At 41.0% G+C, this 61,278-nt stretch overlaps 1 protein-coding gene across 2 annotated transcripts; it reads right to left on the bottom strand.

Annotated features, from left to right (window-relative positions):
* Window positions 1–21,458: 21,458 nt before the first annotated feature.
* TC2N (tandem C2 domains, nuclear) lies at window positions 21,459–55,962 on the bottom strand. 2 transcript variants are annotated; one of them, XM_064460591.1, is made up of 12 exons: window positions 55,856–55,962; window positions 40,673–40,799; window positions 39,806–40,039; window positions 36,411–36,575; window positions 33,243–33,334; window positions 32,552–32,627; window positions 31,426–31,526; window positions 30,456–30,572; window positions 28,821–29,012; window positions 26,821–26,935; window positions 26,146–26,345; window positions 21,459–23,808 (listed from the first exon to the last, which is right to left on the bottom strand). In XM_064460591.1, the coding sequence occupies exons 2-12, from the start codon at window positions 40,737–40,739 to the stop codon at window positions 23,698–23,700; spliced, it is 1,470 nt and encodes a 489-aa protein (XP_064316661.1). In that variant the 5' UTR covers window positions 40,740–40,799; window positions 55,856–55,962; the 3' UTR covers window positions 21,459–23,697. The 2 variants fall into 2 exon arrangements, with proteins under 2 accessions (XP_064316661.1, XP_064316659.1); XM_064460589.1 differs by having other exon boundaries at window positions 55,740–55,938.
* Window positions 55,963–61,278: the final 5,316 nt, after the last annotated feature.

The raw sequence follows: 61,278 nt of genomic DNA on the forward strand, positions 1-61,278 counted from the left end.
AATCAGCCATCCCAGAAACCAGCTATTTTGCACATGTCTATGTGAATTGTTGGAAGCGCAGGCCCATCATTTTTCCTTTTCAAGTAACATGGGAATTCAATTTTTTCAGCAAATGAAATGGCATAACTGAGCCATATTTTTAAACTTAATTTTTCTTGGGCAGTATAAGTGAAAAGTAATACCATCCTGACTGTACATTTTGTAACCTTGAGAGAGCTCCTTTTCAAGGAAAATCAGGAATTCATTCTGCCAAGTAATATCAGCAATGGGGTGGAAGGCAAGACACTGGTTTCACAGCCTTCTTGGCCCGTGGGGTAAAGCTGATCTAGTCTAATGTAGTCTCTCTGTGTATCTCTTTTAGGGACATAAGCTGGGCTGGTAAAGAGAAACACTTCCCAGTCTCTGTCCATTCTGAGGTGGGTCAGCGTTGCAATGAAATCTGCGTGTCTCCAGCTCATCAGCCAAACTCATCAGATGGCTCCTTATTTCAGTATGCTCCCTGCCAAACACTCTGCGGCCACCACGAATCCAGTTCTGTGAATTATGAATCAGAAGAGGCTCCCTCCTAGCAGCTTATTCATACCCTCTACAATAAAGAAAGCAGATGGTTCCCTCACCCAACTGAGGGTAGCAACATGTGCTGAAATTGCCAAATCGATTTCAGAAGAACCTATTTCCCTTGAAATCAGCTATAAGAGGATACAGGGCTACTTCTTTACATACTGGAATTGCTTTTTTTGTTCTACAACTCACTAGTAGTGGTTGCCTCCAGTTTCAACCATGTGTGTACGGTTCAGCATAGTTCTCCATTGAAGAGGCTGGAGCTAACGAGCGATTTGGTATGCCTACGCAGCCCGGTGCTGCTCAGCACCGTTGGAGGCATCAGCTCAGATCCCAGGAGACGCACGACCCGTGAGGTGGGTTAGGCCATCCCGCTGCACTGTGCGTTTGGGTGGCGATACCTGGTCCTGCCACCTCAGAGCAGCACCAGCACAGGGACGTGGCACAGCTGTACCCGCTGCGCAGGGCACCGCACGTTCCAGCGCGGATCTTACTCCGTTTTCAAATGACCAGTTTACGAGATAATAACGGTGTTAGATTAAATCAAACTCATTAATGTTTGTGCTTATTTTTCCCCCTGAAAAGGAAGGATCAGCCGAGGCGCTTCGGAAGAGCCTGGGAGAAGGCTCGGCGTGTGTTGGTGTGTGAGCATGGACGTACGAGCACAGGGATGGAGCCCGGGCTGAGGAAGGGCGGTTAGCGGCACTTGGAACTGACCGAAACGGCTGGGTGGGAATCAACGCTCCCCTCACATCTCCCCATTTATCAGAGGTCTGCCCTATGGTTTTCGGGCTGTTCGCCGCAGTGGCCACCGTGCGGCAGAAGAGATCAAGACTGATTTTCTGAGGCGGGCAGCCCGGGAAGAGTGCCGCCCGCGGCCGCCGGGGTGGGACAGGCGCCATCTTGTCGGCCTGCGGACGGCTTGCGGGGACTCACGGGGCTGGTGGCAGGCACCGCTGGAGAAATAACAACCGCTAGCCGAGCTCGGGAGCCATTAGCCGGCAGTTAATTATCCAGGTGAAGGCAGTTCGTTCAGCTAACGGGCAGAGCCGACGGCTGGCCTGACCTTCCCTGCCGCGGAGGGCGCGCCCCTGCCTGGCGGCCCGTCCCGGCAGCCCGTCCCAGCCCTGCCCAGCCCGCTGTGGAGGAGGGCAGGGGTGGCGCCCGGAGGGGCCGCCGAGGTGGAGGGGTGGGACCGCGGCCCTGGGGAAGCTGGTTCTGGGCGGGAGGAGCTGCCTGGACATGGATGTGCAGGGCAGCTGGGCAAAAGAATGAAAACTGCATTAAAAAATAATCCCCTCAACAGAAGACAATAAATAGAACTCCAGGGAGTTCCTGTTGGCGCGACATGGAAAATTAAATGGTTTTTTCCCCTCTTACAATCCAACGTTCCTTAAAAGAAACAGAAAACTTGTTGATCCATATTCACAGCAGAGTAGGGAGCCTTATTTTTAGCAAATAGTAGATACTCTGAAAATCGGGCTTTCAGAACACCACAATTTTTAAGAAAGTCCGACTGAACTTAATACAAGACCTGAAAATAATACAGAAAGGTTAATGTGCATTGGTCCTGCAAACTCAGGACAAACTTATAGTTTTAAAATTACATTTTAATTTTAAATTTGATTTGCCAGGTGATGCATAACAAGAAATCAAAATAAACCCTTTTGTTCTGGGTTGACTAAAATGTTTTCAGTTCTACCCAAACCAAAATTATTTTCCATTTGTTTAGTTTGGTCACCAAACTGAAAAGTTAGTACGTCATTATCCACACATAACAGCCAAAAGATATCTTAAGGACAAGCAGCGTTTTAATTAGCTCCACTTCAGTATTTAAGATCAGTATTTAAGATACATTACTGACAGAATGTATATGTCCTGATCAGGAGTTTAAATAAAAAATGCAAATTTTTTTCATGTTAATTTTGAATTAGGTACTAAAAGCTTCAGAAGTGAGTCAGGGCCTCTGAAGTAATCATCATGTACATAGAGAGAAAAGATGGTGCTGGCTCGGTGTGCTTGTAGACAACAGAAATAAACAGAGTTGGGTAATACAAAATAAAAGACAAATATGACTGTCTATGATGTGGGTAATAAGCTACATTCTAAGCACATTTACTTAAGTATTGACAAACTAAATGAAAAAACCAAAACAATCGAAACCTACTAAAGCCATTGTATCAAAACATACTTCAGGTGATACCAGACTATTTAGAGAACGGTGTTGAACATAACCATGGGAACAACTGATGTTGAAATCCAAGACTACAAAAAAAATCAAACAAAAAACCCCAAAAGAAAAACATGCATATGGATTTGCAAAAGTTTCAGGAGATGTGATCCAAATTTTAAGCAAATGTTTTTGATAGAAACTAATGAAAATTTTAAAAATTAAGGAATGCAAATAAACTATTCACTTCCTGTTTGATCATTGTGGGAATGTTTAGGAATTCTGTAATGGACCTGTGCCTTATACCTTTTTTGGAGAAGACTTCTGTCTTACAAGCCTCTGCTATGTTTCAATGGCCAAAATGTTTGTCTTCCATTTCTCATGGTACAGTCTTACAGAACTGTGATACTAGTCCTGAAAGGCAACATACATATAGCGTACTTTTTATAAAACATGTAGAATGTATTTCCAGCATATGAGTGTAGGCATTAGTCTCAATAGGGCTACTTAACTTGCTAAAAAGTTGGATTAAGCTGGCCTGATAGAATGACCACCTGCGTAAGACTAAGTCCCTCACTTCTACAAGGAACAGCTTTGCACTGGTTACAGGTTAAACAGTTTGCAACTTAACAGGAAAGAACTGTGAGAAAGCTTAAGTGTTGGTCAGCTGAAGACACTATTGCTGCAAGACATTACTATGACAGGACTGATCCTGCTTCCTTGGACATCTGATCCTCTGGCTAAACTTCAAGAGAGAAGCTTGGGTGTACATGGAATGAGGAACCTGAAACATCTGTTGATGGCCAAAGGAGTCATAAATGGCCAAATGGAACAAAAAAAAGATCCTAGAGTAAGAAACAAAACCAAAGTTATTAAAATTTACTCAGTTCACAAAGACCTATTCATTCATGTGATCTTTTTACATGGTCCTATTAAATTGCTAGTCCTTTGAGACTGGTTATCATTGTGTACTGCAAAGTGAAAAACAGAGAGATGCTTAATAAACAGTCATTGGTCTGTACCAAACTTCTGCTCATTTATTCAGCTATATCCCAATTCTGATGCGGTAGAATTTGACACAGAATCTATGAACTACTGTAAAATCTAGGGAAAGAAAAAGTAAAAAGAAATACCATTCTTATGACTGCAGAGATGATGATGGAAGTATGACCTCAGTGTGTCAGCTTCCTAAGTCCACGGCCAGCCAAAACCAGTAACACTAGGAGGCTGAACCAGACCTCTGCATCTCAGTGGGTTGTTTACATTTTTACCTGTAGGTTTCAAAGTCTCTATTCATTGCTGATCTCCTCTGTGTCATTCTAAGAGATGTGTATTTCAGGAGTTTGTATCCTAGAACAATCTGCTTCCTTTGATGAGCTACTTCCTTTGATTAGCTACTCAGGTTGCTCTTCAAAAGGCAGAATTGACAAAGCTTGATTTTATTTACGTTGTTGATGATTAGGTTGTTTCCTGGATTATATCTTTTAGTAGCACCTGTTGAAACGTTGCTTCAAGTTAGCACTTTGAGCTAACTGGGGCTCCAGGATCACGTTTACATACTGAGCAGTTTTTTCTTGCAGACTCGTATAAACATATCACCCAGCAGATGTGTTTCAGTCCATTGGCACACTAGGCCTTCCCACTGTTTTCTCATAGAAATATCTTCCAACTTAAGTATAATACAGGTTGTCAGCAGCAACATCTGTCTATTTCCCATCGTATATCTGAGTCACTGAACTTATGGCTGATTAGAGCTATATTTAACTGGGCTGGCTGTAAAATCTATACTTTGTTGTGACTTGTAAAACAGTCAGCAGCTGCAAGCGAAATTCTTAATCCTGATCATGGATGACACACTAACTAAGCAGGAAGCGATATAAGGACTCATACAGGTAAGAAATAAGATATTTTCTCCTGAGAAATAGCTGCAGCTCTGTCTACACTGAATGGAAATAAAGTCAAAATGTGTTATTAATCACCTTTCATATCAGTCAGTCACCAAAGGGACCATGCCAGTATCACTTGGGAAAGTGAGGCATTTCCAGGTACCTTGCCTTCCCTAGCCATTCCAGCACTTCATCAGCCTGAAGCATGACACCAGACTGGGATATAGTATTCGCTTGTCAGGAGTTGAGGGAGAAGCTGTTCATTACATCGTATCTGGATATCCAAATGTCTCCACTATTAGTTGTTTAAAGATTTGATTCAGGGACATAAAAGAAAAAACATTTCTGTGCCTGTATGGTCCCATGGCCAACGCCGGTAACAATGGCAATTACACAGGGAATTGTTTGTTTCCCAAGAGGCTGGAACAGCCACAAATGTAGCATTTCTTGGGCATGACCTTCAGGATCAGCATTTGCATTGTGACCTCATCTGCCTGAGGGTGTTGCAAAATGTATATATTTTTAGTAGTGTGATAAGGTTGATGAAAAGCTTGGTCAGGGTTCGGCTCTTTCCTTTGCCAAATGATCCAGGGCTTGCTATCCCGAGGCATGGGTCATAGCATCCAACACCAAGGGTAGGCTGATGATTTCTTCTAGGCTTAGCATTCTGTACCACTCAGGGAAGGGGTGCCTGGGTTTTCTAGTCCCATTTCCTCCTGCCTTACATCTGTTCCATCTACAGAATCTGTCTTTGCCAGCTGTCCTATCTGTGAGAGCAGAACCTGGAAGTTTCTGGCTCCAGGCACTACTAGCGGCCCCTTTGCATGCTTTTCTGACGGGTGCAAGTTTGCATTTCAAACAGGATGATTAATTTAGCCATAAACCTCCTGCGTCAGCATGTTGATATGACCTTAATCCTTTCCCATGCTTACAGGTCATGGCAGTACTTTACCAGGCAGACTCCAAGCCCTACAATATGATTAGTCTTGATACCACTGTGTGTATGTCCTACCTGAGCAGACTCCTCTGAGAGCATATCTTTGCAGACTGGAGTCTACAAGAACAAAGCACTGGGCATTGACCTGCACTAGCCTCGTTATTTTAAGGGTGTGTGTGGTTTGCCTCCATTTGGGGCTGTGTAGATGCATCCACAATTACCACATACAGAGAAACGGTCTCACTGCAGTGATCTGTTTGACTGCCTGGGGGAAAAGACACTGATGCTTCAAGTGGGAATTGGCTTCCTCATCAGTTAATCATGTATGTTTTCTGGTGATGCCTGGCTTTGCTGCTTCATGAAAGGAAGAAAGAAAAAAAAGTCACAGGGAACCTCAGAAATCTCAAGGACATCTGTTACTTCTGCACCTCAGCTGACCTCTAAGCAAAATGTTTCATACAGGCAGGCCAAAGTCTTCATCTGGGCCAGAAGGTTTTCAGAAACCTTCCAGCAGCCAGTTTGGGACCTGGTGATCCCACCACATTTGCATTGTGAAGTGTAAGTTACACTATTCAGAACTTCTAACATGCCACATTACAAGATTAGCAAACCAGGGCACTGAGGTAGAATTAAGATCCCATTTGCCTCTTATGTACAAAGGCTCTTGAGGTTAGCATCCCTGTTAAGTATACAAACAGCAGCATGTACTTGTAAAATAAATGCAAAGCTAAAATTCTTGGAGGGATGGGCAAGAACCATAATTTCTTTTCCTATATACAGTACTCAGTGTTGAAATATATAAAGAAAGTTAGTATTTTAGGAAGCCACTAAGCAGTCACTAGGCACAGAAAGTCTTCTTCAAGCAGATGTACTGTTACGAATTACAGCATTTCTCAGCCTACTGGTGATATAGTTTACTCTAAGTCTGTTCTTTCAAAGTGAAACCATATGTTCCATGGGAAAGAGTAGAAGCCTAATGTAAATGGAGATAAGGCTGTTTATTAAGCTATGCTGATGGGTATTTTGTGGGTGAACTTTCTTTTACAATATTGTGAAGGGTTATATAAATTCTAATTGTTATATGCAAACAAATTTCCAGACACTGGGTATAACATGATTTAAGTTAACTGTTCAGGCAGATGGTGGGACCAGTACTACCAGGTGCCAAACACCCACCACATCAAGACCTTGTTTAGTGCCCATGTTTAGATATATGAATAATGCTAGTGTCTGAGGAGCGAGGAGGAAGACAAGCTGATAGTAATTTTTTTTGCACTGCTTTTGGAAATTTTATGTTGCAGAAAGGGTGTTGAATCTTGGAACACAAGAGGAAGTCACATTTCCAGCTATTCCCTAAGAGTTCCAAAAGCTTAAGTCTGGAGAATGTCATCCTGCTGGGTCCTGGGAGCTGTAACTGAGGGTGCAGGTTTGGCTTGTGACTATGTCTGTCTCCTGCCTTGTTGATTGCCTGCAGTGCTTCCTTGGAGTTGCAGTCTCCTTAGAGAGAGCAAGTCCTAATAGACAACAACTAGGCTTTTGAGCTACAACTCCCATGGGAAGAGATGGGAGTATTTCCAAAGTGAGGCTCCTCAGTTTTTGGCTAAAAGACTAGTTCTGAGTATTTAATTAGTTAATTTAAAAGAAAACAAGGTTTTCCCCAGAAAGCAGGCTTTTTGTTTAAAAATGTGCATTTAATAAAGATCTAATTTTCCGCCAAAACTGTTTTAACCAATGCTGGGAATTATATTCCCTCACAAAACTACTTGAAAATGGATTTCATAATGTAAAGTAAAATCCAGACAATTTTTTCCAGATGACTTTAGAGTGATGTTGTTATTATTCCTAAACTAAACATGATAAACCTAGGAAACTCAGAATTAAGGCTAATGAAAATCTAGCATATTAAAATACAGAAAATACATCGTTTGGGTATGAAAATTGCTTTAGTCTCTGCCATCTCATGCTGTAACTTGATAGTTATGAAAAAAAAAAAGTTACATTTGGGTTGGTTTACTCCAGAGCATCTTAAAGCAGCCAGAGTGCACTGAAAAATCAAATAGTTTTCCGAAATACTTGGTACTGCCAGAGTAGCACAAATGTCTAGCCAAGTTCAGCTCTACTGCTCATGTTTCAGCTGCCTGCTACCTTTTGGGCTTCTCTGTTCTTCCCTGGGCCTTACTCTGCACACAGCTTGCAGTCCTTCTACCTGCTTTTTCTACAGTTCCTTCTGCAGTTACCTGCATATAGATACAGGGACACATAAACCACATGCATAAACTCACACACAGACACGGAAGCATGCATCAGCTTTCTGCTTCCCCATATTCACCTGGGCACAGCTTCTTCTGAAGTCTTCTGCTTCTTTCCTATTTCCTCCTTTTGGAATGTACCTGTGCAATGAATAGCTCATCAAGAAGATACATAAAATTAATGATGATTCTGTAATTTCACAGTACAAGACATAAGTATATTTTCTTTAGGAATAGTGTAGCATTAGAGGTTACTTTCCAAAAGTAACTCCATTGGTTTCAAAGGACCGTTAACCCCATAGAAAAGGTGGTCTCTTAAAATAGCTCCTCCTCAGCATTTCATGTAAGCGTGGGCACCACATTCCTCAGTCTCATTGACAAAGTAAGACAAACACGTTCTTACAGCAGTTACTCAGCTGAAGTTAATTTTGACCACAACTCTGTCCAGAGTAACTGGAGGTGGAAGCTGTTTTCAAAGAGGACAGTTCTACTACAGGAGTTTTGATTTGCTGTGAAAAAATCCCACCAACATTCAATTACAGTGTGGTTTTGGTTTGTCTTTTGACGTCCCCAGCCCTGTCTTCAGTGACTGAATGTGGTGAGATTTAGTTAGTCCTTTCTACCCCACTCCCCATAGTATATTTTTGGTTCCATCAGTTCCATCTTTAAAATTCTTTTTTTTGTGTGTGTTTTGTTTGAACTTGTAGATTTGGGTGCAGTTCTTAGTGCTTCACATGCAAACCTCGGAACCATGTGGCCATTGAGTTTTTTATTTAAATAAATACTCATTCCAAGGCAGAAGGTCTGAGTAATTAGAAAGAAAACCTTTAAACAAGATCTACTGTATAATCATTTTCATCTGTAAATATCTCCATTTATTACTTCTGCCATGATTTTTTTCATTGCTGTAACACAACCCATGCATTTTAAAAGCTTTTTGTGCCCGTAGCAAACCCTGCAAAACCAGCCAAGCAGAGGTGAATCACAGGTGTCGTGAGATCACCTCATAGTGCTGCACAACAGGTGGAGATGGGAAACTGATAACCACATTAAACAGCTTACAAAATTAATTAGAAGCTTATTAAGGCAAAGTATGGTTATCATAGTTGGCCTTTGTCCAGAGCATACAGTTTAGAGTAATTAGCTATTCAGCATCAGATAAAAATTCTTCATTCATCAAACAAGAACAAAATTGTTATTTACGTTAGAAACTGAAGACAGAAAGGACACATGAGATTTTATGGCAGAATCCTTGCTGAACTTGATTTTAAAAGGTCTCTATTCTATTCTACTCTGCATCTGTGAGAGTATCCGGGTTATTTGTGCTCAAATGATGTCACAGTTAATATTTAGCATCATTTTGTCACAGGTCAAATCCTTTCACACCCTTTTTAAACAAAAAAATTGGCATTAGGCCACACGATATTGCAAAAGGAGTCAAGATTATACGCCATTCACACAATGTCGTGTTGCCAACAGGAAGCTCTGCAAAAGAAAAAAAAATGGTTTCATTGTGTAAATTAAGTATAATAAAATACCATAATCAGAAAATCCACATAAGGCATGGTAGGCCGAGTCCTGTTACACCTGGACTCGTTCGGGAATCAGCAAAGAGCTGCTTGTGCGTCAAACTCTTAACAAATATGAGTAAGCACAGAAGGGCTTTGAAATTCAGAATGTGCTTAATCTATTTCATCTGGAAACATGGACTAGTCTATAAATGTGAATAGGTTGGGACTGAAATGTAAACAAATTAATTTTAAAAGTCTCCAGTGGAGCTGCTTGAGTTTGCAACTATCCGTTACAGTGAAGTTAGAGAAGATCAAGCAAAAGCTACCTTCTTAAACTTTACCTCATACATGTGTCCCGTTAATATAGAATGTGGGGTTTTTTTAATGATGGCCTTTTACATGTTAATAAGTCAAAACACATTCAAGTTCAAAGCAGCCACCAGTTCACCAAGTTAAGGCAAAGCCAGCTTTAAACCAAGAACAGAATACCTTTTCTTGTTACCAGTATTTTGTTCCTCATTATTCTATAGCTCTTCACTATGACTAAATCCTTGCCATCCCCATAGACAGAAATATTAGATTCCAAAAAGAAAGTGATGGTATGATGGCATGAGCCTTAAAAGGAAAAGAAACAAATTCAAAGCATTTTCACTGGTTTCAGTATGGTCCTTATTTCCAGGATAGAGAACTGTAACAAATTCCACCCCAGTTGTATGCCACCATGATTTTATTGCAGGCATCTTTATCCTGTTTCATTAAATGTCACTGTTAACAAATAAACTGATGAAGGTGGGCTTAGACAGTGAGAATCACTAAGGGAGCTTCCAAAATAGGATAAAACCAGCACTTACTAAACCTTTTCAATAGTACTTTATAAGCCCCTCTTTCTGGCTGGTGGCCTGGCCAGGAACCCTGTTCGTACTTGCCACACCCCTTGCAATGAAAGGCACCCAAGGAATGCGTGATGACTGCGGAAGTCAATGAACCTTTGTTTTAGGTTTTTGCTCATACCTGATGTAATGGAAAGCTTTTACAAAACAATGCCCATGGGATAGAACAGACAATAAGGAATTAATGGATTAAATACATGATAGAGATACTGCGTTTGCTGAAATTTGTGCTTTATGGTAATACTAACATTATATTTACGGTGTGGACCATTACAGTATCAGAAATATATATCTATCCAATGGGTGAATTATATAAGGTTATTTCCTTGTCATCAGTGAGGCATATGCTTCACATTCCCTTTGCAAAATTATTTTTTTTTGTTTTTAATTCTGAGAACTGCCAAATCTTCATGAAAGGATTAAAAAGCCAGACAAAAAGAGCTATTGTTTTAATTTCACTAAAAACTTTTCATATGTCATTTTTGGACTGCTGGTAAGAACTGGTTTTTAAAAACTCTTCTGCAGGCCAGAAAACTAAAGAAGTAAAGAAAACTACCGTTTCATTCATCTTCAGCAATAATCAAACTTCTAAGATATGCATGTTACATCTGAGAACATGCTTCTTGCTTCACTATTTTATAGGGATGTTTACATGTTGCTAGGTGGCCTGAAAAATTCAAGCAAATACTTTCTAGCTGAAACTTCCTTGTCATCTGTGATAACATGAGCATTCAGGTCATCCCTAGCAGACATAGAGAACAGTTGTTCTCTGTCCTCCTTTTCAACAAACTTTTGCATATTAGTATATTAGAATTTTACCCCTATGCTTCCTCTTTTCCAGCTTCAACAACCCAGTACCTTTACTCCTTACTTACAGATCAGATTTTCTTGTTCTCAATCTCGTCATTTCCTCTAAACTCTCTCCATTTTGTCTGTACCTGTCTTGAAAGATGATGACTACAGCTCAACACCGTCCCATAACTGGGCCTTTACCAGCAGCAAGTGAATCAATGGATAACTCTGTGTCATCTGTGCAGAACTCTTGGCCTCAGGATGGCATTTCCCTTTTTTGCAACAATACTATATTGCCAGTTCAACTCTCTGTTCTGAAGCACAAAATACCAGTTTCACCCTCTGAAAATGTTCACTGTGCGTATTTTTGCTTTCAGTATGAACCTCCAGAAATTACTGTGCTACAGTTTTGCCTTTACTACCTCCTTTCTATAAATTCTAACAGCAGGCTAATTTATTACAGACATCAGGAAATGTTTCAATGTTTTTAATGTAAATGCAATTTGGGATGCCTGCAGTCAGCTTGGATAAACAGCAGTTAAGCAATTAACCTCAGCACCCTGGAATATTATTTGCATACAAATACAAAGAATCAATGCCATCATATCACACCCGGTGGCTGGGCTGGTAGTACCAAGATGCACCTTCCTTTCTGTCTGAAAGTTGACTGAGTCTACAGTGTCCCCATTCCTGACCTTACAAATGTGATGCTGAGCTATGCCCCCTTTGCAGTTCATGCTATTTCGCACCTTCTTTCTACATTTACAACCAATGTAACAAAAAGGTCTGCTGCTGAAGTACTGGACAGCCTTTTCTGTGGAAGTACTCAGTATAGGCTTGTGGGGACTTTGTGGCTGGAACTGAATGACTGCCAGCTTGATATTTGTAGAGAGAGTCCAACTTCACTGAAGGAGATGATATGAATTCTGGCCCCTTGGGAAAAATGTGCTGTTTAGTTGTGTGGGATTTGAAGAAAGTTTCGCCTTGGTTTTTTTGCTGGCTTGTTTCTACCCACAGTAACAAACTCACTCAAAATCGGGGCCACTTCTTATGATGCTGCTGCCAAGACCATTTGTGTCCCAGACTATGTGTGTGTCTATATATGTGTGTGTGTGTGTATGTAAATGCATGTATGATGCCAAGTAAGTGACAGGTCCCAGAACTCCACAATATCAGGGTTTTTCCTCTTTGCCATCTCTGGTTCTAACTGACGTCCAGGCTGTTGGATGCCAGTTTCCAACGTAAACAGTCCTGTTAGTTTCTCAGCTTTCACTCTCTGGCTCTGTTAAATAGCAGTCAGTAGCCAGTGTGGTTTCACGAGGACCGTGTGCTTTACCTGTCACAACATGGCCCCCTGTTCCTTTCCCCATGAAGAATTTATTTGCGGTAGCAATGCTGCTGTCTTCATCTGTGCACAGGGTACTGGCATGAGGAGACTCCTGTGTGTCTGTCCAATCTACTGCAGGTTTTGCATCTTCATCGAAATGCTGAGCTTTGTCTTAGTGCGTGCCATTTGCTGCAGCATGGGGAATCACTGTGGTTTTTTTCCTATGACCTCTTTGTTAGTGTTGCTTACCTTTATTCTTTAACCTCCTTTTCTTCTTTTACATACATTCTGTCACAGCCTTAGTAATTCCGCAGGACCTTCTGTGAGCTGGATGACCGCTACTGCTTTGCAAAGTCCGATGGCTTTATCACAAATTAATTGTAGAGTTTGTAGCATCACAGTTTCTTATCTTAGTTTCCAGGTATGATCTGGTTGCTTCTTGGGGCCTCAATGAACTCCAAATTGAAAGATTGTAATATACTTCACCTTCTCTTTCAAAAAGTGTGAATTTAGTAATTTCATTTCCGCTTTTACATGTAGTGCAGTCCTTATATTTCTGTAAGATGGTTTCATACACAGCCCAAGTTAACCTCCACCAGTTAGACAATAGATCTCCATTAAGAATTAGTAAAAGCCTCCAGCACTGCCTTGTCAGGTGCGCTCAGCTTCCTGGATTTCCAGGCTCCTACTTCCCTGGGCATGCTTTGAAATCACTGCAACCTTTACATGTTTCAGATTCTTGTTAGTGAAATATTTTTTCATATTCCAAATTCTCAAAATTCCATCCTTAGAACTATTTGCTGCATAGCTCTACTTGACTATGTACCAGCAGCACCTGTAAGGCTGGGCACTGCAGTACGCATTAAATCCTAGGGAGAGCGTTGCTGCGCTAATTGTTTAGTGGATGCATTTCCAAGGGTGTGTTGTTGGCTCCCCTGTAAAAGACAGAGGATCACAAACACTAGAAAGCACTCTGCCACACAAAAGCAGGTCATCGGAACATTTGCAAGCCGATCATTAGATACTACGTATTATGATTTAAGTCTTGGACTGGCAACAGAATTGCAGAACGAAGTCCCTTATTCGGCACAAAACGCAAGCAGCACGGGTAGCAGCCATTCACCGTTCGATGCATCCCTGCTGAGTCTCAGGCCTAACTCAAAAGGCCCACAGTCAAAAAATAATCCCAATTTCACTCTCGTCTTTCCCATTGTTTCTTTTAACAGCTGCGGACACCTTCTGGGAGAAGGAGACTGAAAGCATTGCATTGTTTTGTACAGACTGTCGAACAACCGCAAACACTTAACCACTTCCAGGGATAATCAGCTATGGCTGTATTTGAACATATTAGAACTAGTAGTTAGAACTTGGTAATCAGTTCTGCATCGTTCAAGACCTACCCTTCCTGTAAATATGTTGCCACCTTTGCTTCTGACAACCTATGTAATTTTTATTTGGTGCACTGCAGATAAACAAGATACAATATTAGAATGAAACCAAAATTTAGATTTTAGACCAAATTCAGTCAACAGAAGAAGTTATTAAACATCCTCTACAGAAAAACAGGTATTGAATGAATACCACATGAAGGAAATTCAGTCTCACTCAAAGTAAATATGGCCAATTTATTTGCATTGCCCAAAGCCAGAAATGCAGGAGCTCAAATGAAGAAAAAAGCAAATGCCTGGAAAAAATCATTGCTGTTTTAACTCTTTGAGGTATTTAGTAACATAGGTAAGGACATCTAATACTATAATTAATAAGCAATAAGTATTTTATAATACTATAGTTTAATTAATAAGCAATATACTTTATTGATTTAGGTCTCTTCTGTAAGGTAAGAAAGAATTATTTCTGTTGCATCACATGAAGAAATAGACTTGGTGTTAGTGTCAAAGATTTGAAATAGTCCATATTTTTCCGAGTTCAGTATCTTAACCTTTTCTATTAGGGCAAAAGTGGCTTGCCACTTGCAGCTCACAGACAAGCAGTTCAGAGAATATTGAAGCAGCTTTTTGGAGTGTTGACGAGGATCACAGTAAATATTCTTCCCCTCTACCTCCCTCTTCGACACCACATCAAGAAACCCTATTTATTAAGACAGATACAAAAGGTTAAGTCTTATTAGTTGATGACGAAGCCGTATTTTAATTAGGAAACACTAAAACTGAGAAGGCAAATCACGGACCTCCAGGGATATGAAAGGCCACGCAGAATAACTCTGCATCAGTCAAGACTATTGGTGAGGGTTCTTCTCTCCCATTTTCATGTGGCCCGCTGAAAGTGTATTTCCATCGTGAACACTTTTCTGAGACCCTGATGGAGCCAACTGAAGATTTCCAAGGGATGAACAGCAACAGTCACAATTTTCTTACCTTTTAGCAGAGGTTGTAGTTTCTGTGGCTTGCATGTCCAGACCCCTAGCTAAGATGAGCTGGCTCAGATCTACCAGTGCACAGTCCAGTTTACATTGCACCAGCTGAGGATCTGCACCCAAATATTGGATTCATGGCCTGTTCTGCCAAAATTCCTGCTGCAGTGTTGATGCCGTTGGCATGGTTGAAATGCTCATTGCTTTTTTTTGACCAGGCTAGTGCTTTGATCTGTTCATACAGAGGGCCATTTGCAAACAGATTTGACATATGTTTCTAAAGCACAGGCGAAAGTTGTCATTCCAATGACCTTCCAAGGGCTGATTAAAGGAAGTAAAACAGCTGGATGTGTTTGACTATGCTTTGTCTCTTAGGCAACTGAGAGACGTGCAGGCAGGGAAGGGGAATGAAGTGCTGATGAAATAAAGTAGCTGAGAACAAGTGGATGCCATAAATGCCACTCAGTTTGCCTAGAATATCAGCACCTGCTGTATTTTTCAAAAAGCGTATTTGTAGGATTTTTACTCCCACAGCAAGGAACACTGTTGCTAGACAGAGAATACTGAATCCACACTGGTGTTACATTTCCTTCTCTATGAATTTTGGCATTACATGCAGAGTTAATACCAGAAATCCCATTGCGGTATACTTTTGAATCCATCACACTTCAGGCTTTATATGCACAATGCAATTTGTTTACACTAAAGAATGGTAATCAGCAGGGTTGCATTGGGTCTACAAAATGTGTAACGTGGAGAGACAGCAAAGTCTAACAAATCACAGCGAAGACTAGAGCCTCAAAGATCCTTTTCTACTCCCACTTCACCTTAGCACAAGAGCTTGGTTAAAGAGCCCTAACATCACCAAGACACTACTTCCCGTGTATTAATGTGTGTGTATTAAATGAGTGTATTCATCCTGATTTTTGCAGCCTTTTCTCTCTATGTTTATCCAACTTTCCTTACTTTTCTTTCATGGGATTTCTGACCCACTTTTTTTCCCCACAGAGGCTTACCACCTTAAGCCAGCCATGTTAATAACAAATACAAATTTGATTGTCACAGTTTAATTCATAACTCCTTGGGCTTATCTGTCCTGATCTTAAAAAAAGCAAACAACAAAAAAACCCACTCACACAACCCACAAAAAAAACCAAACCCAAACCAAACCCCAAAACAAACTAAAACACCAAACTAACTCCAAAACTTTTGATTTGAGTCATCATCCAATCATCTCATTCTTTGGGGATGTTTGTGCAGTAGATCTAGATCCACAGACTCACAGCTCTCAGTAAGTTATGTGCTCCAAAAGCAAGTCAGACTAGCTGAAACTAAGGTAATTCCATTGGGGAATTTTTTTTTTTTATGTTATGTTCTACACAAGTCACAGGGTAGATCTGAAAACAATGGTTAGAAATCTCTAGATCCTGCTACCAAGGTTCAGGACAGTTTGTAGCTGCCAGAGTCAGTGCTCTGCCAGTGGAACACGGAGCTTTTCAACCTCAGTGCCAAGTTAAATATAGCAGGGCTAGCTGTTTAAAAAAGGCATTGTTATTGCCTGTGAGCTTTAATGGAGCCCTAATTAGATGTGCATGCTGCAGATTAGAATGGGACCTGGTGTCTGCTGGTTATTTTGGTTATTTTATTATCTAAAAATGAAGCTTTTAAAGCATTTCTTCATACTAACATTAATTAAACCTTTGCTTCTGCCTTTAGTCAATGGTAATTTCAAGGTACATCAAAACTCTCTTTACCCGGATCTTTAAAACTATTACTGTGAAACTCCAGCAAGTGGCCAGCTGCATATCATACTGCTCCAAAATAGCCATGCTTTAGCAAATGTGCCTTCAGAGAAACTGCTTGAGCTGTGTTGAGAACTAGTATTGCTAGAATCATGATCAGCAATGATCTGAAAACCTCCTCTGGCCTGTGGCAGAACAGAGGAAAACACAGCTGAGCCCCAGGGTCCTGAAGCAGCATAGCTAGTTTGCTCTCATTCTCTCCAAGGCCCACAGAAAATTGTTGAGCTCATTAGTCATTGCAGCCAAATTTGACTGATGGTAGAAATGTCACAGATAATTCTGTTCTCAAAGGTTTCAAGAAAACCCAACAACATTCAGGTAGACAAGGGAGAGCCAGCTCCCAGTCTCCCAGGTGAAGCAATAGCTGTCATGAGCTTACATGTTATTGGAAATCAGAGAATCCATCTGGGAGAGAAACTCTGTAACTACCTGATGTGCAGCAAAAAGATTCAAGAAAGCCTACCCTCATTTGCACACCAAAGTCAATCAGCCATGAGGGAGGAATCCATAGGAAATCAGGCATAATTAGGTCTAGAGCTCAAAGGTCAATGAACACAGCAGAATGAAGCATTATTTAAATACAGAGGATGAGTTCAGTCTCATGCCAGGGAAGTACTGAAAGAGCCTAAGCAAATATCTAAATGCGTAATCATCTATCTTAAGTCACATCAAATAAAAGCTTTGTCAATAGTTACGGGCACATTACATTGCTTTGAAAAACATTGTTTTTCAAAACAAAAGTGCTGCTTTTATTTTTACCTCCTTCACTACCTGCCCTTAACGGTCCCCCACCCAACCTGTCCTTGCTGCAGAAAAAGGGACAGGTAAGCATATATCGTTCCACCTCAGTGTTTGAAGGACTAACAAATGCCAATGCCAAGGAGACCCAGCCCTGTTTCGGGTGTACCTGCCATTTTCTTCTTTTTTTGCTATGTATCAGAAACTAAGAATTCACTCTCTTATGACAAGTGACAAAGCTTGGCTGTACTCAAAACTAACAAGTACACTCCTAAGACTGGGGTTTTTTTCCAGAAGACTCCCAAGATCTTTCAGTCAGTGCTCTGCTTCATAGAAGTGTGAACCATACCATTACCTCCTATGGAAAAATACCCGATTTAGCTGCTCCATAGCTCCAGAGAGTTTTGCAAGATAAGGATAAAAAGTACATTATGACAACTCCTCCCTTTGGGCATCTGGCAAGGGATTCCAGTCCCCAGACCAATAAGCGTTTCCCAGATTATAAAGACAGGAGGTACAGGCCTCCCTCCACCTGGAGGTGCAGCTTTTCATGACTCTTCCTTGAGCTTTCCTCTTTGTCTTACAGCACAGATAATGGCAGTCGAACAACCATACTGTCCTCGAAGGTCAGAAGCACAAACACCTTACTCCTTCTCACCACTCAAAATTATTTCCTAAGGTAACTTTTGGAAGAGAAAGGCAAGAGAAGATACCCAGGTACGCATAAGAAGTGACAACTGATTTGTTCCATTGTTGTATTCAATGGTGGCACACAACATGGAAATTCAGGGAGCTCCAAAAGAACTATACCATCAAAGCTGCAAGCGAAGGTAGCTCAGAAATGCAGAGCATCGGACATGCTCCAAGCCCTAGGATTCAAAGCCTTCTGCTTGTAGCTAGTTCTCTAAACAGCAAAAGTAGGACATGTATAATGCTGGTCCCGATACTAGATAAAGAAGGGAAACGTTACTAGGAAAGCAGAAAGTTAATTGCAAAAAGTGGAGATCACTTAAAGACTTTATGCTGGGGGAGAAGAACAGACTGCAGGCAAATAAAAGGAAAGAAAAAGTTGCAGTCAGAAATATGGGGAAAAAAATCAGCATAGAGGATTTGTTTCAAACCCACTGAAATCTACGGGAAGAAGTGCATTATATATAGAGAGATGCAGATCCACTTGCAATGAAATTCAGTCTCTACAGAAACATCACTGTGAACAGATTTTAATCTATTTTAAAAATATAAAAAAATTAAGCTGCGTGTAAGCTTTTGTTAGATAAATCATGCCATCACAATGCTGAAATAACTAAAACAGCTTTGAAGACTGGTTGCTTCTGCTGAACACAATGGGGGTTTTGCCATAGATTGTGAGAGATGATGGCCTGTCCCTCAGCGCAAGCTAGAGAAAAGAATGTAAATCTGCTGGAGCAGTGTTTGTGGAACATGGTGCTGATTTTAGTAATGGCTTTTTCCATGCACCAAGCATGAGATCATGTACAGGGCTGTATTTACATGGTGATGTAATTTTACAGCAGAAGCTGGAAAAACAAGGAGGGTATATCATGTCCAGCATGATTTATGCCAAGCTTTCCACAACTATGCAGCCTCCCTTCCATGTCATACATATGTTGGCAGGATGGAGGTAAGAAGTGGAACAACCCTGCCCCCAATTCCTAGACAAACTTATGCTTTGGCTGCAAAATCAACTCATAACTCAAAAAGCAACCTCCATTGGGCAGACAGTTTTCAAGTCAAATAGCATATGTGCTTAATGAATGCTTACAAAATTACCTTTGTTTTATACAGATGTCCTGCCAACAAAAGAACAAACCAGGGATGTCTAATGGATTTAGCAATAGAGCACTATTTACGTTGCAATCACAAAAGATCAGATACTCAAATACAATTATTTTCCAAGCAGTGTTTTATGATAATGTCGTTTACAAACTGTTACACCCACTCATCTTTTGAGGTAGGACCTTAGATTTTTTTCTTTCAAAGGAATACCATGCTGTGCCATGGGGATGTAAGGACTTGAAAAATAAATTTGTTGGCCTTATTTACATACAGAATGCTCTTAGTCATAGATAAACTTAAAATGGAATTGTTTGATTAACCAGTGAAATTACATACACACATTCTGGAAATTTTGATTAAGTTGGTTTGGTTTCTAACTAAACAGTCACAGATCTCTTATGAATTACATTTAATGTAAGATCATAACTGCTGTGCAAGTTCAGCTACATCCATTTTGGTGTTGATTGAAATTAAACTGGTACTTCTGAACCTCTGCTGCTTTCATCAAAATTGTTACACGTTAGGAAGCTGAGCGAGTTACTAACTAGAAGCAATGGCAAATCCAACTATAAACCATGTGTGCCTTGTATCCACAAATTAAGTGAACTGACAAAACAGCTTTCATAACAGTATTTTCAGTGACAGTAAACTTGGATGTAACAATCAAAATAGCAGCTGAACACACATTAAAGGGACAACATACAGCTGTCACCATTAGAAGAGTGCTCTGAGACACCTTTTGTCTTCTTGCATGTATCCTGGAGTACATAAAGTTCCTTGCTAATTTATTTCGTGATGGTCTTCAAATGATGCATCATTTTCCTTTTCTGGAAAACTGCCTTAGTCTCAAATGAGCCAGGAGCTGAATTTGGAGAGGCCAAAATCCCACGTACATTTATAGCAAGGCAGCCACTAAGCAGTAAAGCAAAATATTCTGCACTTTGAAGGCAAGGCATCTCAAATGATTTCTAGCTGGCCTTTAAAGATATTCAAATTGAAATAACACCTGCTGGAACACCCCGTTTTAAAGCCAGTTGTAGCCTGGGACTGCTGCTAGGAACATGGACGTACCCCCTTGTCCCATGTTTCTTCTTCAGGACCGTTGTCTAACATAACACGCATACTGGTAAGCTCTAGAACCAATGAATCATCAGTGAAAAATGCTTTATGTGAAGCTAGCAAGTTTGTCTAACTGGTTGATTCTTCTACACCATGAATTATCTTCCACCTTTCATAGTTCTGTTCAAGAGCCAGTCAGTGTGTATGCATGCCAGTGCCTTCTCCACACGCACTTGGAAGAAAATAATCTACAAAGACTTCTCCTTTCAGCCATTTCCATTCCCATACATCCTCTGCAACACCTCTTATACAGATAACCTCACATAAGTAACTCGCTGGCAGCCCCCATCCTCCAAAAGTTTCATTTTCCAACCCCCTGTAAGCAATCCTCTGGACAACCCCTTTACCTGGCAGGCATCCTCAGAAGCACCAAAACTGGCATCGTTATAAGGACTGGACTATTATTTCAGGTGATGATGGGTTGTTCGAAGCACAGCTTTCGTCTGCTTGCAAGGTAAATGCCAATGCAATGAACGGGCACTTTTTCATTCTTGAGCTGGGCAGGTCCCTCTCCATCCCTAGATGATTTTCCTCAGCAGTGAAAGCAAAGAGAATTCCTGGTTTCCTCCCAGGATCTTGGGAGCCAGTATTTAGGACAGAAGTAGGACACAGCAGTTTTTAAAGAAAAAAAAGCCAAAACAGTGCAACGTCATGTTTCTTTTCCTCATCATCTTATTGCAGCCAAGTATTGTCTGTTTCCCCATCTACCCCACTACATTCAACAAGGCTGGAGTGCACACAGAGAGAGACATCCCACTGCTCTTCTGCCATGCTCTCAGTAAGGGAGCGTGCATTGAATCAGCTGAGGCTAGCAAGAAGCAGACCCAAATTTTGTGTGGTAAGACAAATAAAGGACCTTCTTCCTTCTAAACCTGAAATAAAATCAGTTCCCTCAAGAACAGTGTAATGCTCTGGACAAACTAAGGAACAAATCAGGGCAGGAAGCAACTTAAATGCTCCAATTTTGTAGGAAAAAAAAAAAAAAAGCACAGTGTCTGTAGCTAACTATTAAGACTTCATTAAATTCTTACATGAATGCACATGCAAATGCAGAAAACCCCAAAGGCTGCGAATGAGCACAGGATGAAGCAGTGCCTCACAGTACCTTCTTCAGAGCGCTCTAGGACCTGTGCACATCTTGCAAAGAGAGATCTCCTCAGTGTGTAGCAGTCAACTCCTCTACGTGCAACATGACATGAAATATAGTTCCTTAGCTGGCATTTTCTCAAAGAAAAAGGTAGGACTTGAACCTCTGTTTGAGATGCTGGTAAACACTAGTATAAACAATTGGAGAAAAAAAGACAGAATATTTTCTGTTCATATCTTTTATTTTGAACACACAGATGAAATATTAATAAAGGAAAAAGGAGACATTACTAGTTAGGCCTTTAAAGGCTAGGTGTCCTAAAACAGCGCCAAAAGTCCATTTTACACAGCATCTGCTGAGTTGGCAACCTCTGTGGAACCACTCCTGTGGTAACTGAAGCCTCCAAAACACTGGGATATTCCCTCTCCTCTCTTTCAAATAGAGCAGCATTCTACATAAGGAAACAGTTACTTTGCACTTTCATTTATTGCAGTTCAGCCACAATGAATAAAAAAGATCCACGTATTCAAGTAAAGATACTCCAAGAATACCAGCACGGTCCAGTTCCTTTTTTCGTTTTACCCAGCAGGTCAGGCTCATCCCAAGCGTTGTAACTGGCTGGAAGTTCGTGCTGTCAGTCAAGATCCTCTGGGCCTTGAGAGGATCCTCTGACACTTGAGTGTCAGTAAAAGCTAGAACTGATGTCTATTCTCTGAATAACATGTAATAACTTTTCAGTTCATTTATAAAAATTGGTCAAAAAGCAGAACATGTAAAAGCCTGGGAAAATCCTTTTGTTTGCCCATTTTCAAAATGTTAAATTTCAACAAAAAAATCTGGATGCTTGAAGTTCTAAAAGCTTCAATTATCAGCTGATAAAAAAAGAAATCTAGGAGATTCCATTTTTTTCTTGACTCTTCCTCTAAGTCAAAAAAAGTTAAAATAAAGATGCTCTGAGCTCTATGCTTAAATACAATGTGCTTTCCTATTACAGTTTTCTCTGTTCCTCACTGTTCCTTTGCCTTCCAGCAGCGAGTGCTCTCACACCACTCTAGTTCATGTTGGATCTTTGAACAGGATCAAAGTTATAAAAAAGATACAATTATTCAGTGTTTATATGAACATACTGTATTTGTACAGTTCAGACAGGCAACATTAAATGTGTAAGCAGTGGATTTAATGGAATATATATATTTTTTAAATCCAGTAGTTAAAGTAGCGGAAAGAGGTCTATACTTTTAAATGTATATGTTATCAATTACATACATAGCATTTTCCTGCCTTAAAAATAACTATGAATAAACCCCTGGAAAATATGGGGACTAATAGAAAAACGTGTCTTAGGATTTTATAGAAAAATATAATTAGCAATAAAAATATGGTAATTTCTTCTTGTGAAACAAGTAACAAAAAATACTCCCATACATAATTTTTCAGCATTCTAGACATGTAAAAAATACTTCTGCAGTAGTAGCCCATCTTTTAAACAAAGTCTGAGTCCCTTACTGTGCTGCCTTTTAATTAATATCAAAAAGCACTTATATCAGTAAATATTTGGTTACTACTTTGTACATGTTAGTCTGGCTTTTAGCAATGTAAGCAAATGCTAGAACATTGTTGATTGGATAGGAAGTGGTTTATGTATAAGAATTCTATATAAGAAAGTAATTTATCTAAAATATTGGCCCTGATCCTAGGCCAGGCCGTGGCCTCTCTGTATTACTCCATTGTTTCCAACCAGAATTCACCCAAACAGAGGAAGTCTGGAGGGCCCCCCTTGCAAAGATCACAGTTAGTCAGAGAAACTCTTCTCTTTCAATCTCTCTGTTTAGAGTGAAGGGTGGGGGAAACCCCAAGCTACAGGCATGTCAGGGTGCTGAACAGCCCTTCAAAGATGGAGATTAGAAAAGCCCTTGGGTACTGCCTTATTGTGTACTTCCCTTTACGCCTCCTCCTACAGCCACAGCTTTCCTGCTTGCTGAGGCATACGTTACTCCGGTCAAACAGTGTCAACACAGGTGCAACCCCAGAGGCTCAGGGGTACCTAGGATCAAGCCACTGACCGGACTGATTCCCATGGACTTTGGAGTCTGCAGAAAACAAGGCTGCAGGTAAGGATGACATCAGTGACTGGCAAAGAAGATGCTGATTTGAGCTGCTTCTCTCAAGATGGTATTTCTGTGCTCTTATGGAGCCTGAAAGGGGCAAAAATGTATTTTTGAAGGTGCATTTTTTAAAATCAAATGAGCACTTTTCCCAGTTCCTAAGTCTTCCTCTTAATAGCATTTAGCCAGTATTTCTGTTTGTGAAGCTCTGAATTTTCCCAGTTACCATGGAGGTGTGATGCTGTGGAGACCTTCTGAAGAACTTGCATAGGCAATATTTTTCTTTTTATTTATACTATTTTAAACAGCATAGGAATATCTTTGTAGAAAAATCAGTCCTGAGTTTCATCTCCGTACTTCAAGATGGACCAATGCTGTACCATTTAACAACAACTTTTTCAGGGTTCATAATAGTGTCTTTCCATTGCTCTACTGCTTCACTGTTACTGCTATCAGAACTTATCCAGATCTGCAGTAAGAAACAAAAAGAAAAATAAAACTGAGTTTTCCTGATATAACACAGAGGCCCAGCCTTTATTGGTTCCAAACAAATACCATGGTAGTGTAGAATGAGATATAACATGTAGACTGTGACCAAAGCATCATAGCAACAAATACAGTTCTGTTGGGAATAACATATTTTGGCTTTCAGCTGGGAACACAGGGAGTCTGGGTTTAAATTTAGCATCTAAATAAATAGTTTAGAGAACTCACTCCACACTAATGTTTCTCTAATTAATAAGATGTTTTAAGTCAAGCATTCCTTGCTCCATTCAAATGCATGTGCTGGGTCAAGGGCTCACCAGGACCGGTGATGGCCCTATGCATTCAAACTCCAGTTGGCCGCAAGCCATCTGGCACCCTGAGCTAGCTGTCCAGCATTTTCATAAGCATTTAAAATCGCACACTCCAACTGACAGGGCCAAACCTGCATTCCACAGAGGTTACTAACATGCCCATACCACACTCAGTCATGCAGTAAGAGTCCTTCTCAATACTCAATTAATGGATAGTGGCCACTAAATGAGGAAATGAGGTACAAGTAGGAAGTTTTTCTTCTGAACATTATCACCAGCCTCCATTGCCAAAAGAATTCTGCTTATGTAAGTAGGTATCATTATTTACGGGACTCTATTTCCTCAAGTCTTCCAAGAAGAGTCCTTTTAAAACTTCTCAGAAACCTTCAACATGAAATACATTTAGGCTACAGGGCTGAGGCATGAGTCCTCCAGAAGTGAGAGTAATGTCTTCCAGAATACCACAGACAGCTGATGTTTCATCCACAGAGATTCAATATACATCTTGCTCTTGATTAAAGACATGCCTATAAAAGCAGCCTAATCTAAGTATTGTCTGCTTAGAACAGCATCCAATTAAACATCATTCTCTGAAGAACAAAGTTAATAGATCCAGCTATATTCATCTTTTTCCAGCTACTCAGCCAATTGCTTAAAGTACATTTTTCCCTGAGCCATATTTTATGTCTTCATGTGTTATGTGGCAATGTCTGCCTGCATGAGCTGAAACAACCTTTTCCAAATAACCTCTGAGGAGCAGAAGCAGCTCATTTCCTCCTCCTAAAAATAAGATCCATGATTAAACAAAACTTGTCAGATTGAGATGATCTCATATATTGCTAGGTGACTGCGAAATCATACCCAGTTATTTTTGCCCCAAGGTAGCACAACTAAACAGAACATTTTTTTTTTCCTTTTCTTATTCCAAATCCAACTACACCAACAGGAATCACAGAAAGGTGGAATACATGTGACATGAGGCTCCATTGAATGTCACGTAACTCTTGCTGGTACATCATTTCTATAGCACATCAGCATCTTCTACAACTGCATGTTATCAGCAGGCACAAGAAACATCATCAGAATGGGACAGTACCATTTTCTGTTCTTAAGGATAGCGCAGTCCTTCATCTCACAAGGGACATTACAGTTGGGGTCTCAAGAATCAGTTCCACGTTATTAATTTATGCATTTATTAAAATCCTGCTACTAATTCTAGGTGGATCAGGGAAAACACTAAGCATTAAGAACAGCTATGGCTCACTATACCATAAAGAAAAAGAGAGAAAGAAGGGACAGGATGATGGGAAATTAGAATAACCAGGGGACAAGGACAGAGAGAATAAAAAGAAACCAGACTACCAAGTTTTATGCTGGTTAAATAAATATGACCACACGAATGCTTTCAAAGAGACACTACAGAAGTTCCAGATGTAAAAAAAAAAAATATAAAAAAAAGACCACTCAACTAAAAAATAATTTTGTGTTTGTTCACCTATGTTATCACTTGACCATACATATTTAGAATATAGTGCTGATTTCAGCATTGCTTTGCCCAGGAAGGCAGTCTGATATTGTAGCTGTTGGTATTTCCTTTTACACAAACCTCTTTGTAAGTGTATCAGTATGGTAAGCGAACACACCCTCTTTCTGTACAGTACATTGTAGGTTATGGAGCTCCTGTGAATGCTGTTTGTTTCCTTTAGAAAGGCTAGAGGCAAGCACGAGATCATATTTCTGTCTGTAGGAAGGAATTTTTCATATAGTAATACTCCACACAAAAATGACTTAAGGACTTATTTTTAAAAGCAAAATCAAATGTCAACTCCCATTCTGATGTTAGCGCACGTTTAGGAGCCCAGTACTATTCTTTCTTGGGTTACACCGAGAAGGGTTTATTAGAATTTGCTATATGCCACCTTATTTTAAGTATTTTTAGAAGTCATACCAAGAAACCTGTGGAACTGGATTTCACATAAATGATATCATGCTAGTTAGCAGAAACCAACCTGTCCTAGGAAGTGTTTTCTTCTCACTGAGCTTCTGCTGTAGAGCTTGATGAGAAAGCTAATTCCTTGTTCAGCTTGGCTAACTGGAAAAATCATCATTTCTCCCCACTTCACTTGGCCATTAGTGGACTTCAGAAGGCGAGTCTTCTTCTTATAGATCAGCCCTTCTGTACTAAACATTCCAACTTTCACAAAGAAATCTAGCGCAAAAGGGAGGGAAAAAGGCATAGCACACAAAGGGTTACTCACAAAACCACCCAATAAGGAACTGACAAGATTCACATGTATGGTTCAAATTGCAACAATTTCGCAAAAGTCTGGCCAAAAGAACTGTACAACAGCTTTCCTGACTAGTCACACAAACAGAGTATGTTCAATAATATTGAATTGATTGACACAGTATCCAAACAGCAAGTGCAAGCTCATGCTCTTGTCTGTCAGAATTAATATTGGGATAAAAATCTTCCAAAATACATAAACACGTAGCTTCAAACCAAACAAAAAGTAATCAAGTAAGACATCTGTGGAAACAAGCCTTGGCAATGGAAATCTACTGCACAACATGTTATTCTGAGGTTTGTAAGGAATTTTATGAATTGCCAACCCATTTGAGCAGCAATTTACCTGTTACAAATGGTTTTAGACAGGAGGCATGAGACAGCTGATATAACTTACTTGAAGACAGTGGCGTAGATGAAACTGGAAGGTTTTGTGCTTCGAGAATCTGTAACTGAATCCTCCTGTTTATTGCTTGAAAACAAGTTCCGACTTGAAGTTCTGCGCGGCACGCCTACAAGCAGAAGGATGTTGCCATAACATCTGGATTAAGTTGCATATAAACTCAGGAAACACAGGAATTCTATCATATGTTGGGCTCCCACATTTCTATCTGGGATTTACTGGACAGAAATATAAGCATATGTTGTGTACACAACCTGCAGATGCACAGTAAGTGCATCTTGCACTTGTTATAGCTGCAGTACATGTGCTCCACTGATGGACACATATGGCCCTCGTGGGCTGCAGCCAGAGATACTGGACAAACACACAAATCCTCAGTTTTGACCTGGGAAAGATTCCTCAATGGTAAGAGCAGACACATACAGGGAAAACTGGTCATGCAGTTGTAGCTCTACTAAACCTGGGTGTGGAAGTGAGAGACCAGGTATGCTCTACAAACACAAAAACATTCGGAGTTCTCCTCCCACACTTTAGAATTTTGCAATATGGAGATACAAGCAATGCTTTTCATGGGCCCTGTTACTTAATGTCATCAATGTTTGGGGTTACTGCATACCATGGAGTTTCCTGTGTTACGGAAGTACTTGTGTTTTACATGCCTACACACATACACATAGCCCCCCCCCCCCCAAAATGCAATGAGATCTCCAGTACGAATTTTTTTTACATTTTGCTAGTGACAAAGTTGCATTGATGCATCCTCATCACTCTCCTGTCAGACGCTAACGTACTCTGAACACTGTAAGAACAGCAAGAGAAGATTAGTGGAGACTCAGCTTTCCTGACAGCCTCCACTTAAAAGGACTTTGCTAGTCTTGGTTAGCTTCAAGTTTTAATGCACTTCAGTGAAGGAAAATGCACAGCAACAGGTTAGATAAAGAGAAGTCAGACTCCAGTTCATCAAAGACACCCAAATTCTCTTCGCAGCTCAGCCACAAAATTTCTGTGTAATCCTGAGAGGAAGCTGAGCTTTGGCTCCCTAATGGCAAGTAGGGTAGTTTGCTGCCTCACAGGGTAGTACAGGGATGAATTCCAGCAGTGTATGGAGGGCTTTTGGATATAATGGTGAGGAAAGCCAACACAGAGAGAGAGAGAAACTAAGAGTTGACTCAGGAATTTACATTGAGATGAAGCAGTTTCTGAAACAGCTTCCTCTTTCATGTAGTCGTATTGCTTTTGAAGCAATATGGTTATTCTTGTTAGAACTAAAAAACATCAAGTGTAACTTATGTTAGAAATCAAGAGTATCAATCATATTACTCAGACACACTTAGATAAAATCTGCTTTTGAATTGCTAATTCAAGTCTAATTTGTTGAAAATACAACTGTCTAGACACACACTGTAAAAGAAACAAACAACGTGAGGGTAGGGGGAAAGGAAATCGCACTGTGAAAACCACCTGCTTCTTATTATGCCAATGGAAATCAACTGTCTGAATTATTACTTCACAGCATGCAATATGAACATTAAATATATAGCAATCTCTCAATTTCAAGCCACTGAAGATCTTAGCACTTTTTTTCCATAACAAATGCAGATTCCATTTGCTCTGAGATCTTGCTGTGATTCCTAAGGATCTTCTGATCTTTTTTGGCCAGAAAAGGCAATCACCTGGCGTCCTTTGCTGAATGTTTCCCCAGAATGCCCCTCCCCCAAGCTGCGGGCCATGGTGTGGAAGAGCTTCCTCTAGCTCTTTACCCAGAAACAGCTGCAGTTTATGACCAGAACAGCTATGTGCAGAGTTTGAAAATATGCTTTTTTTCCCCATCAAAAAGCCTCTCCCCTGAAAGTAGGGGGGGTGGTAGGGTGGGGGAAGAAAAATAAAAACGCTGTTTGTTGTTAAAATTGAATTAGAACTGAATTATTTTACTTTCATTCCAGCAAGTCTTTCTAGGTGATATAACAACATATTTTTGCGGTATTGGCACTTACAGGTGCTTTGGAAGGAGGAGATATATCCAGCCAATGATTTGACTCCTCTGAGCTGAGGTCCCGCAGTGCCAAGGAGCAATCTCCAATTGTTTTTTTCCTGGGAGTCTGTGTCTGGATTTTAAATACCAATCTGACAGCCTGCAGGCTTTGCAGTTTAATAGCAAATACAAAAGTTTCCATAAATTCAATGTCCTAGAAAGAAAAACAGAAGTGTAACATCGACATCGTAGGAGTGGCGCACCAAGCCCGAAACCTAGAAACCAAGGCTTCCTGGTCCACAGCTCCCAGCTATCATTTTAGGTTGTCATGGAAAAGTGTGCTTTTACAGTGGTAAGCCCCCACAGACTCACCATCTCATTGTCACCCCCTGGCAGGAACAAACATCTGGATTATTTTTCACTACCATAAAAAGTTGAGGCCATCTCTTCTGGAGCTTTACAACAACATACACACATTGTCATACCAAATTCTCCCGTGGCCTTTTGCTTCAGTCTCTCCTGCTACTTCTATCTTCTTTCACCATTGACTCACATTATGGGAGGTTTATGTTGCTTCACCTTCCAACCCCTTAATATTCCTTTACTCCCTTGTCCTGGTTTCAGCTGGGTTAGAGTGAAATTTCTTCGTAGTAGCTAGTACGGGCTATGTTTTGGATTTGTGCGGGAAACAGCGGTGATAATGTGGAGATGTTTTAGTTGTTAAGTAGCGCTTACACTGGTCAAGGACTTTTTTTTTCAGCTCCCCGTGCTCTGCCAGGGGCACAAGAAGCTGGGAGGGGACACAGCCAGGACAGCTGACCCCAACTGACCTATGGGATATACCATATGACATCATGCTCAGTATATAAAGCTGGGGGAAGAAGAAGGAAGGGGGGGATGTTTGGAGTGATGGCGTTTGTCTTCCCAAGTAACCGTTACGAGTGGTGGAGCCCTGCTTTCCTGGAGATGGCTGAACACCTGCCTGCCCATGGGAAGGAGTGAATGAATTCCTTGTTTTGCTTTGCTTCCATGTGCAGCTTTTGCTTTACCTATTAAACTGTCTTTATCTCAAACCATGAGTTGCCTCACTTTTACTCTTCCGGTTCTCTCCCCCGTCCCACCAGGGAGGAGTGAGCGAGCGGCTGCATGGGGCTTGGTTGCTGACTGGAGCTAAACCACAACATCCCTCTATCAGGAGTCTCATCCCATGTGACCAATTCTTACTACTTTCTGTAGACGGGACATGAGAAATTTGTCTCGTGCCCTAGTGAGAGGCAGTACATCATCTACCTTCCCTAGGGAGAATGCACGCCTACAGGTATGCCCAAGTCTTCCTCCAGTCCCCCACCATTGAGTGGCCAAGGTCAGCAACTCATGGTTCAGTCCCCTATGAGCGTATTTGTCCTGCAGACCTGGGAGAGAAGGAGGGCAACAATACAATGCAAGAGAGGATATAGGGGGAGGAGGTCGAACAAGGCTTTTAACAGGATCTTGAGAAGTTGTGGAGGGAGTAACCCAAACCAAGGCAACTACCCCAGCAAATATGGCATAGGAGTGGATGTGTGGTCCATTTAAAAAAAAAAAATAATAAATTTACATTTCACTTTTATCTTTTGGGGGAAAAAGGTTTCTTAGTGTTTTCCTTGCCTCTACTTACATTGCACCCTTCCTTGGCAGAAGATTTGAAATGCACTGGTTTGGGCAGTGTGAGAATTCCCTTGACACAAATACGAGGATTTTCCCCACAGATAGAAGGCCAGCTCAGGTCTTTGCACTGCAACATTGAAAACAGTCAGTTTAGATAATGTAAGACTCTGGCCTTCAGACAACTTAAGTGTCTTCTACACTGTTCTAGAATTATGTATAACTCCTGTAATATTGAACATAAATCAGAGCCAGTGTAACGACTGTGTAACTTCAGATCGTTTAAAAATTGATTTTCACAACCAGAGGGTAAAAAGTTATTCGGTAGATTTTAATGATTTCACTATGTGGCAATTTGACAACAGATAAATCATGAAATCCCTTACGTAGTATTTATCACTTGATGTATTTATGAGGTTTCTGACTACTCAAAGTTCCATTGCCTAAAAATTATTCACAGTTCCTGGAAGTGTATAAAACAGCCAGCATAACAGTATCACATTAGCTAACAAAAAAAGCCACAAGAAGCTACATATCCTCAAAGTGCTATTATGGTTCTGCCCTGAAGGAACTGTTAGATTTAACATCAGTTAAATGCTGCCTCCAAATTTCCACAGAAAAATTTTGACAGCAGGACCAGCCTATGGCCAGCTCAGCTTTCTTATCTATGCAGAAGAGTTCCTCACTCCACGGTCAGAACATAGGTACAGTAACATAGAGAGTTATAGACTACTTTTTACTATTGACTGCAGCAGAACAGCGACTGCAACAGGGCAGGGGGGGGCGAAGGAAGATACTTTGAACGAAGCCCAGTATTACATTTGACATAACTTTGTTTATATTAATACTTAGAAGTAATTTTCCTTTTCTTCTAAAAGTATTCCTTAAAGTAACAGAGCACCAAATTTAATGAGACTTAACACGAAGTATAGTAAAATAGCCATCTGAGTAAATAATAATCAAAGTCATTTATATTTCCTTACGTGTAAAATTGTGATCCAAATCTGTTCTACAGAAGAAACATAACACAGCTTCACATTCAGTCTTCCAAAGTCTCGTTCATCACCTGATAATGTAATAGTATCTATGGAAGAAAGTCAATTAGTGTTTTTAGAAGTAATGCAGCAACTTAGAAGTTCATTCCAAGAATAAGGGAACTCATTAGTAGGTGCACTGCCTATCTTTGAAAACTTCTTTCAAAACAAGTTTGAGGTATCTTAACATCTACATTTTAAGGACAAAATATCCATGAAGTCCTGAGCCTCACTTTCTGCATAGCTAAAGCTTTCATGTTTACCTCAGTTATCTCTACTGAATTTAATTACTTGTGTTGTACTCAAACAACTTTTAGAAAGAAAAATGCATGTGCCTCAGACACCCAGAAGACATTCATAAATTATCACTTCCCTTAGATTAATCACTTTCACTGTTCAGTTTATGAATTGCCCTGATTTTTATCTTTCTCAGATTTCAACTCCAGCCTAGTGAACATTTTACTATTATACTTTTCTCCAAGCCAAAGAGCCATTTAATATCCAGTGTTTCTCTGTCATGAGTGAAACTAGGTCATTGCCCCCAGCTCTTTGGGGGTGACATTCTGACCTCCAGCAGGGTGGTTTCCATGGGAACTTGATTAATTTTTGAGGGCTTATTTTGCAGTATCTCCACTTCTTCAGCATTCTTTCATAAATAAGGATACTAGGTTTGCCTGTAATATTCTTGCCTAATTCTCAGTGTAATACCGGTATAGAATTTCCAGGCACTTCCCACAGAAAAACCCTGATACATGAAAAAGGACTAGAGCTGTGACCAAGGTGCTGCATTCTATCCTAACAGAACATCTGTAATTTCTTAGTTTACTGGGGTAGTAAATCCAGGGATGAATTTTTCAAAAGCATGAGAACTCCTCAAAGGCTCATTTGCTCAATCTCCTGACAACAGGAAGGTGCAAGTCCAAAACTCTTCATTTCAAATTGCAAAATAATCTCCAAACTAACTTGCCAAGCAGATTCATCTCAAAAAAAAAAAAATCATCAACAACGGAGACAGCTTAATGTTTCAAGTGCAAAGGGAAATATTTCATTATAAGGTGAACAAACAAAACATTACCCAGACTCCTGTTACTGCCTTGTGAATCCTTCCTGGAAGAGATACTGCTAGGTACACTGGAGAAGGAATCATATCTCTGGGGGCAAAAAGAAAAAAGTCACTTCATTTAGAGCAACATATGCAAAAAGCCAGAGAGATTCTGCCATCAGACAAGACATGATGAAAACAAAACAATATGCAATTTCAAATAACCATCTCATTCCCTACTAATCTCTTGATCCAGCAGCATGGAATTACTACTTTCGATGCAAAGAGCTAGTAACAGGACACATATGGCCAGCATAGATTTTTTTGCTTGCTGATATACATGCAACTTCATCTCTATGTAAAAGATAATTATTTGGGGGGGAAAAAAAAGCGGTATTTTTTGCATCAATTGAAACTTCTAGTGTTCCACTTTTCAACTGATGGGAGACAGACATCACAAGACAACAAACCACAACCTCTTGCCTGCATTGTCCTAACAGCCTGCTCAAGTTTCTCAACAGCCCTGTTGGGCCAGAACAGCGGTAGTCAGGGAAGACATCAGGCAAGAGCCTCTTGAAGTTGGTTAGGATGTTGAACTTTTCCCTCTAGTCCTTCCAGGGCATAGTACAATGCTCTTCAGTGTTTACTTTGAAAACACAATGCAACAGGAACAGATAGACCAAGCTGAGTTTTCAGTAATACCTAAGTTACACGAGGAACTCACCTTCATGAATCGATGAGGTGGGCTTCTGAGATCGAACATTGAACGACTTACATCAAATGACATAGGCAAAGCACTAGGTCTTAAATCACTAACTAAAAACACAAAGAGAATAATACAAATCATGTAAGCATCATTGCTAAAAAAAGAAATTAAGAAGATTTTTAAAATTTAAGTAGACCTATGGTAGAGTTGAAACCTAGCTAAATAACATCTAAGGATGGATGTCAGCACCTTTCCCCACCTCCCTTTCCCAAAACACTCTCCTGAAACAACAAAATTGAGAGAACAAGCCATTAAAATATCTTAATCAATTCCACCTTTGAAACAGTTCAAACTTACTGGGTCACATTGGTAGTACTGGTAGAATGGGGAGCCTGCCTCAAAGTTATTTCCTCAAGATAAATTTTTCTTTTTTGTTAGTAGATGCTTTAGGAGAAGAGAAAAGCCTTGTCTTTAAATCTAGACAGCTGGAACTGGGGCTTAGCCTGGTCTCCTTTTTTAAATTCTTCCACAGTAAAGATCCCAGTGGCAAAAACATGCTCCCTGCTACACTTGGCCTCATCTCCCTGGCTTTACTGATCACAGTGTCAAAGCACCATACTCTGCACCCTTGCTAGATCTCAGACAAAGCAAGTCTTAACTCTAAGATGGCACCGACTTGTTATAGTACAAAAGCAAGATCTTTATTTTATAGAAGGGTAGTTTCCTCAGCAGTTGGTGGTGGTTAGAGTATATCCTATCAGTTTTCTTTTGACCTTGAAGCAACACAGAGCTAAAACACATTGTCTATGCATATTGTGCAGCAACAGTAGAAAATGAGAGATGAACTAATGCCACTGTTTCAGGAATCTTTGCTGACTCCAGTAACATTCAAGAGGTTTTTAAAGCCTCACAACTTCAAAACTGACCCGTACTGAAATGAATGAAAGCAGTATGGTTTAATTTCTAGGACTACCTGATGCAACGAATTGCTTTTTGTTGCAATGCTGTGTTACAGTATTTCAGAAGACTTCCATTACAATTCACTGATCATACCTTAATAGAATTACATCACTCGTTACTGAAAATTTATTTCCCTTTTATTGCTATCAGAAAAAATAACCAATTATGCTTCTTGTGAGATGTGACAATAAAGAATAATTCTTTTTCTTCTTTGGGAAAAGAAAGAGAACAGAAAACGAAGAAAGTTTTGACAACCTATGGAAGGGAAAGCAAAATAACAACATCATTTAGATAAAATTTAATGAACATTTGTACATCTGGCATGAGTTCCAAATTCTCTCTTGTGCACAACACAAAAGGGCTGAGTTGATCACTGAGCCTGGTGCAGAAGTTAGCATTACAATATCATATGAGGCCTAGAAACCTTGTTTGATATAATGGGAGCAAATAGGAGAGATCAACCCATTACTTGATTTGAAGTTGATTATGGTTATGGAAATTAACTGCATAATCAGTATTTATGACTTTCACAAACTACTGGGAAACACCCACTCGAGCCTACAGGTTACAAATCACCAAGACACTGTAAAGACAGTATGATCTGCTGTTTCTAGTAAAGCTGGTTAAAGTTTTCAAAGAACATAGCGGAGGGAAGAGATGGTGCCTTTGTCAAAAAAATTAAATTTTTAATAGAAAAAAATTTCAATTTACACTGAGAAAGCTGTCTGTAAACTATAAAAAGGCAAAAAAAATTTAACCATATGTCTTTACCAGTAATAACTAGAATTTTGGAAAATTATGAATACATTTATTTTTCTGGGTTTTTTGTTTGTTTTTTTTAAAGATAAAGAGGAGGGACTTCACATGAAAATTCAAGAATTTCACTTCATACCTTCTAAACAAACACATTCTGTAGTTCTAAGCTCACACACGTGAAAAGTATCATAGCACTTGCTGCAACAAAATAGGCTTAGCGTTTTGCTTAAACAGTCTATAGATGCACATGAAGAGACTCTTCTAAGTTTTGAAACAGCTGTCAAAACACTCTGGAGGACACAGACATTTTAGAACTGTACTCTAGACACACTTAGCTGACCTTTCTTGTGTTTAAGCTTACTAAAACAAAACTAGTGAAGTGTTTACTTAGCTTGAAGAAAAATGGAAAAAGAGATGATGAACTGAAGGGAAGATGTTCAAGACAGTTCTATAAAATCCATTTGGCTCCCACCACAGGTGGCTACAAAGCCTTGCAAAACAATATGCATTAAAGGCTGCTAAAATTCTCTGTGTGTTTTATTCTCTTAAAAAAAAATATATATATATATATGGAGTAGTCTTTTCACGTAGGCTCTGTGGTGATTCAGAATTATTTTTAAAACAGGACACAGACTGAGACATTTCCCAAGTTGTAAAATAAGCATGCTATACTATTCTAAATAAAACATCTCTAAAAATGCATGCTTTTGCCAGGTTCTGATTTGATAGAGGTGTGTACTTTTCTTCGAGTATGAGTTTTCTGAATGCGTTTGCCTTAGCAATCACTTACAGCAAGCAACACTCAGTCATCTACTTTAAAAGGCATTCATTATAGGATACATATACGAATGAACAGCACAGAGGAAAATTTTTACCTAGGTAGCCAAACACCTTCTATCTAAACTTTAACTATCTCACAGCCCTCCCCTACTCTTAAACACACTTACACAATGAGAACTGGGGACTTGTCTGCACCTTCAAAAGCAAAATACAAAAAAGCTGGCATATAGCATCACTTCCCGCTTTGCACCTGTTCTTATCATCTGCTCACGAATAGTTTTTTTGGTGCTTGTTCTTCTCTTGATATATATACTCCATTCAACATACTGCCCAACTTCCTTTTTCCATCTCCCTCAAACACTCCTATTACTGGTAGCTGGAATCTCCAGTACTGCATCCTGTTTGGATCAGAGGCAGCTACACTCACTTGCTTTGCCAATTTGTCTGCCTTCATGTGAAACATGCAAGCCTTGTAAGCCCGCAAAAGACAGAAAGTAACAGCGCACTGGAAATCAAGCAGATCTGGCTCCACAGATTGATTCACCAACCAAGAAGCGTCCATAGCATACAGACCAATTTGAGAACTGCTACAAACACACACATCTTCTGTAGACTAGGGGCTTTTTCCTCTTACCTATAAACCTTGGGAAAGGGAGGAAGGCAGAAAAGTAAGGGTACAGTCCTTCTCACCTGATCCATATAATTTCCTATTATCTGATTTTGCTTGGAAGCGCCTCATCAAATCTGGCGAAATCTGATGCTCCAAATAGAATGGGTTGTACACGTCATAGCGGGGCCATTGGTACACACCGTGCAGTTCTGCTTTCCGGTCACCAAATGAGGCTCTGGCAGATTCTGCGGAGCACAAAGTAAACATCAAATGCAAGAGTTCCAGACATAACACATGCTGCCTGGCTTCATAAGACAGGCAGAGTGCCTTCAGGGCAAAAGACAAAAATATTTCAATATTATCTACTTCAGGAAAAGGAAAAAAAAGAGAAAAAAGTAAAAAAGAAAACATACAGACACATTATGTCATATTTCCAGTGTGCTAGCAAACATTACAATTAAATTGGCTATGAAAAGCTATGCATACTCTGTCTTGGAGTTCCTCAATAAATGCCTAACTAGTTAAAATACAGAAGGCTCCAAAGACAGACACCAAGACAGAAATTAACAGGAAAAGTAGGGCCATGTGTACAGAAAACCTGACTTACTTGGCTACCTGCCCCCAGGACATTCCCACTCAGCTAATGGACCCCCAGAGCTTCAGGAGGGTCTTTTATGGAAAGATAAAGCAACTTGTGATGCAGTCTCCTTATCATCCAATTTCCATAGGAAGTCTGTCAGTGGTAAAATCACTGGTCCAAAATTACTTGAATTGTTGGCTGAGGTACAAGTAGACAGATCTGAGAATGCTTGAGTCCCAGCCCTTTACTCAGCCCATTACAGCACAGCTGTCATATTTTTCTTTCCTTTATTTATATTCATTTCAGAAGAAACATGCATGTCTTGGTCAGCAGAACAGTAAGGAATAATGAAGCACTGCAGCAGTTTGTCTGTCTGGAGTGAAGATAAGCCATATATAACAGCAGAGTAGAGAATAGGGATGGGATGACCTGGACTCTGCCAAGATCTGAGATTTGCTTCCTTCACTTCACCTCCCTAGACTTCGCTCTATCTGTTAAAAAGTTCTTTACCGCATTATAAAGTGCCTTCAATTATGCAAAAGTGTTGCACCGTAAGAGGCAAACTATTATTGCTGTAAAATCTTTTCCTCCAGGTGTTAGTAGAGTAAGTAAAAAAAACCAAACCTAAAACAGTGAGATGGAACATCAGAGGTGATAAAGCAAGAATTCAAGTATAATGGGCTTGAGCATGACGTAAATTAGGATGAACGCTAGAAGTGAGGCCATAAAGGACTGATACACAGCAGATGACAGAAAAGCCATTGTTCCAGGCCAGGAGCACACTCCTTCCTGCTAGCTTACTTCTGTGAGAGCCTGAGACACGCTGCTGTGAGTACTGAAGAGAAAGGCTGCCAGAACTTAATTGCTTTCAGAAGGGATGCCAAGACCTAACACTGAGCATGTCCTGTTTCACTAAAGGAAAATGGTCAGACACGCACAGAAAATGGAGTGGAACTGAGAGCAGACCTTGGACTTCTACAGATATTTAACAGCAGTTTAAGAAGCAAATACTCTAAATATATATTTTTAATATGCTGAAGCTTTGGCTAACGTGAAGAAGGAATAACAGCGCACCACTGTATTTAGTAAATCTCCCTAATAAGTAAACTTTGCAGTTTTAAACAAAACTTTAATGAGACTTAAAAAGCTGTACTTTAAAAAATAAGGACTTCAATTTGGAAAGAGAAATAGAAGTCTCCTACTTTACATAAGAGCCACTTTTCAAATAGTTGTTGAAGAATTTAAAATATTTGCCCAAGAGACAATTATGAAGGGTCCGGACATCCTGCCAGAAGGTCTACCAGCTTTATAGCGTAAGGGCCACTCTGTTCACCAGGTCCTTCAGAAATGATGATGAACAGAATTCCCAATGAAGGCAAATCACTGGTTTCCAAGTCACTGACCGATAAGATTGTGTAGAACAGCATAAACAAAGAAAACATTTATCTAAAGGTTGTTAGACACATCTTCCCTCTCCCTGAAGAACATTCGTGCCTCAGAGTCCTTGATGAACTTCTCTTTACAGTATCTTGAGGACGAGGTAGGACAAAGGAAGGCAGAGCCTGAGCCCACACGTAGTGAGAAAGAGGATTACCAGGAGCATGCCCTGCATTTCTATACCTTTTCCAAGTATGGACCTACAAGAACTAGCTGCTGAAGGAGCAGGGAAGCAGAGAGGCTGAAGAAGATCAGGCTCAGAGATGAACCGGGCCTCACATGTTCTACCTCCAACTATTAGTTTGCCTGTCCATGTCTGGTGAGGCAGACATCGCAAATAAAGCCCATGAAAAAGATGAGGCACAGAATGGCCGGTCTATACTGAAAAGCTCTGCTAGGCTGATTAGCTTGGCTCTGGTACCAGTGTTACCAGCAAGGGTGGGTGAGGGTGAGGAGAAAGTCTGGTAATAGGCATGCAGGAGGAGAAAAGGAGCAACAGCAAGGTCGTGGGGAGAAGAGAGAAGAGTGGGAGTAAAACCACACAAACGCAAAAAGGTTAGGTAGTACTCCATTAGTTATTATGCAACATGTGGTTGATTTTTTTTCAGTTATTAAGGTTTCCACCCTCAGAAAATAAATACAGTCACATGGCACTGAAAGCATATTATCTGCTTATCATGTCCTCAAGGCAAAGCAACTCTAGAGAAAACAACCATTCAGGTATGCCTCTGTGCCAAAATCTTCCCTTTCCTAATTCTAGGCATCCCCTTGCAGGACCAAGAGTGTAGCAATATCATATGTCCTATAAGTCATGTTACTGGGCCATGCCACTGTGCCCAAACTGCATGTACATCATTTTGGCAGCCTGAGCACGGGACTAACTGACAGAAGTTGAAGCACGAGATTGTTGTGAAGCAAAGAATCATAGTATCATGTGCAATCTTATACCACTGAGAACTGTGATCCCTGGCCTCCTGAAAAGCAGCAAAAACAGGAGGAAATGGGGAAAAAAATTATGCCATGTAGTAGCACATGCTATCTATTGGCAAAATTTGAAAGGGAAGTTGTGTTAGTACGTTAAAACATATCAGTACATTAAACATGAAAGCCAGACCACCCTCCTTTTTTACTTGAGTGATTTGGACACTGGGGATGTGTCAGGTCTTTCCTTGCCTCCAAGAAAGTCTTTCCTAAAGCTTCTGTTTCCTTTGAATGTCTTCCATTACTTTGAGTATGAGCACTAGTGTGCAACCCTTTCAGTTTTATTCATGCAACATCACAGAGATTCATAGTGGAATGACACCCTTCACAAAACCTCTCTGGATGTCCGGAGAGAAAAGAAACAAACCCAGACTTCTAGAAAAGTTCTGCAAACATACATTTTCAGTAGGAATTCTTGACAACTTTCAAGGAGTAGCAGAAGCTAAACAACTATTTCAGCAAGGCTGTTTGTTTTACCTTGAATGCCTGTAGCACTTGAGAGACTAGGAAGGTTCTTTGGTTGTACGTAAGCCAATTTGAATGGAGGGACCACAAATGGTACCTCCTGATCATCCAGGGGCAGTTTAGAAAGCAGAAAATCCTCTGAACAGCCAACTTGACGCTTCACTGACACAGAAGACAATGGAGGCGTCTCTACAATAGTTGGCTTGCTTGCAGCTACTGCTTCAGATTCCTGCACCATGGAAACTGCTAAAAATAAAGAGCAAGAAAAACAGACAGTCCACATGTGCATTAAGTTTTCAACAATACTATCAGCAGATCTCTTATTTAATAGGATCCATGCTTGATACACTCCTTAACAGCTGCTAGTATCCAGTTTTACTTTTTTCAGTTTTACTTCAGGACTAGTACCTGGAAAAACATATTCATCCTCATGACATCTGTACATTATAGCTACCTTGCTCTTAGGTGAATATTTACAAGAGGCACACTTGTATCACAGAAGAGTTCTTCAAACAACTAAGACACCAAAGAAAAACCTAACAGCAAATCCACGCAGAGTTTAAAAAAAAAAATGTGTTCCCTCTTAGAGTTTGAAAGATACAAGACCTTTACACAACCTTGGGTAAAAAAGTTGGCTCTTATGGACAGTGTTCCAGGCTGCAAGGAGCAGGCTTCAGACATGTGTTGTCTTTCAGTTCCAGTTCCAGTTCGTAACACTAACAAGCAATCTCCAAGTGGAGGTATGGAAAGAATTTTGGATGTTGTAAAAGAATTCAAGTTTATCAGGGGTGACGCAATCATTTTACTAATGGGAAACTTCATCATTAATGAAGCCAGGACAGCAAAACGCTTAGTTGATGTCATTATGTCAGAACTTACAATCATTTTTTTCTTTTTCCATGCAGAAACACAATTTACAGCAGTTTTTTATACATTCTGTTGCCATTGTTTTCAGTGTTGCAATTTAGAGGAGACCACAATCAAAGATCCAGTGTAGCTATCAAACCTGAAAAACACAATTAAACAAACCATAGTAAATGGGAATAATTGAATTTAATGTAATATTATCAGTTATTTGATACGTGATTGCTTATTGGACACAGTCCCAGAGTCAATGAGAAAGTTACTTCAGTCATAAAAGGATCACAGCCATCATATTTCTCTCACTGAAACAGATTATTTTTTATATAAAAACACAAGGAAAGAGATAATAATTTTAACATACAGCATCCAAGTACTTTCAGTGACCCACTCAGACAGGTCTCTGTCTTTCAGAAACACTAGAATTCTCCTCATATTTATGTGTGCCACTGGGCTTTGGAGTTTACTCAGCTTTACAGCTGTTTTGATGTGGTTGTGTCAAGTCATTTGCAAGATGTGTTTTTTATTCTGTTTCCTTTGTTCATGTTTCCCCTATCCTCTTTCACTCATGTACTATTTTCACATACATCCATATGCGTTTACATTTTTCACTCAACATACTCCATACTTTACATTTGAAAACACTCTTTACAAATGATGCCAAAATTGCTGTCTTTGAGGAACTACTGCTTTCTCATAATTGTATACACATGAAACTGAAGGCCTGTTTTATTATATAATTGTCTGCTATGCATACAGAAATAGAGTGCTGACTTCCAGCAAAATAAGAGGCATGTAATCTACTGAAGAATGAGAACAAGTCTATAACAGCTGGTTAACATTAAAAGAACTTTATGACAATACTAACTGGCCTCATTCAAATGTCTTTATTCATATCCTTATGTTCTCTTTACAGAGCGACACAGACATCTGCGTTGCCTCCTGTCCAAAACTTGAGCTGTCTAAGTCTAGTCCTTTTACATGTACCTAAAGTACACAAGGTTCTTTGTAGAACATACCCAAGACATGATTCCAACTCTGCGGAGGTTAGAAGACACCAAACAGAGCATGAACATAAGCTGAAGGGATGGGGAAGACAACAAGTAAGAGAAAGGGGGAAATAGAGAGAAGATGACAACTACACAAAAATGGACACATTTGCTCAGTTATCTCAATCACAAGAAATTGCTGAAAGCTTCCGTGCTCCAGCACGTTCCCACCTGCAGCTTGAAGAGTGCCATCATTTTCTTTGCAGTGTATTCAAAGACAGCTAGGGAACCACACAAATGCTGTGGAAATAACACTAATATCCCCAAACCTTTTCTTTCATTAAAAACCCCTCAAAATTCTGATCGATGCCAAGTGGAGATATTAATCTATGGACACTTCATCTAACTTAGAAAATGTGCTTTCTTGTCTTAATGTTATTTATTTCCATGGGTAGGGTGCAACTGAAAGTTATCATAAATGTATCCATTTGCAAATACTGAGCAAACAACACAGCATATACTTTCTGACCTGCTCTTTTGCAATCTACAGTACCTCAGCACTGCTATTTATGTTTTAACTTAGGGGTTTTGCAAAGTCACTGAGAGTGTGTGGCTTCATGAGGAAGCCTTGAATTAACTTGTTATCTTTAAAATACTAGTGTGAAATATAATGAAGGTTTATTATTACCACTGCATAACCGTTCCAGAATTATTCTTAATTATGAGCTATAACAAAGTGCTGATTAGAAGGGAATTCTTAAAACATATTCCCATTGGACCTAAACCTAAATAAACCATTATTCTACTGCAACAAGGACCTAAGGGAATATTTGGTTTAATACAATTTCTCAGAATAATTTTTGCTTGTTTTACTACAAATGACAGTAATTATTTATATTGCTCTTTGTGCTTAGTAGACCAAAATGAGCAAAATGCAAATGATCTAAATATAAAAGTCTCAGAAGTAGCCTGAATACAGGCACACATTATTCTGGAAAAAAGACCACTACTGAAGAGATTACAGCATAGTCTCTAACCAGACAGGGTAGGGGTGCAATACCCTGCTGTGAAAGGGACACCATTACTCTGCACAGAATCCATCACTTAGTACTTGCCCTGATCTCAAAATTGCCTGTAAGTACAGTGTGATATCTGCATCGAAAATCTTCAGAGGCAATGCCACCAACTCCAGACCCTGCTCTGCATCTTTACAGAAGCACAAAAAGAGGCACAGGAATTTCTTGTTAAATCCTCCACATTTCTAAGGATCAAATTTTCACCACCACTCCTCCCTCGGAGGTGCAGTCACAATAGCTATGCCTGCTAGAATTCAGAGTTTACTTTAAGGTTCCCTTGCAGCGATTTTCCTTCCCAGCTGTTATCAGTACACAGCTGGAGTTAATATGCTTTACTCTTGTTTACTGTGTTTAAACTGGGCTGAAACAGCTGCTTCGTTTGCTCTAAGCTTTTCAACAATGGTATCTAAGCCTCAGTGGCAGTTTGCACAGGCATAACAGTCTTTTATCTCGAAACGTCCAGATTGAATTTATTCACTACTGCTGGTGAAGAAACCAAAATGTTAGTAACCACCCTGCTTTCCAGCTACGTAAAATGAAAAAATTAGTTTTTCTGCATCAGAGAAAATTCAGTTCATGGTAGTAATTTCTTTCCCCAGAATTGCTTAGCTGGAACCACTAATATGAGTAAATAAGCAAATGTAAATCACCTGTCACAAGCAGTTGCCTTTCCATCACAGGGTTGAGAAAGAGAGGGCTACATAGAGGTATTAAGGATATAATAGTAATAAAGCAATTCTACATCTTTTGTACTTCTATAATTAAAAAAACTCATGTTTTTCACAATAAGACCAAGTAACCTGTGATAGTCTTTGACTATTATCTTTCTTCCCCATTTATCGATATGCAAACATTCATACATCTGAAGACAAATATAAAGCAATTCATCACTGCCTATTGTACAGAAGAGAGTACACTATTTACAGATTACTGTTTTGTAGGCAAGATAATATCAGTAGCCAATGCCAAAGTATACAGACACATAGCTTAGTGTTTCCAATTCAGTTTCATCTTTAAATAAGGTGTTTTTAAAAGAAAGTTCCAAGAGTAAGAGACTAGAACAGTGGTTACAATTTTTTTACCCTTAAAAACTTAATGATTTCAGTAACAAAATTTGTGCTTGTATTCCTAGACTTATACCACAGCCACATTACAAAAAAAAAAAGATGACAGCATTTGCTGAGGAACAGATCTTCTAGATACAGTGCTCCCTCATTCTGCTTTGAGCACTTTGCTTTGTTCACAAAATTGCAACATGGATGGTCTCAATTACTTTTAAAAGTTTTAATTCCACTTAATTAAGCTACAGAGATAAATATATTTGTTTTTTTGCTTTAGTTCAGAAGAGCAATCCTGGCGGTAAATTAGATGGCTTGGCTCCCAGTTCATTTATTTTCTCATCTCTGTATTTCCCAAGTTGCCTACAGTTAGTTATACAACTTCTACTGCATGAAAGAGTTTTGCCTTAACAATGTGGGACAGAGGGAAATTTAGCAGGTTCTGTTGTATATTTTATTAAGTGAAAATGAAAAAAATCTTGTAGAAGATTAAACAAGTATTCATGATCTTCACAGAAGTTGACATTTCTATCAAAGGTTAAACTTCTCCCACATGCCAGAACCTTTTGCTGGTATCAGCTAACCAAAAATCCTCAGTATATCATTGTTAAAAGGATTTACTAACATGTATTTGTCTGGGAATAAACTTACCACATAAACCTGAACCACAGAGACATTTGTCAGATGCACCATCAAATTCCAAAGAAGTACTGACTTCCCAGCAACGCCATCCATCTTAACAATTAGTTAGGACTCCTTGACCCTATCTCTAAGTTTTGGGGTCAGTTTTTACTAGGCAATATGCATATGTCAAAGACATCCTCCATTTTTGAGATATTAAACTAAGAAAAAGACAGAAGGAAGGGGAGAATTATCCCTGATTTCAGACTAAAACCTGAGAGAAATCAAATCATCTGCAGCAGAAGAGGGAACTGAACCCAGATCTTGTCACTCTGTCTCAAATTCTCTCTCTTTCTTGGTGTTTTCCACCAATTTCAGTATGCTTTTTCATTTCTCTCTTCCCAGTCACATGTAACTCAGCAATAGTCCTTCCACACTAAGGCAGAAGGAGAGCCGAGGTTATTCGAACATCCTGGAAACAAAGTCTAAAAACCAACCACACACATACACAGAGCCTAGAGAATTACAATCCCTACTATTTTAATGGGTTTACATGGAGAGCATAAGTTATCTTAATGATTTCCAGATTTCTCTGATAGAAATTTTGAATGAGCTAAAATCAGATAAACAGACTATCGAAGACTTCAGTTCCAGATGCCTCCAGAATGATTACAAGACAGAGATGTTTGGAGCAGAAAGTAAATATTTTCAACAACTCATTAAATGAAAAGAACATGATAGAAAACGGATGATCACAATATTAAATATTCAAAGCTGAACACAGTCTAAAAAGAAATTTTGACAGGTCTTTGCTGCCTTATGATGAAAGGGTGTGTTTTGCAACAAGTTTGTAGGCTGCCCATGTATTTTTACTGCATGTAGTCACAGCACTGCTCCACAGGATTTGATCAGGTAACACATTTAAAACTACGCAATAGACACAAAGGTGAAATAGCTGATCTGAAACTGGGGAAGCTGGATAAACCAGAGGTTTCAAACGTTATGAGACATACTGCCAGCCATAAATGTATAACATGCATTCTCAGATCTGCGTTCCAGAAGGGGATCACAGAAAAATTTCTAGTAGCACTAAGTCCTCACAAAATGGGAAGTGTAAAAGAAAATATTTGGAAACAGGGATGATCAGTTGTTACTAAGCATTTGGGACAGATCATAGAAACACGGAATCATTTAGGTTGGAAAAGACCCTTCAGATCATCGAGTCCAACTGTAAACTTAACATCGCCAGTTCACCACTAAACCATGTCCCTAAGTGCCATGTCAACAGGTCTTTTAAATCCAGGGATTTAAAGGGATGGTGACTCAACCACTTCCCTGGGCAGCCTGTTCCAATGATTGACAACCCTTCTGGTGGAGTAATTTTTCCTGACATCCAATCTCAACCTCCCTTAGTGCAGCCTGAGGCCATGTCCTCTTCTCCTATCACATTCTATCAGATCCTTGAATGACGTAAGTGTCCACAGCTCCAGCAGACCCAGTGGAGCCCTGACACTTTGCAACAGCTGAGGATCTGCCCTGTGGAGAAGGAGAGCTCAAGCTTGCCAGTTCACACCTCAGCCAGACACCACGTTTATGCTACCTCTGTACTTTTCTGCCTTTCAGATCCAGGAGATGCAGTCAATCCCAGTCATATAAATCCTTCAAAGATCATAACAATACTACCGCAGGTCTCCAGATGATTAACAAAAGCACACAAAGCAAAAGCTGCTTCTGCTGCAGGTCAGGTGGACTCTCTTTGACAGTGCAGATGCTGCAAAAGGTTTAGCTTCCACAGCCAGCTGCTTTGTAATTTTGTTTCTGTGGGAGAGCATCTGGGAGCTGTGCACCAGGCTGAGCACAGCTTTTTGTCTGAAGAGGGGTGGCTTGTGACCACTGCATCTCGAAACCAGTCAACACTAGTAAAAGACACCAAATGGTTTTGAGAAATTTTCCTCCAGGCACCAGGTACTTTGCTACTGTAGCAGCAAGGACAGCACATGCACGCGTCTACACACATAGAGCCATGCACGGGCATACACTTGCCAAAGACAGTGTCGACAGTTTTTAAAAAGCCCTAGTTTTTGGGGGACTGTAGGCAGGTTTGTATCATCCACACAGGGGAGAGATGCACTTGAAGTGGGTCTGAGCACGTGAATGATGCATCAAGGACAACAAGCTTTTGTTCCTACTCATTAAAAACCTAGGTTGCCTGGAGGAAGGGGGGGGGGGGGAAAGGAAACAAAAAAAAGTCATGCCAACACACACCTACCAGGTGCATGATAAAAGGCTCATATCTATGCCTGTTTCAGAAGCACTCCACAACAGTGATACCTGCAGTAACTAGCGGTGGGTGTATGTATGCACCTTCCTTCTCTGCTTGTAACTGCATCTCAGGGAAAACCATGAAAGCTCTGGCAGTTTGCACAGAGAGATTATTCCCATTCTTCTGCCTTCCAAGGAAATGAAGAAAACATGAGGCTTTCCTTTCTTTTGTGCCTTGAAGGAGAAAGAAGAGGATCACAAAGGAGATGCTGAAATAACATAACAGATAAAGAGAAGTTATGAGAAGGCTTTTGAAGGACACAACCAGAAAGGCATTCTTGTGGGAGACATCTTACAAATAGTCTGACAGGAACATAATGAAAAGATGCAAAGCTCTCCGAGTGCAGCACATAAATGAAGAAAAGTGTAACTATGTATTTAAAACTGAAAAAAAAAAAAGACTATGTATCATTTACCTAGTTTAGATGAGCGGGATTTTATAATGGACCATTGCACAGCTTTCCTGGGGCAGAGAGCCTAGTGGCAATGTTTAAGTAGTTACACAATTAAATCTGGTAACAGAAACAGACGGTAAGAAGTTGCTGGGAAAAGTGTCATGCTCCATGATGCAAACAAACCACTAACTGCCTAGGCACAGGAAGCACCTTCCCACGCTGGGAAGTGATGGCACAACAGCCCATTGGGGGAAGCTTTACTGGTTCCTCTCGCTGATCCCAGAAACAGGAAACGGAACTGAAGGGACCACCAGTCCAAACTGGCATGGTCCTGTCCTGCAAACTCCTCTTGTTCACTTACAGTTTGACAAAGCACCATCTTACTTTTGGAGACAAGAAGGCCCATTATGCGCCCTTGTCCCACCTTCCTCGGTTACTGACACTGCTGGATTTGAACCAGTTCCTCCTGCACTACGCTGAGCAACTTAAACAGGAAGACACTTGGGTTTTATTTCAGAAAATATTCCAATAGCTAATCGCATTTTTTCCCCCTAGTTTTTATGTCTTTGCTATATTAACGGTGTTAATTGTCAATAGTATCTCTTTTTTCACTCATCTTAAAAGATTATGATCTAACCTTCTCTTACATTTCTTTTCAGTAAGCTAAGTAGACCAATGCAAGCCATGTAGACAAATTTAAACCTGTAGGTTTTACACCATTCAAGTCTGTTTTGTATAGTTCTTCTCAAAACATTATCCCACTTCTCTGACCAGTTTTATTCAGGCCGATACCACAACTGAACTGTGCAAGTCAGAATCAACAACATCACAGGATAATCTAAGGTGATAAATATATTTCATTAATTAATACTTGTAAGGGCAAGATTGCTCTCATTCCCACAGAATTCTGTTGAGATCCCAAACTGTTACTGGTCCACCGTTGCCTCTGCATCCTCCTGGCTATATTGTGAGGAAGTGGAGAAGAGGAGGAAGATGGAACCCTGCAGAGAGTATCTCCACAGTCCCTCTGGTGACTGCCCTAGCATTCAGGTAAGATATTGTTTGCTGGGCTCTCCTAGAGGTAACAGTTACATGTAAACTTTAAAAACCTTGGAATCAGCAGGAGTGCTCAATACTTCACTGCTTTGAGTTGGGATGTGACAATTGTACAAAAATATACTTATTCAGCTTTAGCAGGCTTCTCCTGAGGCAGAGAAAATCACCTCAGAAGTCAAGTCTTAGCTGAGCTGTTGTCATAGCAGTAAAAGCAGACCTTGCTGCGATCCCACGAGCTGCTTTATATCTTCTTGTGCTGAGGAGGTCTAGCTCCAACTGAACCAGGGCAGAAGCTTTGCTCGGAGCAGCCACGTCTTCCTACATGCAGTTGTGAAAGACTATGCTGTGTCCCACTGCAACTCTCCTTTCTCCCTCCAGCTTCTCTGCCCAGACGAAGATGATATTATATGTCACCCTTCATGCAGGCCCTGAGCTGAACCCTACAGAAAGAGCACTTGTGCAATCTAGCTGCAGTCTCCTTCAGGTCAGCAGCTGTTTCTTCCCAGAGCTCCAGACTGGAGGAGGCCAAATGGCCTTCAGCGTATCTGCACACGCAGCCCAGGCACAGACCACTGAACTGAGAGTACGTCACGAAGAAGAACTAATTGCTCTTGCCTACTTCCCTGAAGAAAAATAAAGCTGAGCAGGTGCATGTGCTTGAGCTATTGCACTACAGGAACAATTGCCTCTGCTTTCCAGGCACCCCTTGGAGAAAGAGAACAAGCTCTGGCACAAGTACACAATCCAAAGTCGTCCTTCTGACATGGACCCCAGGGACACCCTGACTCTGGCTTAGCATTATAGCCTTGCACCTGCAGCCCTTAAATGTAGACTTAATCCAAGCCTGCCCCAGTATGCAGAAGATTAATATTATTTACGAGGGCCAAAAGAACAATTTTCATAAATCTGAGCCAATTTTTCTCATGTGAGATTTATATTTGAATTAAGAAGGGAACATTATAAATCTATCCCATGATAAAGCTTAAAACTTGGGATTTTAATATGCTGAATCCCCTACGCTCTGGGCTGTAAAAGTTGATAGAGACAGTGTTTCTTCCTAATGCTGCATTAGGCAAGTAACCAATTCATCCAATTACTGAACTGACAACACTGTTCCTGTGAACCGTAGATAAATTCACTGACTTGGACAAGGATGTACAATATGGTATGTACTGGGGCAATAAATGCAAAAGAATAAATCCATTATGCTACACTGCAGGTCATTTTGGACTCAGATGGAAAAGAGCAAAGCAAGAGTTGAAGTCAGGACACCAGCAAAGAAAACTTGAGAGACTGAAATGTCTGTAAAAATAACTTGGCTTTTGAGGAGAACATGGAAAGAATTCAACATAAGATAAGTCCTTTGCTCTAAGAAGATTAGGGAAAAAAATCAAGACAATCACCAATGGTTACTTTATAGTCTAACTTAAAACTGAAGACTTTATGTATTCTGTGTCAGGTTTTAATCCAATTTTTTCTCCTTCTGCAGTAATGCCAGGAAGCCACAAAAATAGAACTGTCAGCAGTCCCTCTATAGCCCTGATACCAAAGAGATCTGGAAACATCTGGATGCATTTTTCAACAGGAAGCCAAGAATAAGGTATTTTAGGCAAAAGCATCTGCCTGTGCAGTGGAGTTCCCTAACATGGCTAAACGTGTCTAGCTTTGAAAAGATGGCCCTTGGAAACCAACTCAATGCAACACTGAAAGAGTGCACTGAATGGCATCCAGGACTCCTCAGCCTCCGCCATGACCATGGAGCCACACAGAAAACACATGGATACACGTACAATATCCAGACAGCTAATGAAAAATAGCTCCTCCTGTGTGTATGAAAAGAGAAGAAAACCCAAACAGTTTTGCATGGAAAAATAGTTTTGTTACTAGTAAAACTATTGTGAGGGAACCCTGGTGACCTGAAGAGGCAAGATGGAATATTTCTTTATATATACACACACCTACTGCTTTGTTGTAGGTGAAGCTGGTTTTTATTAGTTATTTTACATATAATTATGATCCTGTTTCATGATGAAAACAAAAAAACCTTAGATTATGGAGTTACAGCAGTGTGGTGAGAGGAAGGAAATATATAAGTTGTATAAAACATAGAATGTCCTGAGTTGGAAGGGACCTGCAAGGATCATCAAGACCAACTCCTGTCCCTGCACAGAACAACCTTCACCTTTCACATGCTCCTGGACACCCCACACCTCAGAAGAATTGTTCTTTTCGGTTTACAACAGCCAAATAACACAGATCAGCTGAGCTCAGCTTTACTTCTACAGCAACCCGAAGAGAGGAGGGGAGGGCAAGAGGAGGATGAAGCAGGAGGATCTGCAGCAAGAAGTGGCCACAGGAACAAGGGACCAGAATCAGACCTTGTCATGACAATCCAGCCTGGGGCAGGGTGGTCACCCAGACTCATGCTGCAGCAGCCTCTCAGGCATGGAGGCTAAAAGACTATGGCTGAGATTAAGAAAGGAAAGAGGTGACTGCAGTACATACCATATATGAAAACAGATTAAACGAATGAGTCAAAAACAGGAAGTGGGAACTGATTTTAATTCAAAACCAAACCAGACTGGGAGTATGGCTCTGCAGGGCATGTGCACTGAGCTCAGGAAGCTGCCTAAACACACTTTAAAATAAAAGCCCAGGAGGATGCCATCTTTATAAGGTACAGCTCTTTATTATTTTTTGCCTTAAATCCACCCAGAGCAGGGGCCTCCAACCACTTTTAACAGCCCCAGCAGTGCCTCTCAGAGAGCTGTACTGGCTGATGTAGTTGGCAGCTGCCCAGGCAGATGAGTGGTAACCAGGCACTGTATAAAAGAGGTATTTTTAAAGAATTTTGCATAGACGTTGGGAGAAACCAGCAGAAATCAGAACTGTCTCAATTTTATGGGAGCATCTAACATTCCTATTATTATTGGCTAAATGCTGCTAGAACTACAGGGCATAGTGGTGGGCCTCAACTCCCTTCTGAGAGAACAGAGGACCTGAGAGCAGAAGTTGGCAGCATGAATTTACTATTCCCTTTTTCCCCCTTGGGACAGGTTTGCTTAAAACAAAGTGAACAACAGCTACACCATGAATGTATGGGGGGTTTTTACCTGTTAAGTTTAAACCAACACGCTTCACATGAGACTTTTGATCCATGATTTCACATGTTGGTGAGACCAGATTTGGAAGTACACATACCACTGAACTGAACGAAAGCCAGGATGATTCAGGGAGATGTTCTGTGATTAATCAAGGTTTCATGCAGGAAACTTTTTTGCTACTCCAGTCACTGCTGAGCAGACAGAGAACCTGAATGGGAGACTGACAGAGAGCTCCTACTCTAGAGGCCAGCAATCCCATTTTGCAAAAGTAAATTTAAAAAAAAAAAACAACAATCCAAAAACCCAACCCAGAACTAAAAGGTTTTGAATTTTCCTCTACTATGAATTGAAATTGGTCTTGAGAGAATGTTTGTTGCCACCTAAAAGATCAGTACTAACCAATGTTTTATGAATCTGGGTCATGGTCCTTATAGATTGCTTTCTTGGAATTCAAAGCTGGTTTAACTGCCAAAGCAGCATCTCCAGAACTTGCTCTTTCAGGCCAGACCCAAAGCTCATTGCAATGACCACAAGAACGCCCCAGAGAACAAGGGCCTTCATTTGGGGCCTCATTATCTCTTATCTTCAGTTTAAGTGTGGCTATTAGATCACTGAAACACACAGCCTCAAAATTAAATCACCAGGGTACAATTTACAGGAAAGATAAGCATCTGATTGCTGACATAACTTTTTTTTGGCACTGAATTAATGTAAACTTCAGCTGCGATGACAGGCAAACAAACACTCGTACTAAGCTTAAGAGAAGTGTCCTCACTAATTCTGCATGGTTTGATGAATTACCATGAGTAAGAAATATGATGCAACACAGATGAGTCCAAACCAAACCCAGGATTTTAACTTCTTCCCACATGAGGGTCCTCAATTTAGGTTCATTAGATTAATCTTGGTTGCAAAAGGCTATCGACATAATTTTTCTCTGCATAAGCAATCTTTCTCATGGAGCCTGAATAGCATTACTAACCAGAATGATAACATGGCTTAATCCAAACTTAGCCTGTTCTACTTAAAGTTGAAGCCCACTTTGCCTTTCACTTTAAGAGATGAGATCTTAGGTTCTCTGCTGACAGAGATTGGGTGTTGTCCTACTTAGATTAGAGAAAGAATATTTACCAGACTTAAGGTATCTTGGGAGATAGCAATTCAGAGTAAACAAAGTCGTTCTTTTATAAAATTAAACAAGAGTCCGAAGAGGGGAGTGATAGGTCAAGATATGCATCATGCAAAATTCACTAAATGAAGTAAACAGCATTTTAATCACGCAAACAAGTTCAATTAATGTTTCCACCAAAGTCAAGTTTGGTATAAACCAAAGCCAGTGAGATTCACAGGAACACAGTAGGCCTAAACTACCCAAAGCCTGGCTTCCTTGTGGAGGATGCCTTTCTAAGGCAGGTCCTCTGGCTCTGCCCACCACACACAGGGGCTGCATCCGCCTGTCCTGAACTTGACTAAAGGGCTGGCGGCTATCCGAGGGGCAGTTCAGCTCTCCCTTGCCAACAACCATTCCTGTTGGATCTAGTAAACATGCAGCTGCATGATGAGTTGGCCCAGCTCACTGATTAGATGCAAAACTAAACCACCAAAATAAACAAACTTTTTTTTGAAACTTTTTTGGAAAAAAAAAACAAAAAACAACCCACAGAACTTTTCCAACTCACCCTTGACTGCACAAGGTGGGGTCAGAATGCACAGTAGGGAAAATGGGGCCAGAGCAGGACTGCCCTTTCCACAGCCAACCCACAACCCTGGGGAGTGCATTTAGAGTAACATACACCTGAAACTAAAACACCTAAAAGTACGATGAACAGAGGCTGAGCAAAAAGCAAACCAGCTGATAGGAAACACAAGTGACAGAACAAACAAGTAATATGACTGAGCCTGATGACTAGGACAAAGAAAAAGAGAGCAGAGTCTGAGCTGCTTCTCCAACATTGTAAATTAATAGCCTGGACACACATAACTGACTGAACAATTCTGCCCACATTCACTCCTTCCTCAGTATAAGAAGAAAGAGGATTTAATCACCTGGTGATCCATCACCTAAACTAAGTGCAGGGAAGGGCAGCAGAATTGATGGGACTTCTGTGGAGTCCAACGTACCCTTTGGGTGCAGCAGTTTTAGTAGGCATGATTTTTATAAGTATTTGCAAGAATCAAGGGACACTTCAATAATAAATATATTTGTCTTGAAATTCAATATCGCTTAACCACATATACTCTGAAAATATATTTTCAATATGTAACATACAGCTGGAAAAAGGACTAGAAATCAAACTCCTGGATTCTTGTCCTAGCCATTGAGCTGAAGGATCAGAGCTCACCTCATGAATATTTCTGTATTGAAAGCAAGGCAAAACAGTTTCCTAAGTAAGGAGTCAGAGACTACGAGCCCAGAACAACACACAGGTTTATGGCTCTAGCACTCTCTTGAGAAATGAAAGATGTAAATTCAGAACTTTAACTCTTCACATCAGGGTAACAGCTCTAGACAAAGCCTAGAAAAGAATAATAGTAAGAAAAAAAACCAACCAAACATAAAAAGCATGGCAATATACTCCCCTGAATGTTTCTTAAGTGGTCCTGATCATCTATACATAAACTGAAGACACTTGGGCTCTCCAAAACTAACTTGTCAAGGAACACCTTGCTTCTGGATCCCTGAACAGCTTGGGCACCTAACTAATCAACACTATTGAAAATAAAGGCACATTAACCAGCAGACCTCAATGTATTTGGTAAATATTACGGGGAAAAACCCAAGCCTGCACAGATCAGAGACCAAGGGTTAGGACTGCCAAGATCTAGCTCTAAGGAGCAGGTGCCCACAGGATCATTTAGATGCCCAAGCATATGTCTCTTGAGATCTAGTTCTCCTCCTGCACAATTACAAATAGCACTGACTGGAAGTGTACATTGTAGGAATGGCCGCGATATCGACCTTTCTGTTCTTATCTACAGTAACGCGTCACATGAGACGTTGGGCACATTTCCACATCGAAGGAAAGTTGCAAGACCAGCTTAATTTAAGATGATAATTATTTCAGACTGTTTAATAACAAGAGTGATCTGAAGCACTCAGGAATCCAGCCATACAGTATGCATTAAAGAAAGTACAGTGCAGCTTTTGAACGGCACTGTTTGAAACTGCATACAATCACGACCGCAGCTTTAACAGTGCTCTTGGATACGGCATGTTATAACTTCAGTAAATATAATGAATTTTCTGATGCTAATTTCATCCAGTACAGGAGGGAAACTGTCTAGCTATATTCACAACTTCCTTCTGAGTTTTGGCTAAACCATATCTCTACCTGAAGTGTTCCTAGAGAAGGTGATCTAATTAGTTATTTCTTGCCTATGATAATGCTCAGATGTTAATTCACACAGAATATTTTGATTTTACATGGACACTTTCTTAGAGCAATACCAGTTTGAGACTGTTTTAAGTACAACTTAATCTCAGACCTGATTTATATGAAGATTTCATTCAGTAGTAGTTTGATATAGTTACTATATTTCTACCTGCCTCCATTTCTCAAGGTCTGTCATTTGATAAAAAATACAGCCCTGAGCCAAATCTTGGAAGCACGGTGCCAAATTAACACTCATACAGCCACGAACAAACTGACCCTAGGCACTGAAAGGTCTTCACTCCAAAACCCCCACTAATACTGCAGCATGGCAGCAAGGCACTACACATGTGCAGCATCACCTGTAACATAAAATACCCGATAACACTGCCTTTTGCAATTCATGCTCTACAAATTGAATTTGCCAAGTTTTAGCCTACTTGGAAAACCTATGTAGCTCAATATGCTGACAGCCTTAAGGAATTCTGGCTTTAAAAACATGCTGTCCCACTCAATATACCCATCAGCATGCATCAGACGAAGTACAGCAGGGCTTGTAAAAAAAGATCATTAGTTATTGTTTCTCAGGAGCCTTATATGCAGAGTGAGAAAACAATAATTTACAAATTGCAAAAGTACCACTGGATATTCATGTTTGAATACTCTTGAGTATCAACGCACAAGGCAGTTATGGTGTAGTCAATCACATCGGTGATACACGTGGAAGAGTCACTTCAGCAAGAGAGCCCAGCAACAGCCAACCTTCCCGCCAGCCAGAGGCTGCTGGAGATCGGCAATCAGACGGTACTGCTGGGAATACAAAGCCCAGCTTTACGCTTCCGACGAGCGACTAGGCACAGAAAGCAAGCCGCCACCTCCGCCGCGGCGGCCCGGGAAGGGCCCGCGGCACAGGGGACACCTGCCCCGCCCCGCCTCGGTGCGGTTCGCCCGGCTCCGGGCTCCGCCGGCGGCCGCCACCGCGGGGCCTTGGGCTGCCCGCGGCCGCCGGGGTAGCTCCCCCGCCCCGCCCCGCCGCGGCCCGGCCGGGCGCTCGGCCCCCTTCCTCGGCCGCCCCGGCGGCCCCTGCCCGCACCTGCCGCCGCCTGCGCCGCGCTCCGCCGCCCCTTTCTCCTCAGAGAGCCGGCGGCGTCCAGCGCCGCGCAGTCCCCCGGCGGGGGTCCGGCCCGGTTCCCCGTTCCCGCCCGGTACCTCCTGGGAGGGTGCCCGTCGCCGGCTGCCACCGGCCGTCTTCTGGCGGCAGCTCCTGCAGGCCTGCCCTGCCCCGGGGCCGCGCCCTGCCCCGTCGCCTCTCCCGCCCAGGCCTCTCCTCCCGCCCGCCGGCTGCCGGTCCCCGCCTGCCCTTCCCGGCCGGGCCCGCCGCCCGCTCCAGGTGCGCTCCCGCAGCACCTGCTCACCCGTGCCCGCCGCGGCAGGGCGGCTTCCCCGCGGACCGGGGACGCGTCCGCATCGCCACAGCTACTCCGGGCAGATTTATCTCCAAATAGCTGCCAGTAACTTGTCGCTCGCTGGACCGTTACGCCAGCGAAGTCTGTGCCAGAACTGCTTTGTTAGTACTTTGCTAGAAGCAAAACCAGGCCTATATTTTAGGGAGGAAATGTGAATTTTTAAATTTTTATACTGTTCTTAGTAAATGGTATGTCCAGCCGGAATAGTTGGGCTCTATGTAGGCACACAAGAGAAAGCCCCTGCCACAGAGTGTGTAGTCTGTAGGGTGATGTATGGATCACTCATGGTGGATTGGTTCAGAAGTTTCCTTGCAGGAAGCAAAAGTTTTGTGAGACTCAAGGTGGTCTCCTCTCCCTAATAGCCTCCATAATAGCTCTTGAATTGCAGCCTTTGGTGGATTCCCCATCTACCAAGACTCTGGTTTTTATATGACAATATTTTTTATTTTAAATTCAATAGCACCACAAACCTGCTGCTAACTAAGTATTTCATGCCTGTCATCATGCAGTGTAACACAGCTACTTTGACCGCCAGAGCCACTGTAAGGGGAGACCCTTTGCCAAAGCACAGACTCACAATATTTGAGCTAACAAAGCATCTGTGTTCCTCTCTGTTCCTCTCTGCACAGAGCCAGTCGCGCAGTACTGGGGTATCACATAGCGGAGCAGCTCTGATTTCTGTTAATGGAGCTCATGAAATTATGTGTGGTCACTGTTTTAAAGAAATACCAGTAACCTGGTATGCTTCCAGAAGTATCTGAGTCCTCCTGTGGTGCACACTGAGTACACATTTCAAGGCATCTCACTGAATTAATTTACATGATCGAACAGCTTTATTTTAACTGTTCTTAGAAGTGTGTTGTTTAATTACTGATCAGGTCCCTGTATGCAGCTTGCTGCTATCAGGTTCTGTCAGCATTTTCATGCTCAAGGGTTTTTCAGGCTCTTCAGCAACTTCCAGTCCTGCCTGAGTGGCTTTCCAGCTGCTGGAGTTGGCAGCGCAGTAGCAGCCAGCCTTTGGGACTGCAGGTTGCCCCTCTGATGAAGGAAAGGACATTAAAAATTGTATTTTTGACAAGGAAGTTAAATGAAAAAAACAGTTTGCAAGACTACCTTCCTTCTTTCTCAAGGCAAGACTGTCCTCTGTAATTTGAGGGGTCCTCTTCTCACATCCCCAGGGCTCTTTTTCTGGTTTGGGACACACCTTCTGTTCTGCTTTTGGCATCTTGAAAATTGGGAAGTTTGTTTCAAGAAGCACAAAATGGTAAGGGATGTGCTGACCTGATTTTGTATGGAGGAGGACAACCTTATTGTGCTGTGATTTTTTCGGCTGGGATGGGAGACAAACCTCCCCGCTCCCTTAGAAGATTTTTGTCCCAAACAAATCTAGTCCGACGGTCAGCAGTGAAAACAACTTACCTCTGTTCTTTATTCCCTAGACCTCTCTGTCAGCTGCAGATATGATCTTCCTTCCTTGCCAGCCTCCTGGCAGCACAGAGAGTGCCCCATGCTCTGCTGTAGCACTTGCTAATCTTACTGTAATTAAACCTCACTTAAGAAACCTCGTGATGTTTCCATGCCTAACTGATGCCTGCCCCTCTCTCCTTCATGTCCATCAGACTGTCATCGCAGCCACTCGTCCTCACTAGTTCCCGGTGCTCTGTAGCTGTTCTTGCCTCCTCATGCAGCCTCCGTCCAGGGCACCCCCAGTGCTAAGACCAAGCTAATAAACCAGGCTGGTGTTGGCTGGCTGTGCCAAACCACGGTGCTTTCAGCTCCAGAAATGCAGGGCTGAGACACTTGAGCAGCCCTGTGCGGAGCCAACAGAGTTGGGATTTATTAGTCTAGGCTATGCTTCACTTCTCGTATCCCCCAGCAAGGCATGTCTCATCTATTTTGACCCTCTGCACAGCACAATTTTCTCTTGTTGGGGAGACTGGTTATGCTATTGGATTGCAACTTCCCAGTGTTTTTCTCAGTGAAAGAGGAGCCAGAAGAGAAGACTTTAGAAAGTAGCTATAAGCAGGTGTGCATGTTATCATCTTTGGGCCTTAAACCTTTAGGAAGAAGACCTGAAACAATTAAAAACCCCATGTATAAATACTGAGGCAAATGTTCTTGAGTAATTCTTTATATCAGCAAAAGCTTTCAAACAAAGGCCTTTTCCCTTCACTTTGTGCAAATATAGTGAACAACGTTTAAAGCAGGAATGCCAATAGAGGCTGCAGCTTTGCCTAAATCAAGCCTGAATTCTCCATTGTGATCCTTTGCATCAGAAACCTGACCCCACTACTTGTGCACACTGACTGAATCATGCCAACTTCCATGTTAAAAATCAAGTGCTTCGGAGGTTGAATTGTGTTTGCACAGAGCACACTGAAATCTTCCAAGCAAAAAAGTGGAAGACATCATTGCTTAGTAATTCTTGCCTAGTTTGCTAAAGATTAAATGCAATTAAGCAGTTGATGATTGCAAATAGCTTCCCCAGCTCCGCTGAGAATCCTTCAGAGCAAGCATCTAGCACTACTGCTTGTGAAATATTTTAGTTTCGGAAACTGACATGAAGTGATGTACTTATGATCAGAGTTGAAATCCAGTGTATACTGCAATAGCCAAGTGATGAGCTCAGCTGTCAGGACCGTTATCAGGGCAAGTCCAACATACAGCATACAACATCTCACAGCCAAGCTCCGTGTGTAGCCACTACATTTAAATTTTCTGACGCAGAGGCTTTTTGGGAGAGAAAAAAGGATTTTGCAACTTAGACTTCAGTGAAATAGCAGAGTCCTTTTCAGCTGAAGTCTTTAAGCAGTTAATACACCTTTGTTATAAACAACTTCTGCAGCCAGAGGCTTTTACTACCATTAAAGTTTTTGCAGCAGTAATCTTTATCCCCTGAGGTTTTGCGGGGAGAAACATGAAACTGTTTCCTCACCCTCCCTGTCCTGCTCTCAGCTGGAGCCTGGCTTTTTCCATTCCCATCATAACCTTTGGGTTTAGCAGACACCTTCCCTCCTCTGCCACAGAGGCTGGGTGGGGTCCACACACTTCATTATAGAAAGCTGCTATAATTCAGTCTGCGACTCTTATTTTTTTGTTTTCTTCTTTTTTTCAAATGCATGTTTAACGTCATGCTTTCCTGACATAATCCATTGTAATTCTGCCCACCATCTGAGACTGCAGCCAGTTGCCTTCTCCCACAGCGCTGCGGAAGGACAGCTTTATTGCACAATGTCCAGCATCTTTTGAGAATGTTTCTAGGATGCCTAGAGGAGCAATTGTATGGAGATACTTTGTTTTTCAAATTAGACCCTCTCTTTATTGCATATAGATTTGATGTACTGTGAATTTGAAAAGATTTTTGCTGGCTTGTTTTGTCTTGCCTTATGCTATAAGGTAGATTTTCTTTGCACACACAAACACACAGGTACACATCATTAATATATTCTGATAATAAATCCAAGGAGGGCTCATCCTTCCTGCAGCAGAACACTTTGGTCCTGTATCTCCACAGCCAGTCCCACATCTGTGCGGGCTGCAGCAATTGCTTCTGAGCTACACAGCAGACTTCAACCTTGTAAATGACTGTCAGCCCCAAACTAGCCCAAGGCAAGGTGAGGTTCCTGGGTGGATAACCACTGAGGCATGGGGGTGCTGTGCTGGGCCTGGGCTGGAGTTTTCAGGCCATCAGTTTCAGCCTGGAGTGGCAAATGGGTGACTGTGGCTGCACATTTATGCAGGAGCAACACGTTCAGTTTCCTTCTCAGGAGGCATTTCTTTCTGTGGCTACTGTCTAGGAATCCAAGATGACAGATCCAGTAAACTCAGGAGGTATTATAAACCTTCATGTGCAGTTGACAAAAGGAGGAAACAAGAGTCAAGGCATACTCCTTCCAGTATTTTCTGATTGCGTAATTTTCTTGCCTGCTGCTCTCAATCCCAGCACAGGTTCGGGAGGACACCGTCATGCCTGCTGGAAAAAGATAATAGGGTAAAGTGTTATCAACATATTGACACCTTCAGATATCTTCTAGAGCTCTTATTGTGGGTAGATGGTGCTACCCCAGCTTTAAAATGAGCATTCAACATGCAAAAATCACTTGGTGTATCAGATTTGTCATTTGGATCTAAACAATTCCAGTAGTTTCCTGTTTGACTTGGTCCTTTTAGGCTATATATTTAGTTTTTGTCTGGATCCATATAGTCTGCTGTTTGAAAACGGCATTTTCAGGGTAAGGAATGAAAGAAAAAGGAAGAGCCTTATCTGCTGCTGGTTTCAGGAAAGATTTGAAATCTGAGATATCTTTGAGTACGTGTCTACCTTTCAGTGCAGTAGTTGGACTCAGTTCAGTAACAGGGTTTCAAATTGTTCTCCAACCTTCATTGTTAGGGGAAAAAAAAGAAAAACAAAAAAAAACCAGGAAAGGCTTCTTTCAGGAAGGGTTGTTGTATCACTGAAAAAGGCCCCATGGAGCACCTGACTCTGAAATACACTTATTTATTATAAATAATTTCCATGGCGTCACATTAACAAACATAAAAGGTCATGAACTTCTGTATTTGGAGCAAATGTGTTTGACATCTGGGATCTGGCAGAAGTTCCTCCTGTGGGATAGACTGTTTGCACAGAGCTTTATTGAAGAATAATATTAAGAATGAATTACGAAATATTAGTGTAACCTAGTAAGAAATTATTGTATTTTACAAGCCAGAGACATAATAGATCTCACAGAACTATTTTAGTCCATCTGATTCAAAAGCACATCAAGGAATGATAGCTGTGACCAGCTAACAGCGAAAATCTGTCAGGTTTAAGCACTGCAGTTAGAAATGTGTTGGAAAGAGAGGTCCAAATGCAGGCAATTCCTTGAATGCACGTAGGGTTTTTTGTTACGGCCCTGCTCTATGAAAGGGGTGAGGAGGGAATTGGCAGGGAGCCTCGGTAGCTGGGGAAGCTGGGGGCTGAGGGGGCCAGGCCACCCCTACGCCCACCCAGAGAGGGAGCAGGGCAGCTGGGCAGCTCTAGTCCCAGGCTGCAGGCACCTCCATGGGGCCAGGGACGGTACTGAAGTGGGCAAGACACCAGGGCTGTGGGCAACTGGACACCATCACTGTTTCTCTCTCCCCTCTCTTGCCCAGGCCAGTGAAAACCTCATAGCAGCAGCC

The sequence above is a fragment of the Phalacrocorax carbo genome, chromosome 9 (genome assembly GCF_963921805.1).
Source record: "Phalacrocorax carbo chromosome 9, bPhaCar2.1, whole genome shotgun sequence".
NCBI classification, from domain to species: Eukaryota; Metazoa; Chordata; class Aves; order Suliformes; family Phalacrocoracidae; genus Phalacrocorax; species Phalacrocorax carbo.

Coding starts and splice junctions, on each gene's coding strand:
- TC2N (XM_064460591.1), bottom strand. CDS start 40,739: ATGGCAACAGAATGTATAAAAAACTGCTGTAAATTGTGTTTCTGCATG. Junction 31,527..32,551: donor AGGCAGTAACAGGAGTCTGG/GTAATGTTTTGT, acceptor TTTCTTCCATAG/ATACTATTACATTATCAGGT. Junction 29,013..30,455: donor CTGCCAAGGAAGGGTGCAAT/GTAAGTAGAGGC, acceptor TTTTCTTTCTAG/GACATTGAATTTATGGAAAC.